This window comes from Mesocricetus auratus, unplaced genomic scaffold, assembly GCF_017639785.1.
Source record: "Mesocricetus auratus isolate SY011 unplaced genomic scaffold, BCM_Maur_2.0 Super-Scaffold_100009, whole genome shotgun sequence".
Lineage (NCBI taxonomy): Eukaryota > Metazoa > Chordata > Mammalia > Rodentia > Cricetidae > Mesocricetus > Mesocricetus auratus.
Window position 1 is genome coordinate 60,420,635 of NW_024429193.1, and position 60,948 is coordinate 60,481,582.

Consider the following 60,948-nt stretch of genomic DNA (forward strand, 5'->3'; position numbering starts at 1 on the left):
GTGCTGTTAGATCTCTGTCCTGGTCTACAGATCGAGTTCCAGGACAGCTAAGGCTGTTAAACAGAGAAACCCTGTCTCAAAAAACAAAACAAAACAAAAAAATTTACTTTTCATTATTATTTTAAACTACGTATAATAGAGGGGTGCGTACTTGTACATGAGTGGAGTTGCCATGGAGATCAGAGGTGCCAAGTCCCCCTGGAGCTGGAGTTTTGAGAGACCAAAAACTGCTCAGTACAGATTCTAGAAACTAAACTCAGGTCCTCTGAAAGAGAAATATATGTTCTTAACTGCTAAGCCATCTTGCCAGCTCCAACTCATAAACATTTTTAACACTAAAAATAACTAGAAGTAGGTTGTACCAACACAGTTTATAACTTAGGTAAAGTAAAGTATTCTAAGCACGAAGTATTCTGAGCAGTTTCTTCCCCTTTTACTTCTGTTTTTTTTTTTTCTGTCTTCTCCAGATGACATTAGTGCAAACTTCACTGTTGATTATTCCATGTTTGAGTCAGAGGACAGGTTGGTGAGTGACTTCCCTTTCTAAGAGGGTCAGGATAAATAACTGTCAAACAGAAACTGGGAAGTGCAGAAATGTAACTGATTAGCAAGAATGAAGACGGGAAGACGGGTTGGCTATGGAAGTCCATTCCAATAATCCCAGCACTTGGGGGGCAGAAGCAGGAGGACAGCCATGGGTTGAAGGTCAGCCTGGTCTACATAGCCAGGATTATTTAGTAAGACTGTCCCAGGAAAAAAAGAAAACAAGAAAATAAAACCTGGTAGCTAGAAACTAGGAAATGGGTCCCAAACAGACCTGTTAACTGTAGCTGGGAGAAGGAAGCCAGAAGCTTGTAGGCTGGTTTATTAACACACGAAGGAGTGGAATACATACATAGTCCATACTAGCACTGGGCTCAGACAATCCCTGACCTTAAATTTTAGTCATGTGGGGTTGGGGTGAGGTAGGAGGCTTGCTTGAAGGAAAAGATGGAAACCCTAAATAGAGCATCCGTGGGGATTTAGATGGAAGAAATGATAACTGTTTCCCAATCCTACCGAGGTCAGAACAGGTTGGAAAAGGAAGTAACAACAGAAGCAGTAGAGACTACCATTAGTCTTCATACTCAACTTGTGGACCATCAGAATCCTGTAACCACGAGACCAGTGTCAACAGAACCAGTGAGTCAAATGGGGATTAAGAAGGGGGAGATATGACATCTCTTAGCCTGACAGATCCCAGGCCTAGTGACCTTGAATGAACCGAGGCGGGGTTTTGGTAGCAGGGAGAAGTAGATAATTAATACTTCCATGTAGGTATTCTAAGTTGGTTTTCTTTTGCTGTGATAAAACACTGACCAAAACGCCTTGGGGAGGAAAGGTTTGCTTCATCTTACAACTACCAGGTCACATATCATCACGGAAGGAATTGGGGCAGGAACTCAAGCCAGGAATGGAAGCATAGACTTTGGAGGCACACTGCTTCCTGGCTTGCTTCCATGGCTTGCTCAGCTTGCATTTTTAGACCACTTGCCCACAGCAGGCTGGCCCCTTCCATATCAATCACTAATCAAGAAAATTCCCACAAAGATATTCCCACAATTCAATCTGATGGAGACAATTCCTCAGATGAGGTTCCCTCTTCCCAGGTGACTCTAGTTTGTGTCAATGAAACCAGCAGAACAGGTGTCATATTTGTGCCACACCACATGTGTGGAGGCCAGAGGACAACTCTGGGGCCCGTGCTTTCACCTGCTGGGCCAGCCAGGTTTTGTTTTAGATACCACTTAAGACTAAGACATCTTTTGCTCATCAGGTGTTCTAAAGGGACAAACAAAATTAGGAAGAATAGTTACTACAAGAACGAAAGTGGCTGAAGGAAGGGAAGGGAACAAATAGTTCTATTTGGTGATCAGGGCACGATAGAAGAGACATTCACGGAGGGAAACAGTATGAAAAAGGGTTGGGCTGAAAAGGAAATTCAAGAATGACGTTTTCACCATGTGGGGTTGGGGGATAGGAGGCTTCCTCCAAAGAGAGGGTGATGAAGAGAAAAACTCTAAATATGCCATCTGTGAGGATGCTGGATGGAAGCAAGACTGGCCTGAATGATACAGCAATGATACACCATTGGGAAAAATGGCCAGGCATGGTGGCACATGCTTTAATCCTAGCAGAGGCAGAGAGAGGCAGAGAGAGGCAGAGAGAGGCAGAGAGAGGCAGAGAGAGAGAGAGAGAGAGAGAGAGAGAGAGAGAGAGAGGCAGAGAGAGGCAGAGAGAGGCAGAGAGAGGCAGAGAGAGGCAGAGAGAGGCAGAGAGGCAGAGAGAGGCAGAGAGAGGCAGAGAGAGGCAGAGAGAGGCAGAGAGAGGCAGAGAGGCAGAGAGAGGCAGAGAGAGAGAGAGGCAGAGAGGCAGAGAGGCAGAGAGAGGCAGAGAGGCAGAGAGAGAGAGAGGCAGAGAGGCAGAGAGAGGCAGAGAGGCAGAGAGGCAGAGAGGCAGAGAGAGAGAGGCAGAGAGAGAGAGGCAGAGAGAGGCAGAGAGAGGCAGAGAGGCAGAGAGAGGCAGAGAGAGGCAGAGAGAGGCAGAGAGGCAGAGAGGCAGAGAGAGGCAGAGAGGCAGAGAGGCAGAGAGGCAGAGAGAGAGAGGCAGAGAGAGAGAGGCAGAGAGAGGCAGAGAGAGGCAGAGAGGCAGAGAGAGGCAGAGAGAGGCAGAGAGAGGCAGAGAGGCAGAGAGGCAGAGAGAGGCAGAGAGGCAGAGAGGCAGAGAGGCAGAGAGAGAGAGGCAGAGAGAGAGAGGCAGAGAGAGGCAGAGAGAGGCAGAGAGGCAGAGAGAGGCAGAGAGAGGCAGAGAGGCAGAGAGAGGCAGAGAGGCAGAGAGAGAGAGAGAGAGGCAGAGAGGCAGAGAGAGGCAGAGAGGCAGAGAGAGGCAGAGAGAGGCAGAGAGAAGCAGAGAGAGAGAGGCAGAGAGAGGCAGAGAGAGGCAGAGAGAGAGGCAGAGAGAGAGAGAGGCAGAGAGAGGCAGAGAGAGAGGCAGAGAGGCAGAGAGAGAGAGAGAGAGGCAGAGAGAGGCAGAGAGAGGCAGAGAGAGAGGCAGAGAGAGAGAGGCAGAGAGAGGCAGAGAGAGGCAGAGAGAGGCAGAGAGAGGCAGAGAGAGGCAGAGAGAGGCAGAGAGGCAGAGAGAGAGAGGCAGAGAGGCAGAGAGAGGCAGAGAGGCAGAGAGAGGCAGAGAGAGGCAGAGAGAGGCAGAGAGAGAGAGGCAGAGAGAGGCAGAGAGAGAGGCAGAGAGAGAGAGAGGCAGAGAGAGGCAGAGAGAGGCAGAGAGAGGCAGAGAGGCAGAGAGAGAGAGAGAGGCAGAGAGGCAGAGAGAGGCAGAGAGGCAGAGAGAGGCAGAGGCAGGGACCAAAAAACAGCCTACATGCAGTTGAACACAAATGAAAGGAACCAGTAGGATTGGCAAGCAAAGCCTGATAGTAAATAACCCACACATTTTAAATGCATAGTAGGTTCTCTATTAATGGTAAGCCCCTCCTAAGCATAGGAAGTATGTCTTATATATAAACCCCCAAAGCACCTATCACAGGGGCTAGCACAAAGTCATGCACACAAAAGATAAAACATTGAGTGTCACTGAGAGTGTGGTCTCCCAAATGGGAAGAATTCTTTACAGTGGTGGGGAGGAGGGCTGAATCTCCTTAGAGACCAGAGGTAAGGAAGAAGGGGATTAGTGTAGAGAGATGGCTGTGTTCCGGAAGGGGAATGGAAACTGCTAGCAAGGGTGACAATGATCTGTTGTGTGTGTGTCGGGGGTGTTTTAACAGAGTCCAGATCAGAATGATGCCATGTCCAGTCTACAGAGTTCTGTGTCCTGTCTTCTCTTATGGACCCTTCTTCAAGGGGGGATACATTTTATGTAGACGGTAAGAGGGCAGTCACTGGCTTTGGTGGGGGTGCTATGAAGTAATTCTTACCAACCTGCTCAGTTCTCCTATGCTTAAGGAAAAAAGCAGGATCACATTTAGAAATATCTAATTATATAATCTTGAAGAAATCTGGAATAAGTTGAAGCAAAGACTCTTGTGATATATATTCCTTCTGATCTGGGAGGACTTTCAAGACCTCCTAGGAGAGAGGTAGGCTGAATAGAGAAGCCTTTGCCAAGCTTCCAACAAGTTTGGAAAACTCAAGGTTGATTCCATTCTGTCCATGTTTGAAGTTATGGCAGGTGCCAGAGGTCAAAAAGGGTGTGCCTTACAACCCTGGAGAGCCAAGAGGCAAAGTTCAGCAGGAGGAGGGAGACACGAGAGGAACCCATCTTTCTCAACAGAGAATGTTGAATCCCTCTCAGAACATTTCTCTGTGGGGTTTGCATAGAGATGCGAGAAAGGGAAGACTTCATTGGCCTCTTGTTATTGTTTCTTGGATTTCTTGTTTTTAATTATGTTTGTGTATAGAGGAGGGATATGTATACATGAGTGGCGTGTTTAGGAGGCCAGAGGCACTAGAGCTTCAGGAATGGGAGTTACAGGGATTTGGGAACCACCTGGCATGAGTTCAGGGAATTGAATTTAGTTGGCCAATTGTCAGTTGTCGGTGGTGGTGGCACATGTTCTTAGTCCCAATACTTGGGAGGCAGAGACAGATCTCTGTGAGTTTGAAGCCAGCCTGGTTTACAAATCTAGTTCCAAAACAACCAGGGCTGCACAAAAAAAATCCTGTCTTGAAAAACAAAACAAAACAAAACAAAAAGCAGTGTGTCCTCTTAAACACCAGGTCACTCAACTGATTCTGTTTTTATCCCCCCCTCCCTCCAGGTGAGAGAAGGCTGCTATGACTCTTCAGCCGAGTTTGGCAAGAAGTTGAATGAAAAATAAAAGAAAAAAATAGTTTTGTCTACTTCTTTTTTACATTTTTCCTTTTTTAATTTGAATTAGAAACAAACTTATTTTACATGTCAATCCCAGTTCCCTCTCCTTGCCATCCCTCCCTGCCCCCCACAAGCCCATCCCCTTTCTGCTGCCCAGGGAGGGTGAGGCCTTCCATGGGGGATCTTTAAAGTCTGTCATATCATTTGGGGCAGGGCCTAGGCCCTTGTCCACATGTCTAGATATTCCCAAAGTCCATTCATATAGTAGGAATAAATACTAATCCACTGCCAGAGGCCCCATAGATTACCCAGGCTTCCTAACTGACACCCACCATCAGGGGGTCTGGGTCTGTCCTATGCTGGTTTCCAAGCTATCACTCTGGGGCCCATGAGCTCCCCCTTGTTCAGGTAAGCTGTTTCTGTGGGTCTCTCCATTCTAGTCTTGACTCCTTTGCTCAGCACTCCTCCCTCTCTGCAACTGGATTCCAAGAGTTCAGCTCAGTGTTTAGCTGTGGGTGTCTGCTTCTGCTTCCATCAGCTACTGGATGAAGGATCTAGGATGGCATATAAAGGAGTCATCAATTTCATTATTGGGGAAGGGCGTTTAAGGTAGCCTCTTCACTATTGCTTAGATTGCTAGTTGGTATCATCCTTGTAGATCTCTGGACATTTCCCTAGTGCCAGATTTCTCTTTAAATTTATAATGGCTTCGGGAGGCAAGTTCCAGGACAGGCTCCAAAGGTACACAGAGAAATCGTGTCTGGGGTGGGGGAAACAAAAACAAAAAAATTTATAATGGCTCCCTCTATTATAGTATCTCTTTTCTTGCTCTCCTCTATTCTTCCCCTGACTCCATCTTCCTGCTCCCTCATGTCCTCCTCTCCCCTCCTCTTCTCTTTCTCCTAATTCCCTCTCCCCTCCTGTTCTGTCTACTTCTTAATGACATTCTGTTCTAAAGTCAACGCTGGTGTGTACACCAAAACTTGGGAGGCATGAAGGGAAGATTAGAAAGAGAATTAGAAACCAGTGTAGTGCACGCCTTTAATCCCAGCACTCGGGAGGCAGAGGCAGGCGGATCTCTGAGTTCCAGGCCAGCCTGGTCTACAAATAGAGTTCCTCTGGGGCAGCAGGGACTACAGAGAGTAACCCTGTCTCAGAAAAACAAAACAAAACAAAAACAAAAACACCTTGAGTTAGATGTCAATTAGCTAGAAGAAATCATACCTTGTAAATAAATATAAAGTTTTGGATAGAAAAGAGAATACTCACAGGTAACAGGTTTATTCTGAGCCTGTAATTCTATTTGTTTTCCTGTTTTTTTTAAATGGTCCCATGTGCCTCAGGCTGGTCTTGAACCTATCTCCTGCATACAACTCCTAGGATTACAACAGGAATGAGCCATCACACCCTGCTTAATTATATTTTATTTGATATCTTGAAACTGTGTTTGGGGAAACAGTGCTGAAGTTTAATTTAGAACCCCTTTTTCTCTTTCTAAAATAACCATACCACATTGATAAATACATGTAAAAAGTATTCGAATATTTTAAAAACAATCACGCATTCTCCAAACCCCGACTTATATCCCTGTCCCAACAATTTTTTAGTAAGAATATGCAATAAAAAAACCATTTTAAGTCCCTACTCTGATCAGCACTAGAGTGCCCCCTTGCGATCCCTCTGTTTTCTTCAACCTACAATGTCCTGCTGTTCACTGTAACTATGACATGGTGAAACGGATGTTAACGTTTGTTGGTGAGTCTGGACTTGCTCTTTGCCTTCCTCAATTTCTTTCGAGTCTTCTCAAAGGAACAGATAAACTGCAGCCAGATAAAGTCATAACCTTCTGTTTCAACGATCTACTTTACTCCGTTCCTTGTGCCGAGAATCAGAGAATTCTGAGCTGAAGGGCCCGGGGCAGAAAAGTCAGGGACGACTTCGGCTTTGACCCCTAGAGTCTCGGCGGGCTGGCATCTGAGATGGTAACGTGCGTGGCAGGTTACGTAAGAACCGGCTTATCCAGCCGCGGTGGGAGCCCCGGAGAGGACGCGGTGTTCCGGCTGCTGTCCCCACCCTCCTCGCCCAGCAGGGCAGGAGGCACCCAACTAGGAGACGAGGAGGGGAGGATGAAAGAGTGGGGAGTCACGAGGGCGAGCCGCCGACAAGGGAACGGAAGCCCGGCGTCACACGTCCGTTGTCACACACGTTGCGGACACGAGTTGCTGAGGGCTCCCACGTGCTGCGCCCGTGCGCGGAGGCGCTCAGAGGGGCCCACGCCCCGAGGCACCGCCTCCGTGGCACGGTCTCGCTCTGCACACTCCAGTCGCGCAGTCTCCCGCGCCGCGCCGTCCTATTTAAGGCTACGAGCTCCACCCTTTTCCGCCCCTTCCTTCATTTTCACTTTTTTTCCATCCTCCTTTTTTATCACCGGAGGGGCCGCATGTACGGGCGGAGCATCGACTGCTTCTCTTCCAGCCAATCACCACTTGGCTGTCTCCCTATTGGCCGAGCCCCCGCGTGCGGTAGCAAATGGGCTGTGAGTGTCGGTATCTAGAATCACGTGTTGCCGGCAAGCTATCCAATGAGAGGACAAGGTCTGTGTACGCAGGGGGAGGCACGTGCAGAGCCGCACGTGTCTGGGAGGGGGAAGGGGCGGGACCCGCAGAGTGAGGCGGAGGTGGGTCGGCTAGACCGGCACAGGCGTTGAAGGAGCTGGATATCGCCCGCGGCTGAGCCGACAGACCCAGGCGAGCAGACCAGAGCGGAGCGCTCGGGAAAACTGACCCTGACGGAGGCAGTGGGCTTGTGAGACCGCAGATCAGGGTGTTGGGAGGAATTGCATCACCTGGAAGGCGCGACCATAGACTGACCGGCGCAGGGCACCTGACGGTGAGAGATGGGAAAGCTATGGAAACGGGTGTTCGTGGGGGCGGTACCCATAGGGACCTTAAGTGGATTCTGGTGCGCAGATCAGCTACTAGCGGGTGGCTTTTTAGGTCGATAAGCTCACTATGATGTCTGGCAGGGAACAGCCCAGAACAGCAGACGGAGGGGAAGGTGTAAAGCCGGGTATTCACTCCGATCCTCAGGGAAGAAAGGCTGTGTGGGGTCAAGAGCTTTGCGTGGGCCGGCGGTCTGGATTTTGAATGGGGGTGGAAACGCAAGTTTTTTTTTTTTTCTTGTTTCTGTTGAGAACGGAAAAAAACAGAAACAAAAACGTGTTACCCTGTTCAGAACACCGCAGTCTCCCAGTCCCTTTCCTGATCTCTGAGTCTGATTTCAAACTCCCTCTCTTTGCTTTTCACTTGCAGGTTCTGATCTTTGTACTGCGGGAGCTGCTCTTCATCTCCTGCTCCTGATCTATGGATTCTCCATCTAGCGTTTCCTCTTATTCCTCCTCCTCTCTCTCCTCGTCATTTTCTACATCCCCTGTGAACAGTGACTTTAGCTTCCCCTCTGATAATGAGAGGGAGGGCAGGAGCGCCCATGGGCTCAGGCCAGCCGCTGTTGAGCAAAGGGGAGGCTCCCAGCCCAGTCCAGGTCCTATCCGCTGCAGACATCGCCCCAGGGTTTCTAGTAACCAACAAGCAGCATCTCATCCGGAACAGCGAGGATCTAGGGTCAAAGGATCCAGAGACGGTGAGCTGGAGACCAGTCTGCACACCCAGGGGTGCACCACAGAGGGAGACCTGCTTTTTGCTCAGAAGGTAAGAGAAAGCAGGAGACAGAAGTGCAGTGTCAAACAAAACCTCACTGGTTGACCCAAAGAGGATGGTGTTGGCTGTCAGATACTTGACAGAAGAAAAAACACTGCTGGTCCCTTCATCTTTGTGCTGTTTTCCCACAGTGTGAAGAACTCCAAGGGTTCATATGGCCCCTTACAGACCTACTGAACGGACTAAAGATGGGCCGCTTCGACAGAGGTAATAACTTAATTACCTTGAGGCGGGGAGGGGTAGCTAGCCTTCATGTATGAAATGTACATGTTTCTTTTTTTTTTTTTTTTTTTTTTTTGGTTTTACGAGACAGGGTTTCTCTGTATTGTTTTGGAGGCTGTCCGTCCAGCCTGGCCTCGAACTCACAGAGATCCGCCTGCCTCTGCCTCCCGAGTGCTGGGATTAAAGGCGTGTGCCACCACCGCCCGGCTATGTACATGTTTCTTAAATCTCTCTCTGTCCTGGGCACCTGTAATGTAATTCCGTGTTTTCATTTGTAACTTAACGCCTATCTATCTGTCTTTACATTCACCTCAGTCCCTGCCTCTGCTTTCTGTCAAGGTGGGGAGTGAACCTAGTGCCTTGTGTACCCTAGGCAAGCTCTTTGGCATTGAGGTACATCCCACACTCTCTGGTCACCCTCTCTTTCGTCTTAGGGTTGAGTAGCTTCCAGCAGAGTGTGGCCATGGACCGTATCCAGCGTATAGTCGGTGTTTTGCGGAAGCCTCAGATGGGGTAAGTTTTCCTATTTCTTTCTTCCTCTCCTCAGTATCTTATTGAGGGAAGCTTGTACAATCCTCTACATCTCTTTTCATACTTTCTCCTGTTTTCACAGAGAGCGTTATCTAGGAACCTTGCTGCAAGTGGAAGGGATGTTAAAGACTTGGTTTCCTCATATAGCTGCCCAGAAGTCATCCTTAGGAGGTAGCAGGCACCAGATAAGCAAGGTAAGAACCTAAAGACCAAGGAAGACATGGGAGAAGAACCAAGAAATGGACTATGCATGGAGAAATGTGTTTCCCCTCTCATTTTCCTTAAGTTTTTTTTGGGGGGGGAGGGAATGCCTAATTTTGTGCATTACTGTGATTTTAGACTTAGCCTAGATGTTGGTTTTATTTTGTTGGGCTCCCATGAAATCTAACCCTCCCCTCCTGTTGAGGCTTACCTACTTTCTGGCCAAATGACTGACATAGGAAACCCTTTCCTCCTTGCACCCCTCCAAACCCTTCCACTCTCCATCTTTTGACTGTCGTCAAAATATTCTTGGCTAAGCCTTTCGTGTCTATAGTGGGTTTGTTTGCTTTGTTTTGTTTAAAGGCAGGGCTTCTCTGTAGCTTCAGCTGTCCTGGAGCTCACAGAGATGCATCTGTCTCTGCCTCCTGAGTGCTTGGGTTAAAAGCGAATGCCACCATGTCCAATTAAATCAACTATAGTTTTAATGATGTTAAAAGAATTGACTAAAAAATAAGTAACAGGACCATGCCTCATGAAGAAGTAAACATGGAAAATGAGGATTTCCTACACAGAACTTGGGACTTTAATTCACTTACACTTCTCTGGATGGGGCTGGGGATTATTGAAATGCTTTCCTGCCACATAGCAGGCCGTGGGTTTGATTCTCTTAACACCACAAAAAAGTATTTTAAAGAAGCTGAACAGGAATCATTGTATAAATAGTGTGAACTGTAAGACTGTCTTATCTTGTCCATTTTTAATAGCCTAATAGCATGTGTTACACAGAGTTGCCTCAACTGTTTGTTGAATAAGTGGAAGCATTACTTGATTGCTAAAATTTTTACTTAATCATCACCTGGCAATAACACACCTGTTGCACAAAACAATGTGTGTTTGCACGGCACAATGAGTTCTCAAGGGCAGCAAAGGTCCAAGCTGAGTGGAGCTCATCTGTAAGCTTTCCTAACGTTGTTTTTCTCCTTTCCCCACTCCCTAGCTCTTCCCAAGCCACCACAGTGACTCGGCTGCGTCCTCTCCTGCACCTCGAATGGAAAAGGTGGGCCACACACAGCCAGGACATTCAGTTCTGAAGCCAAAGCAGTCTTGGCACCTCACAGAGTGGCCAGCTATGAACCTCACCTGGACTCACAGCACTCCAATTTGTAACCCTCCCCTCAGTTCCCAGGGCTCCACTTCTGCCCACAGCTCCTTAGGCACTGGAGCCAGCATCGGTGTCATCCTAGTCCTCCAGAAAGGGGGACAGCCCTCCACCCGCTCTGCCCCAGGCACCCCAGTTCCACCAACTACACTGCCTCCTGTCGTCCCTGGTGAGCTGAAGAAACTGTCTGGAGAGGGGCCTTGTTGCCACAGTGTGCCAGTAATGCTGCCGTCAGACTGGAGCCGCACCCTCTGTCCCCCAGTTCTACCTACCACAGTCAGAGACAGGACTACAGGACACCTAGAGTCTGCAGTTGCCCCTGGTCCTTAGCCCCGACCCAGACTTACACCTGTCCTCCAGTTTCCAGTCTGCGTAAATTTATGTTTATGTGGTATTCTTTTTTCTTTTCTTTTTTTTTTAACTTTTAATGTATTTGTGGCAAGGAAAAATAAATCCTTTCTGATTAAAGACTTTTTTTTTACTGAAACACCTTGCTGGCTGTGGTAAATTGAAAACCATAAATACTGTAAATCTTACCCACTGGGCTTCTGAAAAGAAGACAGGACGGAAGTGTTGGAATACGAGCTCCACAAGGTAGAGTCTGAGTAGGATAACAGCCTGTGAGGGCACCCTTGGGACACTTAGAGGTTCAGAGTTGAGGTGGGTTTGGTTTTGTTTTTTTCTGTTCACACTCAAACTAGTATGTCTTCCTTTGTCTCTCCCCGTGGAACCTTCCAGCTAGCCAGACAAGCAGGTTCTTCTGCTCTGGCTCAGCTCTGCTTTGATGGAGCTGTTGATGCTCGGGGGTAAATGCCTATGTAACCTTCTGCTGCCTCCAGAAGAGCGAAAGTCAAAACAGCCGCTAGGGTGCCAGTTCTGAGGAGGGCACAGTGCCCTAGAATTGTTGAGGTCGGGATAGAGGGACTCAGACTCTGGGCCATAATCCTGATTCAAACATCGGTACCTGCTAACCGTGTGTATCTAGACAAAGGAAAGCTACTCAAGTGTTACTGAGTGAAGTCCATGAGTGCATGGCTCTCTACCCTTCTCCGTGTCTCTGTTTCTTTCTAATTTGCCCCAGTTCCGACCAACACCACGTCCTCTCATCAGCCTTTCCAGTGCAGCAGATAATTCTGTCATCTTAGTCATTGCTCCTTAGCTGCTCAGCACACTTCCCACAAGTCAGACAACTCTCGCCATTGCTGGGAAATAAGTCACCTCCCTTTATTTCAGAAAACATGACCTCCTTTCTAAGGCAAAACCTTATTTGTGTAGCTCAGGCTGGCCTGGAAATCAAGGTGATTCTGGTGCCCCAGGAACAACAGATGTGAAACACTGCTCTAGCTCCATGTGTGATTTTGATGGGTTGTGTACATGCATTTTTCTTTTTGGAGATGGGGTCTTGCTATGGAGCCCTAATTGGCCTAAAACTTGCTACACTGACCAGGCCTGCCTCTGCCCCAAGTGCTGGGGTTAGAGGAAGAATGAACCACCATGCCTGGCTCATTTTATTTACTTACTTATTTTTATTTTAAGTGTACTGGTATTTTGCCTGCATGTATGTATGTGTACCACATGAATGCCTGGTACCTAGAGGCCAGAAGAAGGCATCGGATTCCTAGAGCTGGAATTATAGATGTTTGTGAGCCACCAGGTAGGTGCTGGGGACTGAACCTAGATCCTCTACAAGAGCAACAATTGCTCTTAACTGCTGGGCCATCCCTCCAGCCCCCTGGATTTCCTTTTATTTGTGAAACTTTTGTAATTCATATTTGCTATCCATAATAATCAGTTATTGGCTTACTGAAAACACTGCTTGAGCTACATATCCTCTCTTCTTCTGTGCTCTCTAGTTCTTCCCCAGTCCCACTCCCACTCAGTACTAGTGACTCAACTCTGGTCCCCATGCATGCTAGGCAAGCGCTCTGTCACAAAGCCCACATCCCCAGGATGCTCCATAATTCTTCAGAGTGGCTTTTCCAATACCTCATTACCACTGTAGTTAATTAAAGTAGCCCAGCTATTTTCATTTTGTTGCACCTTCCAAAGTAACTGATGAGCCCACAGAATGAGCACTACAGGGTTTTACCTTTTACCTAATCATTGGTGAAACCCATGCACCTTCAAAAAAGATGTGCACTGTATCGCTTGACACAATGCTGCTTCTGGAACTTTCCTACCTTAGATCTTGTGACTACACACAGTCCCAACTCTCCTCTTACCCAACTGGCAGCACTTTCTAGGTTTCTTAATGGCCCTGTTTCCACCTACCCCAGAGTATGGGTGTCCTCCAAGGCTCTGACCTTTGCTTTTCTCTACATATATCCATCCAATCATGCTAACTTTGCACTTTTTATTGCCTTTATTATTTCCTCAAATTAGATAAATGCTAAATCTTCATTTCCTGTTCTAATGTTTGCCTTAAGGATGTACACTGAATGTATACGTTTTTGCTAGGGAGTTTTAGTTATATACTGCTTATACAAAAATTACTGGGGCTGGAGAAATGGTTCAGTGGTTAAGAGCACTGGCTGCTCTTCCAGAGGACCCGAGTTCAATTCCTAGCACCCACATGGAGGCTCACAGCTGTCTGTAACTCCACTTGCAGATCTGGCATTTTCACACAGACATATATGCAGGCAAAACATCAATGCACATAAAATAAAAATAAATAAATTACAGCCGGGAGTTGGTGGCACACGCCTTTAATCCCAGCACTTGGGAGGCAGAGGCAGGCGGATCACTGTGAGTTTGAGGCCAGCCTGGTCTACAGAGTGAGTTCTAGGACAGTCTCCAAAACAATACAGAAAAACCCTGTCTCAAAAAACAAAAATAAATAAATTATAAAAAAATTACTGAAGGGGCCAGCAAAACGCCTCAAGGCCTTTATCTAAAGACCCTTGTAGGCAAACCTTGCTGAGTTTCATACCTGGATCCCACACAGTAGAAGGAGGGAATCAACTCCACAAGTTGTCCTCTGGCCTCTGCATATGCACATATGCACGTAGGCAAATATACATACACTAAACAAATATTTCTGTTATTTTCTAATTATTGAAGGCTAGAGAAATGACTCAATAGTTAAGAGTACTCTTGCATAAGATCAAGGTTTAGTTTCTAGCATCCACACGGTGGCTCAGAACCCTTTGTAATGAGTTGCAGGGGACCTGGTATCTTGAATCTGATGCCCTCTTTTGACCTCTTTGGACACCAGGCATGCATACATTGAACATACATGCAGGCAAAACACTCATACACTTAAATCTAAAAAACTTAATGAATTAAACACGTATAGCTGGGTGGTGGCTCGGCAGCAGCAGCGGTGGTGCACAACTTTAATCCTGAAGTCAGAAGACAGGAAGACAGATCTCTGAGTCTAAGGACAACCTGGTCTACAGAGTAAGTTCCAGTACAGCCAGGGATACACAGAGAAACCCTGTCTTGAAAAAACAAAAACATTTTTACAAATTTTAGCATTTATGGCTGGGGAGGTAGCTAGCTCTATAAAGGGCTTGCTAAGTCTTCACAAAGCTGTGGCTAAGATCCCTAGCACCCCATAAAACTGGGTATGGTGGTGTGTGCATGTAATCTCAGCACTTGAGAGGTGAGGCAGGAGGATCAAAGGTTGATGGTCATCCTCAGGTACATATCTTCTTCCAAACCAGCTTAGACTATTTTAAAAACAAGTGTGGAGCACTGGAGAGATGACTAGGCAATCAAGAGAAGTTGCTTTCTAACCATGAGGACTAGAGTAGGGATTCCAGAAACCAGCTAATAAGCCAGGCATGGGCATCTCACAGCGCCTATACAACTCTGAGGAATCTAGTGCCCTTCTGGAATGGCATGCACAGGAACATGACCTGTACATATGTCTGCACATACATTCACACAAGGGCATGTAAGCACACACACACACACACACACACACACCTGTCTTGAAAACAAAAGGCCTGGTGAGATAGTTCAGTGAGTAGAGAGACCCCTACCTGATGACCTGAGTTCAAACCACGGCACCCACCTGGTGGAAGGAGAGAAACAATTCTGGCAAGTTGTCCTCTGACCTCTATTTGCTATGACGCAAATACACGAGTCTGTGTTTGAGCCTGAGTACACAGAATTAATTACTCTCCTCTTCTGTTAATGAAATATATGATGACACTTTCTAGATAACTAGGCTTAAAACTTGGGGGCATTGATTGGGCAGAAGGCTCAGAGGTCAACAGCACTGATAGTTCCTCTTGAGGACTCAGGTTAGAGTCCCAACACCCATATAGTGGCTCATAACATCTGTAAATCCAGATCCAGGGAACCTGGTGCCCTCTTCTGGCCACCCTGGACACCAGGCTTATATGCAGACAAAACACCCATACACATTAAAAAAACTTTTTTTGTTTTTCAAAACAAGGTTTCTCTGTGTAACTTTGGAGAGGCTGTCCTGGAACTAGCTCTTGTAGACCAGGATGGTCTTGAACTCAGGGAGATGCACCTGCCTCTGCCTTCCAAGTACTGGGATTAAAAGCACTTGCCACCATCACCCAGCTACATTTAAAAAATTTTTTAATCCAGTAAAAAAAAATTAACAAAGGGGTGGGAAAGTTGGCTCAGGAGTTAAGAGCACTTTTTGCTCTTGTAGAAAACCCGGGTTTAGGGCTGGAGAGATGGCTCTGTGGTTAAGAACACTAGCTGATCTTCCAGAGGTCCTAAATTCAATTCCCAGCAACCACATGATGGCTCACAACCATGTACAGTGAGATCTGGTGCCCTCTTTCGGCCTGCAGGCAGACGTGCAGACAGAACACTGTATACATGCTAAGTAAATCTTAAAAAAAAAAAAGAAACAATTCCCTGTTCTGGCCTCCATGCGCACCAGACACATACACAGCACATACACATGTAGGCAAAATACTCATGCACATAATAAAATAAACCTTAAAAATTAAAACAAAAATTCACAAAGTAACTTTATGTATTTCCCCCTTTGATTCTTATGACAAACTTTGTGAGATCAACAGAGTAGCAATTAGTGCCACTCTACAAATAAGGATCACAAATGCTTGCAGGTCATATGTCCCCATTTCTTGACCCAACTCTACCACTGGAGCCCAAAACAGCCACACCCAATCAACAAATAAACATGACAGCATTTCAATATTTTTATTAATACAAGAAAAGTGCAGACTCTTAGTTTGAGTAACTTGCTCAAAGTCATATACCTGATGGCTCTCAAAATATGAATAGAAACTAGAACTCCTTTCCACCATATTATGTGCCTGTTCATATAATAAATTTTGCACTTATTATATGCTAGCCAGTCTAAACTTGTGTCCACATACGTCCTGAAGTAGCACAAGAGACACTGGAATAGTATCAACAGTGACAGGCGAAATAGTGGCCCAGTGCAGCTTCACTTTGGAGCTTTGGGTGTGGTTTACTATGACGCAGGCTTAAGTTTTGTCCGAGTACCTACTAACTGATGACGTTCTGGACAGATGGCCCAGTTAGAAACAGTTCCCAGTATCCACATAGCAGCTCTCAACCACCCGTTAACTCCAGTTCCAGGGATCCAGCACCTTTTCTATCTTTCACAGGCTCCTACATGCACATGGTGCATATACACACACTCAGGCACACATACAAACACATAAAACACAAACAAATCTTCTAAAGAAATAACAGATGAAGATGCTTCTGTGTGTGTTGTGGGGAGGTTTTTCTGTTTTCATTACTCCTGAACCCCATGTAAATAACCGTACATGGATATATGGGGACAGCATACACATAAGATTGTCAAGACAAAGTGGAAGAAATAAAAAAGAGGAACTTTAAATTTCTACCAGGTCTTACAAGGCAACAAATGACAGCATTGGCATTTAAAAACAAAAAACAACAGGCGTTTCCCATTTCTTTAGTGATTCCATTTTATTTATGAAATTTAGTGGATGATGAAATGGGAAACTCACAGTATGTAATTTCTGTTTCTTAACTTTGAGAGAAACAGGGTTTCTCCTGTAGCTTTGTCGACCAGGCTGGCCTCGAACTCACAGAAATCCGCCTGCCTCTGCTTCTCGAGTGCTGCGCGGATCTGTCCTTTTAAAATACAGAACATTCTCAAGACGCTTCCCATTTCCCACCCAGAAAACGAAATCGCTCAGATCTAGTAAGGCTTTAGCGGGATTAGAGCTACGGATCTTCTGACCTTCTCGCAGACCCAAGGACCGCGACTCCATACCTAAACTGGCGAGGACGCAGGTTCCTTGACTTTGTCAGGCGTAGAGTTCAACGCCTGCGCTCAGAAGCGAACCTTCACAAGGACAGACCGCAGCCACGGCTTCCGCAGCAGTCTGCGCCCTTCAGCGCGCTTCCTCCTGCCTCGGGGATTCCGTAGCTTCCGCTTCCGGTCCGGAGCGTCCTGGAGTCCTGAGTGCTGAGGCCGTAGGTAAGGAAATTTCGGGGGGGATTGGCCAAGCGCGTGTGGAGGGAGGACAGTATTTCGCGTGGCCTCCAGGTCCCTAGAGACGGACGGAGATTCACAGAGAAAACCCAGTTTTTCAAATGACATTTTTGTGCTTTTTTTCAGTGTTGAGACAGCATTTTTGTAGTCCTGGCACTTGCAATGCAAACCAGGCTGGCCTCGAACTCACTGAGATCCGCCTGCCTCTGCCTTCCGAGGGCTGGTATTAAAGCCGTGTGCCACCACCGCCCTGCTTTTAAAGTTACATTATTTTACGTGTATGAGTATTTTGCTTGCATGTATGTGTACGCACCACAGAAGCCAGAAGAGAGTATTGGTTCCTCTGGACTGGAGGTACAGTTAGATGCTTGTGAGCCACCATGTGGGTGCTAGGAATCAAACCTGGGTCTTCTTAACCACTGAGCCATCTCTCCAGACCTAGTTGCACTTTCTAAGATGGGAAGAATTCCTCCTACCTAGTTCCATGGGTTCCTGTGCAGGCTCTAGTTGCAGATTTAATAAAATTACCTGTGGTAAAATGTGACTCTGGCTTCGGTTTCTTACTGATTTTCCGGTTTCCATGCCTCTTGTCCAGTCTGTAGGTCCTGGAGAATGAAGATTTGAAAGTAAAGTCATGGCTAAACACCTGAAGTTCATTGCCAGGACTGTGATGGTTCAGGAGGGGAACGTGGAAGGTGCATACAGGACCCTGACCAGGTAAAAAGCATCAGAGCTCTGCTCACCCCCACATAAACCGTTCTCAGGCTGGTCCTAACCCAGTGTTTAGGCTTTGGACACTTTTTAGCCCCTCAATTTACTATTGGAAACATGAAGTTCTTCCCCAAATCATACTTGATGGGGTTTATCCAGCCAGCAGTCACCATGCCTTGATGACCCTGGATTCTCCCTGAGGTTTTGGAAAGAGCCCATAAGTTTGTGCATGCTTTGTTTACGTCTGTGTCTGAGCACCTGGGGGTGGAGGCAGGAAGGATTTGAGAGCAGTGGGCTACGTGGACTAGGGTTAGTCTCAGTTGACTTCTCCCCATTTCAGAGTGAGAGAGAGAGAGAGAGAGAGAGAGAGAGAGAGAGAGAAGAACAAGAAGAGGCATAGTGCATGAAAAATAACTGAGACAGTTTCTTAGTGTAGCTAAGGATAACCTTGACTCCTGATTCCCCTGCCTCCGTCTTCCCGAGTCCTGAGATTATATGTCTACTACTACTTATGTGTCCACCTAGAAACCATGAATTTTGTTCTTGGAGAAACCATGATTTTGTTCTTGGAGAAACAAATCAAGATGAGAAGGCGTTACAAGTTTAAAGGAGGGTTGCAGAATAAGCAAAAATATATAGCTAGGGGCTGGAGAGATGGCTCTGTAAAGAGTGCTTGCTGCTCTTTCACAGGATCCTCCAAGTTTGGTTCCCAGTGCCCACAACTGATGTCAGGGATCTGATACCCTCCTGCCCTCTGCAGGAACCCACACCGGTGACATAAACAACAATAACAATATATATATAATATACATATATATTATATATACACACACACACACATACATACCCTTAAAAATGATATAGCTGGAGGAGGGGCTCCATAGAAAGGTATCTGAACACTAGACTATGGGATGGATCATAGTCCAATGGTGCCACACTGCTCTCTCTAGTTCTTCTAGGTTTCCCTAGTCTGGCATGCCTCAGTCACTGTTTTTTTTTTTTTTTTTTTTTTGGTTTTTACTAGACAGGGTTTCTCTGTATTGTTTCGGAGGCTATCGGTCTAGCCCGGCCTCGAACTCACAGAGATCCTCCTGCCTCTGCCTCCCGAGTGCTGGGATTAAAGGCGTGTGCCGCCGCCGCCGCTGCCACCACCACCACCACCACCACCACCCGGCTCAGTCACTGTTTTTATTTTAATCGTATGTATGTATGTGCGTATGTGCACTTGAGTGCAGGTACTGTTGGAGGCCAGAGCATTTGGACCTCCTTGGAGCTAGAGTCCAGGAAGTTGTGAGCCACTGACATGGGTGCTGTGAGCTATCTTTCCAGCCCTTGCTTTGTTTTGTTGTAGTTTGATTTTTTTTTGAGAGGGGAATCTCACTGTAGCTCTGGCTGGTCTGGAACTGCAGTGTAGACCAGGCTGGCCTTGAGCTCACCGAGACCCACCCACTCTGCCTCCTGAGTGCTGGGATGTATGCCACCGTGCTTGTCTTTTTAGCTGTTTTGGGCTTTATTTTAACAAAGATAGCTTCGCAGAGAGAATGCCCTGCAACCCAGCCTACGGTTTCACCTATTGCTCATTTCAGCCGCAGCATTACCACTCTGTCCCTTTTGTATGATGGAATGTATTCCTCATCTCTACTCTCAAAATTATAAAGCAAACATAAGAAATATAGTATAGCTGGGCGGTGATGGTGCATGTCTTCAATCCCAGCACTCGGGAGGCAGAGGCAGGCGGATCTCCATGAGTTCGAGGCTAGCCTGGTCTACAGAGTGAGTTCCAGGACAGCCTCCAAAACAATACAGAGAAACCCTGACTCAAAAAAATGAAAAGAAAAGAAATAAAATATTTACCATCCCCTGCCTGAAGGAGGTGATCATCTTTTTGTTGAAGTCAGGTCACCATCTTATTTAATCATTACTCGAGGTTTGTTAGATTTTTTTATTTATTTTTCTTTAATCCACAAATATTCTATAACATATGCATGCACACACACTAAATAAATAGAAGCATTAAGTATTAAATAAAAATGCGATCCTTCCTGGTTCTGGGTGCACCTGAGTGGTTCCTGAGAAGAGATAAATGACAGAGGAAGGGTGGGGGCGTGGCTCAGTGGCTGAGAGTGCTCTTCTAGTGGCCCCAGGCTCCATACTCAGCACCCATGTACCCGCTTGTAGCATTCCCTAATTCCAGCTCCAGCTGGTGTTATTTCAGGAATTGTTTTTTTTTTGTTGTTGTTGTTTGATTTTTCATTTTTAGGGAGGATAGAGTCTTATGTAGCCCAGGTTGGCCTCAAGTTTGCCATATAACCAAGAATAACCTTAATTTCTTGATCCTCTTGCCCTTATCCTAAATTTGGGGTTATAGACCGTGTTCCTCCCCACACACACCTCCTTCCTTCCCTGCAGCTCAGGGGATCAAACCCAAGACTCCATACATGCCAGGGGAAGCACACTACCAGTTTTAAGCTGCGTCCCTAGCCTAAAAATCTGTTTCCTTTAGAAAGGCATAAAGTACTTTTTTCTTACGAAGGTTATGAAAACACCAAGGAAATTACAAGTTTGAGGGGGCAGCTTATATTGCCTAGAAAAAAAAATATGATCTGGGTATAGAGTTCACTTAGTAGAAAGGCATTTGGTCAGCAGTACCATAGAAAATGCCTTGTGGTGGCCTGTGCCTGTAGCCCTGGCATTCAGAGTTGGAAACAGGAGGATCAGGCATGTGTAGCAAGCTTGAGGCAAAGCTGAGCTACACGAGACTAACAGGAAGGGAGGGAGAAAGGAAGGAGAGAGAAAGATCCCATGGAACAAGGAAGACTTCAGTTAGAGTAAGAGAAGAAATTGTGGCTCCTGGACTCAGACCCGAGGGCTAACCTCTGTTAGGCTCCCTTATGAACTTGAAACTGTGTGGCTAAGAATGTATTGGCAGTTTAAAGGCCCTCTTCAGAAAGCTGCATTTTAAAAATAGAGTGGTACTAGGCAAAGGTGGCACAGGGCTTTAACCCCAGCACTCGGGAGGCAGAGGCAGATGGATCTCTGTGAGTTTAAGGCCAGCCTGGTCTACAAGAGCTAGTTCCAGGACAGCCTCCAAAGCCACAGAGAAACCCTGTATCGGGAAAAAAAAAAAAAAAAGAGGCCATGGCGCCTGAGATACTTAGGATCCTGTCTCAAAAACTACAAAAATATATTTGCAAAGAAGAAAGATGCATTTCTATTTGTTTTTGTTTTTAAATCTTACTATAATGTTACAGAAATATCTCATAAATTGTATTTTAGCCTAAAGGCTGGGGGACTGAGCAAATACTCACATGTGGGGTCCTGGAGTGCCTGGTCTTCCTTGCCAGCTACATGCAGTCTTTCCCGACTTAGCTACTCTCACATTTCTTTTCCTTGGCTGTTCTTTTTTTTTGTTTTTTGTTTTTTTTTCCTCATTTTTCAAGACAGGGTTGTTCTGTGGCTTTGGAGGCTGTCCCGGAACTCTCGGTAGACCAGGCTGGTCTCAAACTCACAGATATCCGCCTGCCTCTGCCTCCCGAGTGCTGGGATTAAAGGCGTGCGCCACCACCACCGCCTCCTTGGCTGTCCTTTAATGTCCCCCTTTTGGTCGCCTTTTCTATATACTGTCTCACTCTCGTCTGCTGTTACCTTTCTCAGCTTTCTGATGGTTGTGGTTTAAAAATAAGTTGCTTGTTTTGTGATCTGATTACAATAGCAGCAAAAGTGAGAGGAGAGAGAGGTGTTTAAACCTTTACTATGTTTGGAGCAGAGGGAGCCTTACAAAGGAAAAAGCCTGTGCGTCTGTCCAGAGGGACTGCCACAAATGGCCTGTTATATAACCAGGGGCTCTTAGAGTCCTCACATGAGGCTGTGGAGAGCAGGGGTTGCTAGGAAGCCTTAAGACTGGCCGGCCCCCAAACTAGGAGAGGCAAGCACACTGGAAGCATGCCCGGTTGACCCCTTTTCCTCCTGGTGGCCAGCTTCTGGGCTCCTTCTGTATACACGTTGGTTGACGTAGGCTGGCTGCACTGACATGTGGATCTGCCACCCCCGGCTTCCCCTTGTAAGCAGCGCAGCGCCTTTTACATAATCAGTTGAATTTTACTAAAACTGGCAGCTAGTTTCCCCTTCATGTAAGGTTGCCAGGCACCAGAACTCCAGGCTGATCTGTTTACACAAAGCTCTTCACGTGCGAGTCCTTGCACTGCCTTTGCAAACAGAAGGTCACTAGTAACACCTTCCCCAAAGTGCTACCATTCAGCTGCATCCTTGCTGTTTTAAGTTGCTCACCCCACCCCCACCCCTGACCGGGGAGCTGGAGCCAGGGGCCTTGTGTATAAGATAGGCGAGCACTCACCACTAAACTACACCCACAGCCCTTTTGCTATTACTTCTTGAGTTCTTTTGGCTTTGTTTATTTGGTTGCTTTGAGGGTTTTTGGGGGGAGAGGGGCAGGGTCTCACGTGTCCTAGGTTGGCCATGTATGACTTTGAACTACTGCCTCTGCTTTCCAAGTGCCTGTGAACTACAGGTGTTCACCTGGGTTATGTGGCCCCCGAGATCACACCCAGGGCTCCTTTCATGCTAGGCAAGCACTCTGCCAACTGAGTTACATCCCAAGCCCCGTACTTGTTTGTTTTTGAGTCTGTTTCTGTGCAATACAGTCCTGGCTGTCCTGGAACTCACTCTGTAGTCCAGGCTGGGTTTGAATTCACAGAGACCCGCCTGCCTCTGCCTCGAAAGTGCTGGGATTAAAGATTCATGCCACCACACTTATCAATACTCTGGGTTTCACTTCACTAAGGAAAAATGGATGCCTGGATGTTGAGATGGTTTCTTTCTTCAGTGCACCTCATCTTGTGGGCTTCCGTTTTCTCTTTCCCCTGGTTGAGAAGCCTTACCCAGCTCCCTCCTACCCACATTGTCTAAGTAAGTCTGTCCAGCCTGGCCCAATCATTGGGTGCCCTCCAGGCCAATGGGAGAGCCTGTCTCAAAAGCACATGTAGGACACATACACACTCCACAAAAGGAAGGTGGATGGACCTGGGGAATAATTCCTGGAATTGATCCTTAGCTTCCACAAGCACCTACACACTCCTGTCCACACAAAGCCATGTGATTGGAGTACCTGATATATTGGAAAAATGGTGAGTGAGGCTTTTTTTTTCCAAAATGGCTGATTTTTTTTCTTTTTTAAGATTTATTTACTTATTATGTATACAGTAGTCTGTCTGCATGTATGCCTGTACACAAGAGAGCACCAGATCTCATTACAGATGGTCGTGAGCCACCATGTGGTTGCTGGGGATTAAACTCAGAATCTTTAGAAGTGCAGTTAGTGTTCTTACCACTGAGCCATCTCTCCAGTCCAAGTGAGGCTATTATAATGTATTATAATGCTCCCATTAGTATCACTGATATGATGAGGGCATATATTTAGATAGACCCCCAAGTTTGCTCAGACTTCAATTATGTCCCTGTAAGCCTGGGTTCATACTTGTGGGGCAAGTGCTCTACTACTGAGCTATATCTCTTTTATTTATTTTAAAGCAGGATCTAAATTGCCAGGACTGATCTGAAGCTTGAGATCCTCTTCCACCAGCCTCCCGAGTCCTGGGCTGAGAGGCATGCACCCCACCACATGAGTTCTTAAATATAAAGAGGGAGGGACTGCATTCTTCACTGAGATCAATAGGCATCACTTTAGCGTTCTGTGTTTTGCATTTTTAAATTACAAATGGTTTACCCCATTTCTGGTTTGGCTTGGTTTGGGTTTTGTTTTTGAGACCTGGTCTCTCTATGTTGCCCTGGTTGGCCTCCAACTCACAGAGATCTGCCTGCTTTTGCCTCTACACCGGCTTCAAGTGTAGTTTCCGAAATGTTCCTGTGACTAAAAAGCGATGCCTACGGGCGTTGGTGGCACACACCTTTAATCCCAGCACACAGGAGGCAGAGGCAGGCGGATTTCTGTGAGTTCGAGGCCAGCCTGGTCTACAGAGCGAGTTCTAGGACAGCCTCCAAAACAATACAGAGAAACCCTGTCTTGAAAAAAAAAAAAAAAAAAAAAGCGCTGCCTAGGGAGCCACTGTCCCCCTGGGAAGCTGTCCTATATCTCAGTTGTGTTTGGCGGCCAAAAGCATGACTCTGACCGTAAGCTCTCTAAGAGCGAGAACCGTGGCTGCTTTTTAAGTTTACCTCACAGGTCTTCCTGGAGCCTCTGGGAAGAGGTCAGTGCTGCGCTGTTACCGCTTCCACTGGAAGTTTCTCACGCACACCATATTTTTGTCCCTTGACTTCTGATGGGCTGTGAAACTGCAAAGAACAGATGAGCCACAGCCCCTGACTTCATTGCTTGTCTTTATACAGAGTCCTCACTACTGATGGGCTTACTGAAGTCATAAAGCGAAGGCGCTACTATGAGAAGCCCTGCCGCCGCCGCCAGCGGGAGAGCTATGAAACATGCCGGAGGATCTACAACATGGAAATGGCTCGGAAGATTAACTTCTTGATGCGAAAGAACCGGGCAGATCCATGGCAGGGCTGCTAAGGCTGTGGATGGAAGACCCACATTAATTCTGCGTCTAACTTTTCTTTATCCAACCCCATTTGTTACCTTTCTCTTCAGTAAACTCAGTCACACATGAACAAGAAGGCTTAAACATACAGAAGCTTTCTCATTGGTCTGCAATGAACCCCTTTATTAAAAAAAAATCAAAAAATGGAATAGGAGCAGTAATATTGGTTGCCAGTCTAGGAGAGGGGCCAATCAGGAGTTACATGTAATGGGTACAGTTTCTGTTTATAAAGGTTTGTAAAAGTTCTAGAAACCATGGTGACAAAAACGTATATGTTAGGGTTGGAGAGATGACCCAGCCCTTAGAGCTTGCTTCTTCATAGAGGACCTAGGTTTGGTTCCAACACCTGCTAGCTGGCTCACAGGGTCTTTAACTCTACTTCAGGGGATTTCTCGTCACTTTCTGGCCTTTGGATGTATGTAGTACACATATTTACAAAAACTTTGTCTTTCAAGACAGGGTTTCTCTGTGTGCAAACCACTTTTATACAGAAAATATAAATAAAATTTTAGTGAATGTGGAGCTGGAGTGAGGTCTCAGCTTTTTAAGAGTACTGGCTGCTCTTTCAGAGGCCCTGGGTTCAATGCCTGGTACCCACCTGGTGGCTCACAACTGTAACTCCAGGTCCAAGGGAATTCTTTTTCTGACCCCCACAGGGACCAGACATACATGTAAGCCATCAAATTAAGTAAGTGAACGTACTTAATATTTGGTTAAGTTGCTGTATCTTGTTTGGTTTCTGTTTTATTTTTGTTTGGGTTTTTTGTTGTTTTTTGACACAGAATCTCACTCTGTAGACCAGGCTGGCCTCATACTTGCAGATCCACCTGCCTCTGCCTCCTGAGTGCTCCATCACTTCCCGGCTACATTGCTGTGCTTTTAGAATTTTAAAGTTCCTTGTCAGAGTCTAGGGGAGGCCAGGAAAAGCTCCAACTATAAAAAATAGACTGTGTTTCCTACTCAATTTTTATGAGCCCCAAACAAGTCTCACTAGAAATGCAGATGAGACTCTACTAAGTTACCTCTACCCTCTGAGTAGAAGTATGTATGCATTCCTACTAAATTCTATAACTAAACTAATGCTGAAATCCTTGTCCAAAAGAATCCCAAGAACAAACCTGACAAAGCTAACTCCTGTTTCTGTCCTTGAGTTTTTCTGAAGGAGCTAAGGGAGGAAGCGCAGAGGGAAAATGCACTAGGTGGGTGATAAAGCAGTAAATGTAGCTGGGCATGGTGGTGCACGCCTTTAATCCCAGCACTCGGGAGGCAGAGGCAGGGGATCTCTGTGAGTTCAAGACCAGCCTGGTCTACAAAGCAAGTTCTAGGACATCTAGGTTTGTTACACAGAGAAACCTTTTCTCAAAAAACATAACAAAGCAGTAAATGAACAGTAAGAAAAAAAGTATAGGTGCTTGGAATGAGCAGTACAGTGTCAGCATCAGAACCGTGCAGAGCCTGTAGGACTCTACTCTAGGTCTGAATTGGAAAGTCAAGTCCCGTAACCTGTTAATTCTGTAGACAGTTACAATTCCTGCTAGAGCTGTCCTGTATGCACTCAACCTCTAGTTGGAATTTCCCACAGGAAGTGCTCTGACCCACTAAGAGAGCCTGCTCTTGTTTCTCTGCTGCCATCAGCTTCCCATTTTTGCTCTCCTGACTGGAGCACCTCCAGTGGTTCAGGAGTTGACACCAGCACCTGTAGAAGAGGCAGGAAGGTTAGCCAGTATTCTCCCAGGATACCTTCTCTGCATGGCTTTAAAAGAGAGAATTTAAGGTTAGTGTGTAAACATTGCCCCCTCGTGGAGTAACACATTAGCTTTCCAGAGTCCTAGCCTTCACTGGTATTTATTTTTGAGTTAGGGTTTCTAGGTAGCCCAAGCTGGCCTCAGACATACAGTCTAGCTACCTTATCCTCTCCAGCTGACGGTCCAGGGTTGTCCCTTGACCCTGACGCTGCTGAGCCCTTTCCTGAGCCTTTTCACCATTGAAGAAGCATTCAAGTCCTCAGCCACCTCTCAAATTATTTTTTGGCCACCAGTTTGGAGTTTGTTTCGTCAGACACCTGATGCACAGATGTTGCCACCCACTCTGGGTTATCTTCTTATTCTGTCGATTGTTTCCTCCGATGTTTGTTTGTTGTGAAATGGCCTTGGCTGGCTTGGAACGTCCTCCTGTCTCAGCCTCCCAAGAACAGGGATGGCTGGCATCTGCTACCATGCCCAGCCAAATGCCCAGAGCTTTTCCATCGCTGTGGAGTACAGTTTGCTTTGTTCATGGTGTCACATCCAAGAATTCATTGCCAAAAACAAAGAAATTCCCACATCAGCCTCCTGTTAGTAGATCCCAGCCCTCAGTTCAGGCATGGGGCACTTGCCCAGCTAGAAGACAGGTTTGATCTTTTGGTAAGTACAAAAACCAACTTTCCCTGCGAGGGACAGAACAGAATAAAGCCTGCCTTTTGAGTGACGAGGTGGGGTAGCATGGGCATGTTGCTCAGCTCACTCAGTTTCACACGTACAACACCTAGGACCAGCATATCCGCAAACAGTCTGTGGAGGGCAGCCGTTTTAACAGCAACTTCATTTGGGAACGCTGATCGTGGGTTACTTCCACAAACTGCTCCCATTCCTATCCAGCACAACACCTGTGCATGGTTTTTTTTCTTTTTCTTTTGGTTTTTCGAGACAGGGTTTCTCTGTAGCTTTGGAGGCTGTCCTGGAACTCACTTTGTAGACCAGGCTGGCCTCGAACTCACAGAGATCCGCCTGCCTCTGCCTCCCGAGTGCTGGGATTAAAGGTGTGCGCCACCAACGCCCGGCCCACACCTGTGCATGTTATCCACTGCATGTGGACACAGCTGCAGAAGTCTGTGCTGCCGTAACTCAAGTACTCAGAACTTGAGGAGACCGTCTGAAGTGTGTAGTCTCTAGACAAACACCTGGTTTGGGCTACTTTCACAAGAATCTGACAAAAAGGCACTTTAGTGCTGGAAGTTTCTCAAAAATAAAATGGATTTCCCCCTCGAAATGTGTTCTGGTTAATATATTCCGAGTTTTTCTATTGGAATTATTTCCAGGAATTCCAATTTATTCTAAATTTATTTCAGTACTTTTTTTTTTTTGAGACAGGGTCTCACTGTGTGATTTTCAGCTCACAGAGATCTGCCTGTGTCTGCCTCTCAAGTGCTGGAATTAAAAGCCTGAGCCAACATGCCCTGACATTTTTTAGTGCTTTTTAGCAATCTAGATTCAATTTTCTATGGGAAATGCTTTTAGAGGAACTAGTTTTATTTTCAGCATTTAATCAGATGGATTTAGAATAAGTATTAGTCTCTCAGTTACTGGCTGTGATTCCTCCGTATAAGCTTTCTGGCTGGTAGCTGGAGAGATGGCTCAGAGGTAAAGAGCACTGACTTCACTTCCAGAGGTCCTGAGTTCAATTCCCAGCAACTACATGGTGGATCTGTGCCCTCTTCTGGCTTGCAGGCAAACATTCAGACTTAAAAAAAAGTTTTCTGACCAGGCAGTGGTAGTGCACACCTTTAATCTCAGCACTTGGAAGGGAGAGACAGGCGAACCTCTGTGAGTCAGAGACCAGCCTGGTCTTCAGAGTGAGTTCTAGGGCAGCCAGGACTGTTACACAAAGAAACCCTGTCAAGAAAGTTCAGAAAAAAATGACTAAAGGAGTCAGGCACAGTGGCACACACATTTAGTCCTAACTATTCAAACTGCAGAATAAGGGTCACTTGAGCCCAGGAATTCAAAGACAATCTGAAGAAAACAGACCTCAAACAGAAGGGGAAAACAGGAATCCCCTCTTCAAAAGGTATCAGGAGCATTAAATAATAGATTAAAACATACTAGCTGGGGCACTGGCATAGGGAGGAAATGGATGAGTGAAGCAGCACTCATTGTGAGAGCTGCGTTTGGTGACTCAGGCCTGTAATCTCAGTCTTTAAAATGAAGATAGCCTGGTGGTGGCACACACCTTTAATGCCCGTACTCAGGAGGCAGACGCAGGCAGATCTCTGATTTGAGGTCAGCCTGGTCTACATAGTGAGTTCCAGGACAGCCAGGGCTATACAGAGAAACCCTGTCTCAAACAAAAAAACCAGTAATAAATAAAAATCGAAGGTGGGAACATCAGGAGTTCAAGGTCATCTTTCACTGCACATTGAGTTTGAAACCAGCCTAGGTGACATGAGACCCTGTATCAAAACAATAGTTTTGGGAAATTGTATATTGTAAGGCAGTAAGACCTGCTGTAGCATACCGAAATAATCTCGATTACCGACCTGATGTTCCTTATCTAACCGATGTCCACTCCCCCACCTTTCCCAGAGAAATTTCCTTTCTTTAAAAAGTTTTTTTTTAATTGCATGGTGTGTGTGGGGGGGGTCAGCATGCCACGGTAGACAAGCATTTAAGTAATTGTGTGAGTGTTAAGTATTTAAGATATATCAGTGAACAAAGGAACCAGAGAACAAGCCCTACGCCTAAGAAAACTTGTATGAATATGGTAGATTATACTATACGTACAGTAAGAAAAGGAAAATAGCAGTCAAGAGTATCAAGTATCAAAATTAAATAGGGTATCCAGAAAGGTTTCTCTGGGCCAATATGAGCAGAAACGCGGAGAGCAGAGTGCAGATTGTGTAGATTTCTGAGTAGAGAGCAATGCGAGGCAGAAAGGGACAAGCCAGGAAGTGGTCCAGATTCTGAGCCTGAGTAAGCAATCAGAATACTAAGTGTGGGGAAACTGGATATTCATAAGCATAAAAATGAAGTTTTTTGCTGCGCATGGGGAGGAAGTGAGGCAGGTCTTGTTGGTGTTTCACTGGTGAACAGAAAGCCAGGGGATAGCTCTGAGTATGTGTTCTTTTTGTTGAGTGGTCTCTGGCATCGCTGTTAGATTAGGGAGAAAAAGTTGAGGGGTGGCTATGGCTAGTGATTATAACTTTTATTTTTTTTACAAGAAAGGACAGCCTCCAAAAAAGCCACAGAGAAACCCTGTCTTGAATGAAAAAAAGAAAGAAAGGACATTTTGAGCACGAATGTGGAAGTCCCCGCCTTTAGTTTTGTTTGTTGTTTTTCGAGACAGGGTTTCTCTGTATTGTTTTGGAGCCTGTCCTGGAACTCGCTCTGTAGACCAGGCTGGCCTCGAACTCACAGAGATCCGCCTGCCTCTGCCTCCCGAGTGCTGGGATTAAAGCCGTGTGCCGACACCGCCCGGCTCCCGCCTTTAGTTCTAGTAGTAATTTTAGCGCACTAACTCTTTTTTTTTTTTTTTTTTTTTGGTTTTTCGAGACAGGGTTTCTCTGTGGCTTTGGAGGCTGTCCTGGCACTAGCTCTTGTAGACCAGGCTGGTTTCGAACTCACCGAGATCCGCCTGCCTCTGCCTCCCGAGTGCTGGTATTAAAGGCGTGTGGTGGGGGATTAACGGCGTGCGCCACCACCGCCCGGCTGCGCACTAACTCTTAACGAGGGAGACAGCTGCCAACCGATTTCTGCTCCAGCAGTAATGACTGGGCTAATGTAGGAATCGCTCCGCCGGCAGTCAGCCGGTTAATCTTTAGCACCCCGTTGCGCATGCGCTTCCCCGCCGGCCCAGAATACCGCGGCTGCGCAGCCGCAGTCCCGCCTTCTCTGGTCACGTGCTGTGGGCCCCGCAGCGTGGCGGCGGCAGTGGCGGTAGCGACGGCGGGCGGCAGGGCCACTGGAAGGTTTCCGGTTCCGGTGTAACGTTCGGGCTCCGTCTCAGGGGCTGAAGTTTGTGAGGTGAGTAGTGGCCCCGCGCCCCGAGAAGATAGCCTTTGGGCTGAGCGGCTGGACATGGCTCAGGCCGAGGGGAGGACCGGGCGGGAATGCTCGGCGGGAAGCAGGCTGAGAGGAGCGCCCGGTTCTTCGGGGGAACGAGTCAGAATGGGCTTGCTGGAGGAAAAGGGCGGGGGCGGGAAGGAGCAGGGTGGGCAGACCTGCTCTGAGGTGAGGGCTTCGGTCGGACTCGGTGGGGCGGGGGCCATTGGGAAGACAGTAAAGGTGGGAGCATTGGGGTACCAGGGCTTGTAGCTAAGTAGTGTAAGGGTCCTTCGGAAGCTGGGATTCTGCTACCTGCTCATTCATAAGACAGTCCTGCCTTCCTCCAAACCCCCCACCGACGCTACCGCCTCCTCGCTGCTATGGTTGAACATTTGGTTAGTGGCAACTCTGGTAACTGAAACTTTTTTATCCATTGACTGCTCGTCTGCACATTTACGAAGAATCGAATTTGAAGACATTCATTTGTTAGTATAATGCTTGAGCTCGCATCCAATCTGCTAATATGCTTCACCTATTACTTTGGATTTTGAAATTGCTCATGCTTTAGCCGATTGATTCAATTGTAGTGGGTTGTAAGCCCCATTAACATGAGGGTTCTCGACTATTTTGATCACTGTTGTCTGTGCCCTTAAATATGTATTGGATGGAGTGCTATGTCAAATGTTCCCATTTCCTAAGAAGATAGTAAGCTGAGGCTCTGGGGAATTAACTTATTTGCCTAAGGGCCAATAAAGGTGGTGCTTAGTATTTATACTGTCTGTTGAGTGAACTTTTTCTCCATCTTGTTAGTGCTTGTGGTCCAAAAATGCTATCACAGGGTTATTAATAAAACTTGTCCCTGAGACACAGCCTTCCAGCTTCATTTGGATATATAAAAGTTAATACTACATGGTGACAGATCTTATGAGGAATTGATCTGTTAAGAATGTAGTAGCTAATTAGACTGCATCTTTCTGTTTTACGACAAAGTCTCATGTAGCCAAGGGTAACTTCGAACTCTGTAGCCAAGGCTAGACCCAAACTCCTGATTCTCCTGTCTTTACCTCCCTTTTGCTGGGATTTACAGTTTTGTATGATCTAGATGTTTAAGACATCTTGAAAGAGTAATTCTCAGATCATACCATATGCTTAGGGGAGGTCAGCTGGGAAGTTGAGGTCAGTGTGGTTTGTTGATTGCTGTACAGGTATTTGGAAGACAATCAGAAGTGAAGTTTTCTCTATGATTGTGAGAATGTTTGAGAGTTAAGATTTACATTTTGCTGGGCCTTTAATCCCAGCACTGGAGAGACAGAGGCAGTCGGATCTCTGAGTTCAAGGCCAGCCTGGTCTACAGAGCTAGTTCCAGGACAACCTCCAAACAATACAGAGAAACCCTGTCTCAAAAACAAAACAAAACAATTACATTTTACCCAAAGGTAAGCATGAGTAGTGTTGCGTTTTGTTTTGGGTTTTTTGTTTGTTTGTTTGTTTTGGTTTGGTTTGGTTTTTCGAGACAGGGTTTCTCTGTGGCTTTGGATGCTGTCCTGGAACTCACTTTGTAGACCAGGCTGGCCTCGAACTCACAGAGATCCGCCTGCCTCTGCCTCCCGAGTGCTGGGATTAAAGGCGTGCGCCACCACTGCCCGGCGTGTTGCTGTTTTATACCAACTTGCATTAAGCAATAGATGTTTGTGTGGCGAGTTTGGAGCTAATAAAAGAGTAAAAGTGAGAGACTTGAAAAGATAAATAGCCTTTTCTGGGCTTTAGGGGTTTATTCTCATTAAGTCATCAGATAAGTCCTATAGAGTATGATATTGAATTACTGGTGTATAGAGTGCTCACCACCATAAATAAAACTACAGAGAACTGTGACAGAATTCTTTTTTTGTTTGTTTGTTTGTTTTTTGAGACAGAGTTTCTCTGTGGCTTTGAGGCTGTCCTGAACCTAGACCAGGCTGGTCTCAAACTCACAGAGATCCGCCTGTCTGTCTCCCGAGTGCTGGGGCTAAAGGCGTGCGCCACCACTGCCCGGTTTGTGACAGCATTCTTTTTTTTTTTTTTGGTTTTTCGAGACAGGGTTTCTCTGTGGCTTTGGAGGCTGTCCTGGAACTCGCTTTGTAGACCAGGCTGGCCTCGAACTCACAGAGATCCGCCTGCCTCTGCCTCCCGAGTGCTGGGATTAAAGGCGTGCGCCACCAACGCCCGGCTTGTGACATAATTCTTAAGGATTATGAGATTTTGACACAAGAGACTGACTTGGATAAGCCCTCTTTTGTGTCCCAGGTCAGAGCTGATTTAGAGCATGCCTTCCCGAGGAGAAGCAATAGTAAAGCTGACTTCTAGATTGACTGTTTTGTTTGTTTGTTTGTTTGTTTGTTTGTTGCTTTGTGCTGGAATTGTGCCTTTCTAGATTGACTCTTTAATGTTCTCACCCTGTATGACAGGGTCAGAAGTTTGAGTTCATTCCTCAGACTAGGTTATTCCTAGTTTGTTTATTCTTCAGATAGCATTGATGACTGATACTGAATTAGAGTTAAAACATCAAATGAGTGGGGCTTGGTGGGCAAGTAGAGGCGGGAGGATTGCCAGTTATTAAATTCTGCATGAACTACATAGTGAAACCCTAGCTCATAAACCAAAAAAGTTGCTGAGTGGTGGTGGCCCACACCTTTAATCCCAGCTCTTTGGAGGCAGAAGAGGGTGGATCTCTGAGTTGGAGGCCAGCTTGGCCTACAAAGTTAGTTCTAGGACAGTCAGGGCTGTTACACAGAAACCCTGTCTGGGTTGGGGGAACCAAAACAGCTAATGGGATAGCTTCCTTCTGCTTTGCAGCTTGGCTTTTGGGGAAAGTATTTCCCTTCATATGAAGTGGAGGGACGTGACTAGGGATCGAAAATAGGGATGGGGAAAGCACACCTTATTCTAATGATTATCCTGACTTTTCTCTGACTCTTGCTTGGCTTATTTTTAGGTGTAGCGTTTCTTCCCGTTTGAGCTGTCATTCTCCTTCCCCCCCCCCCCCAAATGGCTCTGTCTAAGCGGGAGCTGGATGAGCTGAAACCATGGATAGAGAAGACAGTGAAGAGAGTGCTGGGTTTCTCAGAGCCCACGGTGGTCACAGCAGCATTGAACTGTGTGGGGAAGGGCATGGATAAGAAGAAGGCGGCAGGTATGTACCTTTCTGATTCTTCTGACATAAGGTGTAAATTCATTCCATACATTGATTTGAATGTCCCCAGATTGTCTCTATTATGAGCAAATCAAAAGAAAATGTCAGGCTAGTGAACCTCTTCCTACTTCCCATTCTACCCCCCTTTTTGTTTTGTTTTCTTGGGATAATATCTCCTGTATCTTTGTCTGGCTTGGAACTTGCTATGTACACTAGGCTGGACATGAACTTATAGAGATCCACCCGCCTCTGCCTCCTGAGTACTGGGGTTAAAGGTGTGCACTACCCTCATTACTCATTTATTTATTTATTTCATTTTAAGGCAGGGTTTAGTGGTGCCCAGCCTGGCTTCCAAATCAATATGTAGCTGAGGATGGCCTAAGGCTTATGAGTCTTTTTCCTCTACATCAGTGGTTCTCAACCTGTGGGTCTCCACCCCACAGGGGTCATGTATCAGATATCCTGCACATTATAATTCATAACAGTAGCAAAATTACACTTATGAAGTAGCAACAAAATGATTTTATGGTTAGGGTCACTGCAACATGAGGAACTGTTTTGAAGGGTTGAAGCATTAGGAAGGTTGAGAACCACTGCTTTACTTCCGGAATCCTGGGATTATAAGCATGTACCACACTTGACTTGTGCAATCCTGGAGATGGAGGAAACCAGAACCTAGACAAGCACTGTACCAACTGAGCCATACCCTCTCTCCTTACTTTCCCTCTGTCATAATGGGAAGAGCTTAAATAACCAATCTTTCTCTCTCTCTTTATTATTTGTGGCATGTTAATAAATCAGTCTTTGGCCACCATCCCAAGTCACCTAAGTCAAGTTTGCTTAGGAAACACTGTGCAGTCAAATAGCCTGACCCGATCGATGCCTTAGAGTGTGGAAGTCTAATAAGAAAAGGTACAGGGAGGTAGGTTTGCTGGTAGTCTTCTATGATTTCTTGTGTAGGAAAAATTTAAGTGATGTGATATTTATTTTTTAGGGTGCTAGGGACCCAAGCCTTTGTGCCTGTCACACAAAGTACTCTTCCACAGAGTTGCTTTCCCAGCCCTCATCTTAGCTTTGAATTTTAATTTAAGCAAATTTCTCTGCCTCTACTACTTTGTCCTCCAAAAAAATTAGAACCTTTTACCTCAAATAGCAGGGTCATTAAGTATGTCAGAAATTGGGAATTCAGAAAAGAAAACTATTTACTTAGTTATGAAGACAGGATTTCACTATTTAGCTCTAATTGGCTCTGTCTCCTGAGTACTAGAATTAAAGACATATGTTATTGTGTCTGAAGCTATTTTTTAATTTTATTTTCTATGTGTATGAGTGCTTCATTTACATATGTATATACCTCAGAAGTGTGCAAGTAGCTAAAGAGAGTCCAATCTCTTAAGACTGGAGTTACAACAGACAGTTTTGAGCCTCTGTGTGGGTACTAGGAATCAAACTAAGGTCTCTGGAAAAGCAGCCAGTGCTCTTAATAAGACATCTCTTGAGCCACTACAGTTTTGAACTGGGGGGGTTATGTGAGGAAGACAGATTTATGTGTGTGTGAGGGAAGGTGCCCTCAGAGGGATTAGATTCCCCTGAGGTCATAGGCAGTTGTCAGCAGCTCATCGTGGATTCTGGATGCCAAACTTGGGCCCTCTGCAATAGCAGTATGTGTTCTTAACCATTTCTCTAGTCCCCTACAAAGAAGTTCTTGAAATGTTTTTTTTTTCCCTGAGCTGGAGAGATGGCTCAACAGTTAAGAACACTGACTGCTCTTGTGGCAGACCGAGGTTCAATTCCCAGCACCTGCATGTTAGCTAACAGCTGTCTAACCCAGTTCCAAGGGATCCAGTGCCATCTTCAGTGCTGTCTACTGTCCTCCTTGGGCATGCAGCATGTAGTGACATGTGCATTCAAAACACAAAATTATCTTTAAAAAAATGAAGAGTAAAACCTTTTCCCTCCTATTCTAGTCTGTTACTTATTACATGTTTGGTATTGAGCTATATACTTTTACCTTTTCAATCTATGGCCTCTTTTTTCCTGTCAGATCACCTGAAACCTTTTCTTGATGATTCTACTCTCCGATTTGTGGATAAGCTGTTTGAGGCTGTGGAGGAAGGTCGAAGCTCTAGACATTCCAAGTCTAGCAGTGACAGAAGCAGAAAAAGAGAATTAAAGGTAGGTTACGATCACTATTTAATAAGCTCAGGAGTGTTTGGAATAATAAGTGTGCTGAGCTTACCTGCTTACACTTGGACATCTACTATTAGGACACCTAGTGTTAGGGCTGGGGTTAAACTCAGTAATAGAGTGCTAGAGCTCGCCCAGCATGCATGAGGTTCTGGGCTCGATCCTAGTACTGCAACAAATAGAGTTAAAAACAACAACAAAGTAGAACACCCAGTATTCACTGGGGGAGCCTCAGACATTAGAGTAGAAGGGTAAGATTTATATTATCTCCATCTTTCGATTATGAGAAAGGTTCATTTGAAATAGTCCAAAGAAGTAATTGATAGCTTCGTCCTTTCTTTTTTTATACATCATTTTACTTACACCATTCCCTCTTTAACCTGAAAATTGATTGGTCTAAGAATCTTGGTCTACTTCAAGTCTCGTAAGTTGCTTCATCATGTCTCCACTGCTGCCTGACTGTGGACCTTAGTCTTGTTTATTAATAGAGATTTCTATTTAATATACTTGTAGATATGATGCCTGAAACTAGCTGCCATATAGTCCACATTTGTTGTATGTCATCACTGGCTTCATGAGTGGGATGTGTGAAAGAGTTAGAAACATTCCCTTTTCTGCTAAGTGGTTATTCTGTGGTTACTGTGTAGTCGTGGCCTTTTTACATATGAGCAGTGTCAAGCAGCTGATCTCTTATCTCAGTTTCCCAATGTAGCCCATTTCCCTGTTGACTTCCTTTTGTCTCTCATGGGTTTTGGATGGTTTGTTCTGAGATAGTCTGCCTGTCTTGGACTGTGATGCTCTTGAGTGCTAGGGTTGCAGGTACCACCATGATCAGTTTGTCTTTGTCTTTAATATGTTTTCTCTTGCTTATGGATTTTTTTAAAGATTCATTTTAAATTTTTATTTATGTATGTGTATGCACGCATACCCATAAAGGTCAGAAGAGGGTGTCAAATCCCTTGGGGCTTGAGTTACATGTAGTTGTGAGCCATTACATACGTGCTAGGAACCACACTAGTCCTTGGAAGAGCAGTACTCACTCTTAACATCTGAATTACCTCTCCAGACCTTGTTTTGGATTTTTGAGACAAGATCTTGCCATCAAGCCCAGGCTGACCTCAAATTCAGGTTCTGGCACAGCCTCCTGAGTGCTAAGATTCTAAACACGTACCATCATACTCACTCTAAAGTGCTTTAGATACCTTGGATATCAGTTGGTGATCCTGAGACACAAAAAGATAAGCAGTGACTGCCTGGGGCCTGTGGCCACGTCATAGGACCAAGAAATACAGAAATTCCTTTGGTTTTTACAGCGTTATGGGGTGATCAGAAAAATCAGACATAGTCCTTACCTGAAATCAGTCTGCAATTTAAAAGTGAGGAGTTGCAATAAATCAGTCAATGATTACAAAACCCGAGTAGCAGTTTTGTATAATGTTAGAACTGCTTATAGAATTTCAGATTTGTGTTAATCTTAAGAGGTATGATTAGTCTACATACTGTACAGATCACCACGGTGAAGATTATGTTACCATAGTATATGCCACTGTAAGTGCCAAGCTCACGCTCTGAATGAATTGACCACATTGGGTGGGATAGTAGAAATGGTTTCTTGAGGGAGATATCTAGATAGCATGGGATATGGGTCCCATTTTTGGTCCATTCAAGTCCCCACTCCACACAATATATTATGGGAGAGTCCTTTTTCTTGAACTGTAGGAGTTCCAGGAAGCGCTCGCCCCTGGCTGAGGATATGTCCTTGCAAAACACGAGCCCTCCTAGTGAAGAGGGGATGTCACCCAAAGCCTACCACCGGTGTGTACATTTGCTTTTTCCCATTGTCCCTTCCAGTTGGCCACTCTTGGTCCTATTCAATTCATTTTGCAAATAGTCAGCATATTTGAGTTCCCATTGTATGATAAGAAGAAAATGTTATTGGGGAATACTAAAAAAGAAAAAGCCTCTTTTCTGGAAGAACTTAGATTTTAATTGGGAGAAAGTATTACCTAACACTTGGCAAACAGTGTCAGCAATATATTGTAATCTAATATGAACCAAGCTGTAAGTGCTTAAGAGAATGTGGAAGAACAGTTTGATCAGAGTGGGATGAGATAATGAGGAAAACTTCTTGGAGGAGGTGAGTTTTAGACAGGCTTTATGGGAAAGTATTTGGAGGAAGAGCACGTCAATGTAGGCAGTAGCATTGGCAGAGATCTTGAGATGGGAACATTTATAAGAACATGGGGGTGAAATTTGCTTGAATGGGGTAGGAGATTGGTGAAGTTGGGTGAAATGGTCCACTTGGTGGAGAGTCTAGAAGACCCTTTCAAAGCTATGTGAAAGATTGTGTCATAGTCCCCTGGGAAAACACAGGATGCTTGTAGGGTCGGGATGGTTCTTCCCTTTTTCCCCTAGGGAGGGATACAATTCTTCTTTCGTTTTGGGTTCCCTTAGGAGGTGTTTGGTGATGACTCTGAAATCTCAAAGGAATCATCAGGGGTAAAGAAGCGGCGAATACCCCGTTTTGAGGAAGTAGAAGAGGAGCCAGAGGTGATCCCTGGACCTCCATCAGAAAGCCCTGGCATGCTGACAAAGCTCCAGGTGAGTTCAAAGAAGCAAAAGGCACACACGGGTTCATGTTCACTGTGATCTTGATTTGAATCAGTGTCAATCATTTGGAGAAGTTTTATTTCCTGATTTATATTCTAGCAGTCCTTGGTTTGATCAGAAATAGTCCAGTTAGGGGCTGGAGAGATGGCTCAGAGGTTAAGAGCACTGACTGCTCTTCCAGAGGTCCTGAGTTCAATTTCCAGCAACCACATGATGGCTCACAACCATCTGTAATGAGATCTGGTGCCCTCTTCTGGCCTGCAGGGATATATGCAGACAGAATATTGTATACATAATTAACTAATTAATTAATATTTTAAGAAAAGAAATACTCCAGCTAAGGATTGGTGAAATTATATTTAAATTAAATGATAGCACTAGACTTGACTATATCCTTAGAGCTTCTTTCTGAACTTCATTAGAACACAACAAGTTGTTTTTTGTTTGTTTATTTGTTTGTTTGGTTTTACGAGACAGGGTTTCTCTGTATTGTTTTGGAGGCTGTCGGTCCAGCCTGGCCTGGAACTTACAGAGATCCGCCTGCCTCTGCCTCCTGAGTGCTGGGATTAAAGGTATGCACCACCACCACCCGGCCAGAACACAACAAGGTGTTTATAGAAACACCTCTAAAGAGGCTGGCACCATTCCCCATGGTTATCTACAGTAGGAATTGAGGAGCTGATAACATGGTTATTTTTTGAGACAAGGCTTACCATTTAGCCCTGGCTGGCCTGCAATTTACTATATGTAGAACAGACTAGCCTCATACTCAAAGAGATCTGCCTGCCACTGCCTCCCAAGTGCTGAGATAACAACATGCCTGGCTGGTAAACATAGTTTTTAAAAATAAGACATACTGCCGGGCGTTGGTGGCACACGCCTTTAATCCCAGCACTCGGGAGGCAGAGGCAGGCGGATCTCTGTGAGTTCGAGGCCAGCCTGGTCTACAAAGTGAGTTCCAGGACAGCCTCCAAAGCCACAGAGAAACCCTGTCTCGAAAAACCAAAAAAAAAAAAAAAAAAAAAGACATACTTTATTTTACGTCTTTGTGCATAAGTATGTATATGTACACCATGTGCATGCAGAAGCCTGTGGAAATTAGAAGTGTCAGATCCACTAGAACTAGTTAAGAGATGAGCCACCGAGTGGGTGCTGGGAGCTGAACTCAGGTCCTCTGCAAGAGCAGTTGGTGTTTTAGCTCTTAAGCATCTCTCCAACCCTGCCCCCCTTCCAATGTAGTAATTTGGTAGGAAGTGTGTGTGTACTTCTTTCCCCTTTCAGATTCTTGGGAGGTTAAGATAGTGATACCATATCCAATGTAATATAGGCAGGAAGTGGCACAGTTCTAAACTCACTACCTGAGTTTCAATCACCAGCCTTGGGGGGGGAAACACATTGAAAAATTCTAGTGCTTAATTTTTTTTTTTTTTAAGATTTATTATTATACAGTATTGCATGTATGCCTGCAGGTCAGAAGAGGGCACCAAATCTCATTATAGATGGTTGTGAGCCACCATGTGGTTGCTGAGAGTTGAAATCAGGACCTTTAGAAGTGCAGCTTATCTTCACTAAATTTTCTTTTTTCCCCCAAGACATGGTTCCTCTGTGTAACAGTTCTGACTGTTCTGGAACTCACTTGGTAGACCAGACTGGCCTCAAAAATCACTGATACCTGCCTGCCTCTGCCTCCTGTGAACTGGGATTAAAGGTGTGCGCCACCACTGCCTGACTCTTCACTAAATTTTCTAGTCTAAGGTGCAGGGTGTGTGTGTGCACGTGTGCGTGTAGACATTCACAAACTTTTAGGTCTCTAGAACTGAGTGCTTTTTCATTGGGAACATTTATGGGAGAAATTGATCTTTTCCAATTTTTCCCTCTGGAGAACAGATCAAACAGATGATGGAAGCAGCAACGCGACAGATTGAGGAAAGGAAGAAGCAACTGAGTTTCATTAGCCCCCCTACACCTCAGGTATTGTATTCAGATTATTCTGAAAAGAACGTTTAGGACAAAACTTGTTGTCATTCATTCACATGAGAATCCAGAAAGTGCCGCAATTACCTACCATAGTCTTTCATGGTGTGTATATATTTGTATGCGTATCTATCTCAAACCCTTGGATTTCTTTTAATCTCTATTTTATAGCCAAAGACGCCTTCTTCTTCCCAACCAGAGCGACTTCCAATTGGCAACACCATTCAGCCCTCCCAGGCTGCTACTTTTATGAATGATGCCATTGAGAAGGCAAGGAAAGCAGCTGAACTACAAGCCCGAATCCAAGCCCAGTTGGCTTTGAAGCCAGGGCTTATTGGCAATGCCAACATGGTGGGCCTGGCTAATCTCCATGCCATGGGCATAGCTCCACCGTGAGTATCTTTCTCAGAATCCCTTATCACTTCTGAAGTTTTAGGAGTAGTAAATTAAAGGAAATTTAATTGAATGCTACTGAGTTTTCCCCCAAAGAACATTAAGTAATTTCTTATCATTTCATGTTTTTAATATATGATCTAAATACCAATTACATTTATTTTTGGCTTTGTTGAATGTTTTGTTGTCTGTTTATAATTGGTAGACTAAAATAATATTTTTTAGCTAATGTTGGAGGTCACAATAGAATCAGGTATCTGGACTTACACACAAGAGCTTGAGCCATTAAACAATATTTCGTGAGACCATGTGTTAGACTTGGGTGAGATGTAGTGGCACATACCTGCTGTTCTTTTACTCAGGAAGAAGAGGCAAGAAGAATGAGGTAAATATGAATTCTAGCCTAGTCTACATAATAAGTTCTAGGCTAACCAGAACTACATAGCAAGACCCTGTCTCAGTTTAAGACTGACTCAAGAATTTAGGAGCAGCTGTTAGAGGTGTATTTGGCTAGCACACAGGGAGTCCCTGGGTTCTTAATCTACGGTATCACCGCTATCACCAAAAAGGTGGGGTGGGGCTGCAGAGATGACTCAGTGGTTAAAAGCACTGGCTGCTCTTCCATAGGTCACAGGTTCAATTGCCAGTACCCAATGGCACAACTGTCTGTAATTCTAGCTCCAAGGGTCCTCTGACCCTCTCATACAGACATATAACATGTGGAAAAAGCACCATTGTACATAAAATATCAAGAGTGGGGCAGGCAGAAAGGTGGCTTAATAAAGAGCACTTGCAGCGGCTGTTGTAGAGGGCCACGGTTTAGTTCCCAGCACCCAGAGGTGGGCTTTAACAGCATCTGTAAGTCTAGTTCCAGAGAACCTGAAAATAAATTTGAGAAAATAATTAGGAATAAAATAAGATAGGTAACAAATTTTTCTCAGCATTATTTTAGAATTAATTTCATTTGATTATGCCCTGTATCCAGATACTCAGTTTGATATATTTTTTTGTGAACTTTTACTCTCGGTGCTGTTAGAACCCAGGAACCTGGTGTCCTCAGAGGTCAGAAGAGGGCATTGGAGTCCCTGGAACTCAAGTTATAGGTGGTTGTGAGCCCCAAGAGGATGCTGGAAAACAAAACCCAACTCCACTGCTAGAGCAGCAAGTGCTCTAAACTTCTGAGACATCTCTCCAGCCCCCACCTTGATGTAAACCCAGATTTTACTAAGCGCTGATGGGGTTGTCTTCCCTAAAAGTACTTTACACAGTTGTCTTGGTTAAAGTAGTTTCTTTTGTTTCCTGTGGGTTTTGCTTGCTTTAATGTTACATGTAGGATTTATTTCTTTGTGGACTCTGTTTTCAGGAAAGTAGAGTTAAAAGATCAAACTAAGCCTACACCACTGATCCTAGACGAGCAAGGTCGCACTGTTGATGCGACTGGCAAGGAGATCGAGCTTACACATCGGATGCCCACCCTAAAGGCAAACATTCGAGCTGTAAAGAGGGAACAGTTCAAGCAGCAGCTAAAAGAGAAGCCATCAGAAGACATGGAATCCAATACCTTTTTTGATCCCCGAGTTTCAATTGCCCCTTCTCAGCGCCAAAGACGTACTTTTAAATTCCATGACAAGGGCAAATTTGAAAAGATTGCTCAACGATTACGGACAAAGGTAATTTAGAAGTTAAGACACTGTCAGCTTTCATATTTTTGGGAATTAATATAACTTAAAACAATGGGTAATTGATTTAAGTGCTATATTCCTACAATATTTGATGTTAGCATATTTCTTTTCCCGACTACTTCTGCTTGTGTAGAAATTTTTCCCATAGATTGACAGTTGAGGAAAACAATTCAAAACCATTATCTTGATTTCTGGTAAAAGCCTGGTGTTAACATTTACTGCAGAAAATCCATGTACTTGGGAAAGTTGAATTGACTGTATAGTCAGTTAAATTGACCTTTTTTTTTCTCAGAGTAAGGTTTTCATACAATTTCACTAATTTATATCTGCTGCAAACTATAGAGTAAAGGGAGAGAGGTAGAGTGAGTGTGTAGATAAACTGAGTAAAGAAATAAAATAAAGCAGAATTGCTGGGTGGTGGTGGCACATGCCTTTAATCCCAGCACTTGGGAAGCAGAGGCAGGCTGATCTCTGTGAGTTCAAGGCCAGCCTGGTCTGCAAATTGAGGTCTAGGATAGCCAGGGCTGTTAACACAGAGAACTATTGGCTCAAAAAATAAAAAATAAAGTAGAATTCCTTTCTCATCTTTCATAAGTTATTAATTCATTTCATTAGTTATAAAGATTTTAACATAAAGGAGTGTTTTTAAATTTGTAATCTATGACTTTCCATTTCTCCAACTTACCTTCTTGTTTTGTTTTACCTTGTTTTTAGGCTCAATTAGAGAAACTGCAAGCAGAAATTTCACAGGCTGCTAGAAAAACAGGCATTCACACTTCGACTAGGCTTGCCCTCATTGCTCCTAAGAAGGAGCTAAAGGAAGGCGATATCCCTGAAATTGAGTGGTGGGACTCTTACATCATACCCAATGGCTTTGACCTGTGAGTTTGTTAATTCCTACTACAAAGATGGTACAGATGCATAAAATAACACTTTAAATCCAAAGGAAATAGATAACTGTACATACATACATTCTCAAACTTTCTTGGGTTAGTTTTGCTTTTGAGGTTAGTGTTTCGGAATCAGAGACAAATAATACAATCGTGAGTCTTTTGGTTTGGTTTGGTTTGGTTTGGTTTGGGTTTTTTTGTTTTTTTCAAGACAGGGTTTGCTGTCCTGGAACTCGCTCGGTAGACCAGGCTTGGTCTCTAACTCACACAGATCCGTCTGCCTCTAGAGTGCTGGGAATAAAGGCATGTGCCACCAACGCCCGGCCTTTGTGGTTTTTTTTTTTTTTTAATGCTAATGAGTCTTTAGAACATGTATCTACTTTATTTTGCAGAGCTGAGAGATGAACTCAGGACCTGTTTTCTTTTGATACCTTTTAGAGTTTTACATTTTTTTCTTAGTATATATTCTATATATGTTACATGTTTGTAAAGATCGATTTGTAGGGCTGGGGACCTAGTTCATTGGTTGAATGCTTCCATAGTGTATAAAAGACTCTTGGGTTTAATCCCCAGACTTAACAAAAAAGAAAAGAATAGAAAAAAACAAAAAAAGAAAGGATCATTTGGCTTTTTTTGTTGTTGTTGTTGTTTTGTTTTTTTATTTATTTATTTATTGTGAATACAGCCTTCTGCCTACAGGCCAGCAGAGGGTACTAGATCTCATTCAAGGTGGTTGTGAGCTACCATGTGGTAGCCGAGAATTGAACTCAGGACCTCTGGAAGAACAGTCAGTGCTCTTAACCGCTGAGCCATCTCTCCAGCCCTGGCTTTGTTTTTCTTTAAATGTGTGTTTGTGTGAATGTGTGTGTGCCTGCGTGCAGGTGTGCCACTGCTGTGTGCAGAGTCAGAGCACTGCTTTTGGATCGGGGTTTCCTCCCCGTTGTTGAAGAGGGTCTCTCCTGTTACTTCCACTGTTGCACATATTCTTCCTCTAGTTCCCGTCTGGTAGGAGTGTTGGGGTTTCAGGTATGTGTCTCCATAATCAACTTATTTTAAAATTGTATATGCAGACATGTTTTGCCTGAATACCTTGCAGATGTATGTATGTACACCACATGTTTGCCTAGTGGAGGCCAGAAAAGTGTCAGGTGGACTTACAGCTGTTTACAAGTCATTATGTGGGTGCTAGGAACGGAACCCAGGACCTCTGGAAAAGCAGAAATGCTCATAACCACTGAGCCATCTCTCCAGTAGTCCTATTGCTTTATTTTATAACTGATTTCTTTTCATCCTTTTTGTTTGTTTTGGGGTTTGGTTTTTTGATTAGTTTGGTTTTGGTTTTTCGAGACAGGGTTTCTCTGTATTGTTTTGGAGGCTGTCCTGGAACTCGCTCTGTAGACCAGGCTGGCCTCGAACTCACAGAAATCCGCCTGCCTCTGCCACCCAAGTGCTGGGATTAAAGGCGTGCGCCACCAACACCCGGCTAGTTTGGTTTTTTGAGAAGAGGTTTCTCTGTGTAACAGTTCTGGATGTCTTTGAACTCACTTTGTAGGTCAGGTTGGCCTTGAACTCACAGAGATTTGATTGGCTCTGCCTCCCGAATGCTGGGATTAAAGGAGTACACTGGCTCCATTTCTACCACCATGCGGTGGGAGTGGGCGTGGGGGATATACAGGGTCTCACTATGTAGCCAGCCATGGCTGGCCTAGAACTCAAAGACATACACCTGCCCGTCTCCTGGTACTAGAATTAAAGGTATGTGCTGCCACTGCTGTCGTGTTTTTAAGTATTGGTAATTTAATTGGAACCTTACATGATTTAAGTGCTCTGTCACAGCTATTCATTCCTGTAAGGCAAGAGTTCTTAATGGATGGGTGAAATGATACTAAAGCTTTATCAGCATAGACTGAGGAGCTTGCTCAGTTGGTAAAATACTACTTGCTGTTCAGGCACTAGAACCAGATTCCAATAGTTGAAAAGGCAGGTGTGGCACTCCAGAAATTATGAGCACTTGTTGGCCAGGCGTTGGTGGCACAGCCTTTAATCCCAACACTCTGGAGGCAGAGGCAGGTGGATCTCTGTGGCCTGGTCTACCGAGTGAGTTCCTGGACAGCCTCCAAAACAATACAGAGAAACCCTGTCTCAAAAAAAAAAGAGCGCCGGGCGTTGGTGGCGCACGCCTTTAATCCCAGCACTTGGGAGGCAGAGGCAGGCGGATCTCTGTGAGTTCGAGGCCAGCCTGGTCTACAAGAGCAAGTAACAGGACAACCTCCAAAGCCACAGAGAAAGCTTGTCTCAAAAAACCAAAAAAAAAAAAAGACCACTTGTTGCTCTTCCAGAGAACGTTTCCTTCATCTACAGGATGGCTTATAAACACCTGCAATTTCAGCTCTAGGATATCTGACTCTCTCCTCTGACCTATAGGTACCAACACATATAATGGTACACATATATAAATGCATGTAGAACATTAAATAAAAGCCAGGCAGTATGTGACACACAGTTTGATCACAGCACTTGGGAGGCAGAGACAGGTGGGTATCTGTGAGTTTGAGGTCAGCCTGGTCTTCAGAGGAAGTTCCAAGATAGCCGGTGTGATATCAGCACTGGTGTGTGCCAGGCATGGTATAATGGTTCATTCCTGTCATCCCAGCTCTAAGGAGGGCAGGGACAGGATGATCCTTCTAACTTACTGGCTAGCCAGTGTAACCAAACAAGCAAGGTCTGGTTTCAGTGAGAGTGGAATTGTCTCAAAAAATAAGGTGGAGAACATTGAAAGGGCACTTAACCTCTGGCCTCACCTGGTGTACACACACACACACACACACACACACACACACACACACACACACACACACACACACACACATGAACATGTACATAGACAAAAACTTTTTTGAAGAACTTTGTATCTGTTCGTCATACTGATACATGACTTTAGGAGCTGAGTTAAAAAAAAAACTATTTATTAGTCAGTGTGCTTCTTAGTGACTCATTGTTACTAATAAGATATGCTTGGGACTAGAGAGGTGGCTCTGTAACAGTACTGGCTGTTCTTCCAGAAAACCCAGATTCAAGTCTCAGCACCTGCATGACAGCTCACAATTGTTTGTAACTCCATTTCTAGGGATCTGTATGAGGGATCTGGCACCCATACACATACATGCAGGCAAAATACCAATGTGCATTTAAAAAAAAATCAGAAGGGGGCTGGAGAGATGGCTCAGAGGTTAAGAGCACTGACTGCTCTTCCAGAGGTCCTGAGTTCAATTCCCAGCAACCTCATGGTGGCTCACAACCATCTGTAATGAGATCTGGTGCCCTCTCCTGGCTTGTAGACATACATAGAGGCAGGATGTTGTATTCATAATAAATAAATCTTTAAAAAAAATCAGAAAAAGTAAATATGCTGCCTACCAGGGATATTAGGGTTGATACTGAGATTAGGAATGGCTAGTATAGAGAACATGTCCAACTTTTTTTGTTTTTTTTGGTATTAGAGACAGGGTTCCTCTGTATTGTTTTGGAGGCTGTCCTGGACTCGCTCTGTAGACCAGGCTGGCCTCGGACTCAAAAGAAATCCCCCGCCTCTGCCTCCCGAGTGCTGGGGTTAAAGGCGTGTGCCACCAACACCTGGCTACATGTCCAACACTTTTGAAACTCTTTTTCTCAGTTTGAAAATAATGTATAACCTACGTACCTGGGATAGGTAGTGAGTAATAAATAGACTTGAGCCCATAGAGAACAGATATTTTTTTCATTGTGTTTCTAGGCTACTTTTGATATCATCTCTACCCACATGTCTTGTATTCTCTTCTTCCTCCAATTTTAGTACAGAGGAAAATCCCAAGAGAGAAGACTATTTTGGAATCACAAATCTTGTTGAACATCCAGCCCAGCTTAACCCTCCAGGTAATGTTTGTATTATCCAATATTATAGATCATGATTCTAGAGCAGCATTAGCCATAGAACTTTACACAGAATGGAAAAGTTCTCTGCCTGTGCTTTCCAACCTATTAGCTGGTCTTTCCACATGTGACTGTTGTGCACTTGAAAACTGAATTGCACTAGTGAAACTGAGAGCCTTATATTATAAATTTTAATTAAGTTAAATAGTATAGCTAGCTGATGGTACTGGACAACATTGAGTATCAATTACCAAATCAAGGCCTCATCTGCAATTGGTCTCGATGGTGGATATCAAAAGTGGGACTTTTGTCATGCTGATTCCACCACTACTGAAAACTGCCCATCTGATTTCATTTGTGTTTGCTTTTACTATTTATTTATTCTGCTGTTTGGTTAGTTTATTTATTTTAAAGAAAGGTCTCACTTTGTAGCATTGCTGGCCTGGAGCTCACTGTGGAGACTGTGCTGGCCTGGTACTTGTAGAGATCCTCCTGCCTCTGGCCCCGAGTGCTGAGAGCAAAGGTGTGTGTACCACCAGGCCCCTTACTCTTCCCTTGCTGTCTGTTTTGGTTGTTTTCATATCCTGGCTTCCTTTAGCATTGTTAGCATTAAAATCTAATTCTTCAGATACCCATTATGCCATTTGTTATTAAATATAAGCCAACTCGTTTGTTCCTGTGCCTGGGTGGGGATAAGGGTGTGAAGAGTCTGTTGGAGACACAAAGGTCTATAGCATAAAAAACTGAAAAGTGGGAAATACATGCTAATTCACTCACTTCCACAAATCATCTGCAATTTCTTTGGACAGTTTTCCTAGCAGTGACCACCACATGTGTGTGCATGCAGACACACAAGTGCATAACACTCATGTGGGAGTCAGTGTACAACTTGTGAGTCATGTGTTGCTGGCGCCCATGTGTGATCTTTGTCTTTATTCGGTCTTTTGGTTTTTTTTCGAGACAGGGTTTCTCTGTGGCTTTGGAGGCTGTCCCTTGGTAGTCCAGGCTGGTCTCGAACTTACAGAGATCCGCCTGCCTCTGCCTCCCGAGTGCTGGGATTAAAGGCGTGCGCCACCAACACCCGGCATACTCAGTCTTTTTTAACAGTAAAAGTCTGGTAGCAGTTGACTCAAAAGATGATTTAACTTGGTGTGTTAGTACATGTCTATAAACCCACCACTGTGGAGACTTGTGATTCAATGTAAGCATGGGATACCCTATCTCAAAAGAGGCAGTTTTGGGGGTTTTGTTTTGTTTTTAAACTTGAGTAATGTGTATAGTTTAAGATAGAGACAGCAGAGGTTGTGGTTGTGGCAGTTTTTTGTAGTTGAATGTCTTCAGGAAGTCACTTAGCGCATTGAGAATTTTCTCATAGAACAGCTGATAAGCCATCTTTATAAAAGGATGTGCTTACTGAGGTCTGGCAGTGGTAGTGCATGCCTTAATGCCAGCACATGGGAGGCAGAGTGAGTTCCAGGACAGCCAGGGATATATAGAGAAATCCTGTTTCGAAAAACAAAACAAAAGTTATGTGCTTACTAGCGGGCCATAATGGCACATGCTCTTATAATCCTAGCACTGAGGAGGCTGATGTAGATAATCACTTCCAAGTTTGAGGCAAACCTGGGGTGCAAAGAAAGACCCTGTCTCAAACAAATGAAAAACTGAAAAGAGAGTTATGTAGATCCTAAAGGATTTTAATGCTTTCCCTCAGGATGAATTGAGATATACCATAGTGGCAAATTCACTTGGTAATAGTTCCAGTAAGTTCACAAAAATATATAAAGGTCAGATATCCTTTGTCCAAATGCTTGACACAAAAGTGTTTCAGATGCTAGTTTTTCTTATTTTGAGATTTGCATAGCATTTGAACATTTCTAATGTGGAAGCTTAAAATATATTAGTAATAGTCAAAAGTTTTTAATTTCAAGGGCAAGGGAGTGGCTCATCAGGTAAAGCGTTTGCTGCACAAGTATGAAGACTAGAGTTTAGATCCTTAGTGTCTGCATAAGTGCCCAGCAGGCATGGTGGCCTGTTTGCAGTTCCCCAAGTAGGTAGCGATGACCACCAGCGTTTTTAGTATATAAATTAGAGAACAATCAAAGATTCCAGTTGACCTCTGTACATCCACACAGGCATACACATATGGATATACATGTGTGTCTGCACACCATACACATACAAAAATTGAATTTGTGACGCTTCCTGAATTTCTGAAACTGGGAAAATAACTCAGTTGATGGAGTGCTTACCTTGCATGCTTTAACCCCTAGATTGGATCCCCACCTCTGCATAAAGGAAGTGTGGTGCCATACACTATAATTCCAACACTCAGAGAGTAGAGAGACTGGAATAGTAGAAGTTCAAGGTCATCCTCAGATACATGCTGAATTTCAGGTCAGCCTGGGATGCATGAAACCCTACCCAAAAAAACATGGATTTTGGTGTATATTAAAGATTTTAGGTGTTTAGATTAGGGACATTCAACCTATAATACAAGTTAAAATCAGTGACTCAGGTTTATCAGATTCTGCTTAACTGTCATAAGTATATATCAGAGGAATGTGAGATTTTGATTTGTTTTTTAGAGATAGGGTTTCTCTGTGTGACAGTCTTGGCTGTCCTAGAACTTGCTTTGCAAACCAGGCTGGACTTGAACTCACTGAGATCCTCCTGGCTCTGCCTCCTAAGTGCGGGGATTAAAGGCATGAACCATCACCACTCAGCTGCATTTTTTTTTAAGAAAATTTATTTTTATTTAGGTGTAGGTGGTTTGTGGGAGTGGTGTGTGGGTATGTATGCCAATATATATAGACACACACACAAAGGGGGGGAGGGGGACCTGGAGTTTACAGGCATTTGTGAGCTGCATAATATGGGTGCTGGGAATTGAACTTGGGTCCTCTGGAAGAGCAGTAAGTACTCTTAACCATTAAACCATCTCTTTAGCCAGCTCCTTCTACAGGATCCTACCCCCCCTCCCATTTCCTAGTACTAAAATTGAGATGTTGTTTGTATAATGGTTTGTATAGCTTCATTTTCAAGACAAAACATGTAGGTTAATGGTTTTTAAATTGTATTCCATGGAAACAGCAAAGTTCAGAAAGTAGGACTTGAGTGAAATTCTAGAAACTTTTATCTCTCCAAATCCTTACCAGGGCTATTGTTTACACATTGCATTTGGTGAAAGTATTCAACCGTTTAAGGAAAAACAACCTAGAACATTGTTTTTTCAGATATTAATACTTATATTTAATAAAACATAACGAAATTATCCCTCTCACCACTTAGTAATAAGCCAAGCACAGTTAGCGAATGTCTGTCTTTGCAGCAATTTTGAGGTAGGAGGTAGAGTTCAAGGCCAGCCTGGGCTACAAAGACTGTGTCAACCTCCCTCTGTCTTCTATGTGATGGATACTTACCCAAATCCTTCTGTGATCTGTAGCTTTGGTAACTCGTTTTTTCTTTGTCATAGTCGACAATGATACACCAGTTACTCTTGGGGTATATCTTACAAAGAAGGAACAGAAGAAACTTCGGAGGCAAACAAGGAGGGAAGCACAAAAGGAGTTACAAGAGAAAGTCAGGCTTGGTCTGATGCCTCCTCCAGAACCCAAAGGTACGTGTGTAGCTGGCCCTGCTACCACCAAGTAAGTCAGTCTGTCTGTCTTTTTTTCACCTAGAGGCACTTTAACTGGTTGGGGGTAGGGGGTGTTTGTTTCTCTGAAACATTAACAGGTGTTTTTGTTTTGTTTTCTTTTTGATAATCTATGTTGCGTATTCTTATGACAGACCAAGACATTCTATTAAAGAGTCATTTAGGGCTTGTTTTTAAGCATTATTTGCTGTTTTGGCTCCCCAGAGACTACAGAAAGGATACTAGTTTTCAGATTAATGAAGGCAGGCAGATCTCAGAGGTTGGGGCCAGCCTTGTCCACAGAACTGCCAAGGCTACATAGAAAAACTCTCTCTAGAAAAAACGAACAGCCAGGCATTGGTAGTGCACGCCTTTAATCCCAGCACTCAGGAGGCAGAGGCAGACAGGTCTCTGAGTTCGAGACCAAGCCTGGTCTACTGAGTGAGTTCCAGGACAGCCTCCAAAACAATACAGAGAAACTCTGTCTCGAAAAAACAAAAAAAAAATCCCACACATTTTGAAAAATCTGTAAAGCCGGGCGTTGGTGGCGCATGCCTTTAATCCCAACACTTGGGAGGCAGAGGCAGGCGGTGAGTTCGAGGCCAGCCTGGTCTACAAGAGCTAGTTCCAGGACAGCCTCCAAAGCCACAGAGAAACCCTGTCTCGAAAAACCAAAAAAAGAAAAAAAGAAAAATCTGTAAAAAAAAAGAAAAGAAAAAAGAAAAAAAACAAACAAAAGAAGACAATAGTTGTAGTATTTATGGAATTTTATACATAATTCTTAGTATATAGACAGGCATGATGACACTGGCTGGTAATCCCAGGACTTGGGATGGTGAGACAGGAGGATCTCATGTTACAGACTAACCTGTATTACACAGGAAGTTCCAGGCCTGTCTTAGCTATATAGTGAGACCCTATCAAAAAAGAAAAGTGGGCATGGTTGTGAATACCTTTAATCCCAGGAATCCAGAGACAGAGGTTGGCCTGGTCTATATATTGAGTTGTGGGTCAGCCATGGCTGTATAGAAAATGATCCTGTCTAAATTTATTTAAAAAGAAAAAAACTTTCCAAAAATAGAGAGCTAAGCATGGTGACACTCACCTGTCTTCCCAGTACTTGAGAGTCTGGGCCTTGGGGATGGTAAATTTGATGCCAGTCAAGGCTGTATAGGGAGATCTTGTCTCAAGAAAACAAAAATAGCCAGGAGCTGGTGGCGCATACATTTGAGGCGAGCGTGATCTACAGAGTGAGTTCCGAGACTGGCTCCATAGCTACTGAGAAACCCTGTCTTGAAAACCAGAAAAGAAAACAAATGCTAGAGAGAGGATTGCTCAGTGGTTAAGAACAGACTGCTCTTGGAGAGGACCTAGGTTCAGTTCCCCCAGCATCTAGATGGCAGCTTAGAACCATCTCTAACATGCCTTCTAGACTCCATAAGCACTGCACACCATGCACTTACATACTCACAGGTACAACATTCATATACATAAGCTAAAACTAAAGTCCTTTGTAGTGGGGAGAGTTCAAGACAGGATTTCTGTGTATCTCTGGATGTCCTGAAACTGCTTTGTAGAGAGATCAGTCTGCCTTTGCCTCTGCCTTCCAAGTGCTGGGGTTAAAGGCATATGCCACCACTGCCTGGTTTATAGGGTTTGTGTGTGGTTTTTGGTTTTTCAAAACAGGGTTTCTCTGTATTGTTTTGGAGGCTGTCCTGGAACTCACTCTGTAGACCAGGCTGGCCTTGAACTCACAGAGATCTGCCTGCCACTGCCTCCTGAGTGCTGGAATTAAAGGCGTGTGCCACCAACGCCAGGCCTTTGTGTGTTTTTATTTTTTAATGCTAATGAGAAATAAATGCTTTTGTGATAAAAATTACTGAATTTTTTAGAAAGGTTAGCCTTCTACAAAATCTGTTAACTGAGTGGGATTTTCAAGGTAGAAATTATTGTAGAAAGTGAAATTTGAACAGAGATTTGAAATAAACAATGTTTGTGAGCAGAAAACAACAAAACAGATTGTCCTAGCTAGAGAAATAGCTTAGGAGATTAGGAGACTGATTGCTGTCCTCTCTCCATTGTAGTGAGAATCTCAAATTTAATGCGAGTATTAGGAACAGAAGCAGTCCAAGATCCTACGAAGGTAGAAGCCCATGTCAGAGCCCAGATGGCAAAGAGACAGAAGTAAGTGTGGTGGGTTGGGTGGGGCCCAGGACACTGCCTTTCCAGACCCTCCTGGGGTCCATATTGGAGGGAGGGGAGAGTCCTCTGTTGCTCTCTCTTTCCCTTAGCCCTGCCTCTGACCTGCAATGCCTTTCTCACTTGTGGATGTCCTTCCTGTCACGACAGAGCGCATGAAGAGGCCAACGCTGCCCGAAAACTTACAGCAGAACAGAGAAAGGTCAAGAAAATTAAAAAGCTTAAAGAAGATGTTTCACAGGGGGTGCACATATCTGTGTATAGGTAGGTGTCCACATAGGCAACTGTCTCTAAAGTTTTTTCTTTTTTGAGACAGGGTCTCTACATAGTCCCAGCTGACCTAGAACCCACTATGTAGATAGCTGGCCTCAAACTTAGAGATCCCCTTGCCTCTGCCTCCCCAGAGGTGCTCCATCATAACCCCATGCTTAGTGCAGAAGTGCTGTGGCCTTAAAGCATACCTATCACACTATTCATCCCTTGTAAACTATGAAACACCTCATTCCTCTAGAAAGCATTCATTTTTGTTTCTGATTGGTTTTGTTCTTCAGACAGGGTTTCTCTATGTAACAGCTCTGGCTGTTCTGAGCTATAACTTTTTTTTTCTTCTTCAGTATTCTGTCTTTATCTTGATGTACTATAGTAAGCCTTCCATCCTCACTCCAGACTGTTAGTACCCTGGAAATATATTTTTACTTTTGTGTCTTCATTTTATACTTCTAGGTTAGCTCAGGTGTGCCTTCTGTTTTTTAGATGTGCTTATTCTATTAACTAATTCTTTGTCAGAGGTGGCACATTATTATAAAACTAGTATTTATTTAGATTAAAATTTTGAACCCAGTGGAATGATACATGCCTATAATTCTAGCATATAGGAGAAACAGGACAGTTTTGAGCTTAAGGTTAACCTGTGCTAGCAAGTTTTTGGCTAGCCCAGGCTGGAAAGTAGCAAGACAAATTCTAATAATATGGAGGAGCACTTAACTGACAGTCTTCTCCCTATTGTCTTATCTCTTAGGACCACTGCCTATAGGTAATTACTGTCTGCAGTTTTTGATATCTCTGTCTAAAAAATTTTCATGAATATATGGCATCGATGTTACAGGCATCTAGAGGGGACAAAATTTAAAGCTTTTTTATACCTTCTGAAACAATGAACTTATAAATACTTTGGTTGATAGCAATTACCTCTCCTTCATTCATGGAGTAAATTCTAATTACTTGCTATGCTGAAATGTAGTACTAGTACTTGGGAGGCACATGCAGGCAAATCTCTTGAGTTCTAGGCTATCTTGGTATACTAAGTGAGTTCCAGGCTAGCCAGACCTACATAATGAGACCCTGTCTTTAAAAAAAAGAAAAAGAAAGGAAGAAAGAAATGTATTTACAAGAGCATAGAAATATAGTTGTGTACAAGGTCTTGATTTTTTAGAAAGATGAACATTTAGATTCTTTATTTGCCATTCCATTCAGGCAGGTTTCATGGTAAACTAAAGACGTAACTAAAATTTCCCTCTTCTAGAGTTCGAAATTTGAGCAACCCAGCCAAGAAGTTCAAGATTGAGGCCAATGCTGGGCAGCTGTACCTGACAGGGGTGGTGGTACTGCACAAGGATGTCAACGTGGTGGTAGTGGAAGGGGGTGAGTGTGCAGACCTGAGAGACCTCTAGACAGCCCTGACCCTGACCCTGGGTGAGTGTGCAGACCTGAGAGACACTGTGTGGGAGAGTGCATTGCGGGCAGAAGGAAGAGGATCCGATGTGTGTCTGCTTCTGTGTGTACTGCAGTAGAAGGCCACACTTTGGTTCAGGGTTAGTTCACCTACCCAGTACTGTCTGAGCACTAGACAAGCTCAGATGTTCTTTCTACTATAGTCTTTGCAACTCTCAAAATTCTCTTTCCAGGCCCCAAGGCCCAGAAGAAATTTAAGCGTCTCATGCTACATCGGATAAAGTGGGATGAACAGACATCTAACACGAAGGGAGATGGTGAATTGGGGTTAGAAGGGATTAAATGGGAGTGCTGTGGGAGGTGGGAATAGTAACTCTGCCTATTCTTCTTTCACCTTTGAAATGCTCTAGTGTTTCACACAGACTCACTCGATTTTGTTTTGTGAGACGGTCTCACTGTATACCTCTAACTGGCCTTGAACTTGTAAGATCTACCTGCCTCTGCTTTCTTTCTTTCTTTTTTTTTTTTTCGAGACAGGGTTTCTCTGTATTGTTTTGGAGGCTATACTGGAACTTGCTCTGTAGACCAGACTGGCCTTTAACTTACAGAGATTTTTGCCTCTGCTTTCTAAGCACTGGGATTAAAGGTGTGTGCCACCCTGCCCAGCTAGGCTGACTTACTTTGACAGTACAGCTATATGTGCTTATGCAATATTTATTGTGTTATCATACAAACTAGTAGTAGAAACTAATTTTTCCACTTGTCCTTTAAGGATTTTCTCCCAGGTGACTTCCCTCTCTGTCTTGGTTGTAATTCTGGTTTAAAGAGTATATTTAAAGTCAGCCAGCTCTGTTCATGTATACAGTATGTATTCCATATTATTCTTAGTCAAAAATTTTTTGGGTGGGGAGTGTTCAAAATAGGGTTTCTCCATGAAACAGTCCTGGCTGTCCTGGAACTCACTCTGTAGACCAAGCTGACTTTGAACTCATAGAGATTTGTCTTCCTCCGCCTCCCATGTGCTAAGATTAAAGGCATGTGCCACCACAGCCTGGCTAGTCAAAAGTTTCTTGTTAGCTATGACATGGTGGTTCACACCTGTAATCCCGCCACTCATAAGGATGACCTAGGAGCTCAAGGCTCCTGAGCTATGCAGCAGTTTTAAAGCAGCCTTTGAGTTCCCATCTTAAAAAAAGTTGGTGTTTTTTGTTTTTTCGAGACTGGGTTTCTTTGTGGCTTTGGAGGCTGTCCTGGAACTCGTTCTGTAGACCAGGCTGGTCTCAACTCACAGAGATCCATCTGCCTCTGCCTCCCAAGTGCTGGGATTAAAGTCATGCGCCACCAATGCCCAGCTAAATTGGTGTTTTTATTTGCTCCATTTCTAGTGTTATCTACCCATAATCCCAGCACTCAGAATATGGAGGTAGGAAGATCTTGGGTTTGAAACCACTAAGGAGATATGGACTATATATCCAACCCTACCCCCCCCCAAATTTTTTTTAATCAAAGTATTGAGTGTATAAAAAAATTTTCAGAAAGCTGTCTTTGAACAGCTTTCTACTTTAATCAGGAAAAGATACTTTGGGTTTTGTTTTTTTAGGGCTTTTTTCCAGGTTTTATGTTTGTTTTTGGAGACAGGGTTTCTCTGTAACAGTCTTGGCTGTCCTGGAAATCTCTCTGTCGACCAGGATGGCCTCAAACTCACTTAAGATCTGCCTGCCTCTGCCTCCCAAGTGCTGGGTGGGATTAAAAGTGTGTACTGCTACCACCTGCCTCTTGTTTTGAGATAGGGTCTCACTATACAGCCCTGGCTGGTCTGAAACTTTGTATATAGAACTAGCTGGCTTCATATCCCACAGAGATCTTTCTTCCTCTGTCTTCCAAGTGCTAAGATTTAAGGGATAGGCCATCCTGCTCGGCCACAGAAGATACTTTGGAGCTAGGACTGGAATTTAGTGGTTAAGCATTTGTCTACCGTGTTCAAAGCCCTGGACATTGGGCTGTGGGGTGGGGATGGAGTGGTGAAGAAAGAAAAGATATTTAGTGAAGCATTGTTGAAGCTTGTACTCCTAGCACTCAGTATACTGCGTCAGAAGGATAGTCTCAAATTGAAGGCCAGCTAAAGCTACAGGGCAAAACCCTGTCTTTAAAAAAGAAGAAGAAGAAGGGCTGCAGCGGTGGCTCAGTGGTTACGAGCACTGACTGCTCTTCCAGAGGTTCTGAGTTCAATTCCTAGCACCCACATGGTGACTCACAGCCATCTATAATGAGATCTGGTGTCCTCTTCTGGTGTGCAGACAGACATGGAGGCAGGATGTTGAATTCATAATAAATAAATAAATCTTTTAAAAAAATGAAGAAGAAGAGGAAAAGGGCTGGTTGATGGTGGCACTCTCCTTTAATCTCAGTGAGTTCCAGCCTGGTCTACAGAGTGAGTTCCAGGACAGCCATGAATGACATTTACACAGAGAAACCCTGTCTTGAAAAAAAAAATTAAAACAAAAGAAGAAGAAGAAAAAAGGTCAGGTGATGGTGGCACTCTCCTTTAATCCCAGCACTTGGGAGGCAGAGGTAGGTGATCTCTGTCAGTTGGAGGCCAGCCTGGTTTATATAGAGAGTCTCAACAAACAAAAGAAAGATTGAGCTCGCTCTTTTGTCTTTTCCAGATGAGGAGGAATCTGATGAAGAAGCTGTGAAGAAAACCAACAAATGTGTGCTCGTATGGGAGGTTGGTAATCTTTGTAAAGTGCTGAAGTAGAGAGTCAGCTGGGATATTTAGAGCAATTTTTAGTACATACACACCGGATGTGTATGAAAATGCTGGTGTTAAGAATACAAATTCTCTCTCTCTCTCTCTCTCTCTCTCTCTCTCTCTCTCTCTCTCTCTCTCTCTCTCTCTCTCTCTCTCTCTCTCTCTCTCTCTCTCTCTCTCTCTCCCCCCCTCTGCTCTGCACGGGTTGGTTACCTCTCACCCCCATTTTCCCTCCCCGTCCACCAATAAACTCCACGTGGGATCGTTTAAAAAAAAAAAAAGAATACAAATTCTCAGGGCTGGAGAGATGACTCAGAGGTTAAGAGCACTGACTGCTCTTCCAGAGGTCCTGAGTTCAATTCTCAGCAACCACATGGTGGCTCACAACCATCTACAATTCAGTCTGGTGCTCTCTTCTGGTGTGTAGACAGAACACTGTATATGTAGTAAATAAATCTTAAAAAAAAAAAAAAACAGAAAAAAGAATACAAATTCTCAATTGGAAATTGCATATTTCCATGCCTGAATGTGAGAGGGGAGTAAATGATACTTCCCCCTCTGGGTGTAGTGAAACATAGACTAGATCTAAGAATCTGATGGTGGATAGGTGGACCTCAGAGTGTAGCCCAGTGACAGAGTGCTTCTCTAACACTCATTGGAATCCTGAGTTTAATCCTCAGCTCTGCAGCAAAACAATAAGTTGCTGGCAGAGTGTCAGCCAGCTATTCAATCTGAGTCACACAGTATCAGATTTCATTGCCTTAGCTATGAAATACAGGTGTTAGTTGGTCTCCCTGATTTGTTGGTGTAGTTGATAATAAATTAAAACAGACCCAAATTCTACTCCCTACACTCACATTGAGGGTGCTTACAACCTCCTAACTCCAGCTCTAGGAGGATCTGACCCCTTGGCTTTGACAGGTACCTAGAAGCACATTAGCACATTTTTCTAATTTTTTAAAAAAGATTGAAAAAAGCCGTGCGGTGGTGGCGCATGCCTTTGATCCCAGCACTTGGGAGACAGAGGCAGGCAGATAGATCTCTGTGAGTTGGAGACCAGCCTGGTCTACAAAAGCTAGCTCCAGGACAGCCTCCAAAGCCACAGAGAAACCCTGTCTCGACACCCCCCCCCAAAAAAAGATTGGAAAACAAAGATATATCTTTGTATATGAGAGCTTTGCCTGCATGTATATATGTATGCATCTATATCACTATGCATGCTCATAGAAGCCAGAAGAGGGTGTCAGACCCTCTGAAACTGGAGTTACAGGTGGTTGTCAGCCACCATATAGGTGCTTGGAGCGGAACCTGGGTCGTCTGCAAGAGTAGTAATGGCTCTTATCTTTTAAGCCATCTCTGCAGCTCAATTTTTTTTACCAGGTGGTGGTGTGCATGTCTTTAATCCCAGCACTGAAGAGGCAGAGGCAAGAATCATTGTGAGTTTAAGGCCAGCCTGGTGTACAAAACTAGTGAGGGCTGTTACACAGAAAAATCCTGTATCAAAAAGCAAAAAAATTAAAAATGATTTTTTTCATTTTAAAATTCATTTATATTTTATGTATGAGTGTTCTGTATGTATACTGCATGCCAGAAGGTATCAGATCTTATTCTAGATGATTGTGAGCCACTGTGTGGTTGCTGGGAATTGAACTCAGAACCTCTGGAAGAGCAGTCAACCCCTAATGGACCAGGCTGGTCTTAAACTCACAGAGATCCACCTCCCTCTGCCTCTCAAGTGGTGGGTGCCACCACCACCTGGCCTGAAAGAGTTCTTTTTTTTTTCTTTTTTCTTTTGGTTTTTCGAGACAGGGTTTCTCTGTGGCTTTGGAGGCTGTCCTGGAACTCGCTCGGTAGTCCAGGCTGGTCTCGAACTCACAGAGATCCGCCTGCCTCTGCCTCCCGAGTGCTGGGATTAAAGGCGTGCGCCACTAACGCCCAGCTCTGAAAGAGTTCTTAAGAGTATAGACTGCCTTATATGACTAACAACATAGGCTCAGTCCCTAATACTGGGGGTGGGGTGGGGAAGTGTTTTAGTCTCTGGTTCTAAAACAGTAACAACAACAACAACAGAAAACAGAAATCCGTATGTATAATAATGCAAATATCTATAACATGAGGTTATAATTATTTTATTGTGGAATCATATTTCAGCAAGTCATGTTGCTACACAAATGTTATTAGGTGTCTTGAGAATATTATGGCCAGGCGTTGGTGGCCCACGCCTTTAATCCCAGCACTCGGGAGGCAGAGGCAGGCAGATCTCTGAGTTCGAGGCCAGCCTGGTCTATGAAGTGAGTTCCAGGACAGCCTCCAAAACAATACAAAGAAACTTAATCTCGAAGAAAAAAAAAGAATATTATGTCAGTACACCTTGAATCCCAGTGCTCAGGGGCAAAGGCAGGGGGAAATCTCTGTCAGTTCAAGGTATACCTGGTCTACAAAACAAGTTCTAGGACAGCCAAGGCTACACTGAGAAAATCTGTCTCAGGAAAAAAAAAATACTATGTCTTAAGTAAGTTAAAGTGGTAGGGTGCTTGCCTAACATGGTAAGGATCTAAGTTCAATTCCCAACACTGGAAATGAGGGATAATTAGAAAGCTTACTAAAATTCTTGTCTCCTGGGCATTATGTGTATTAGGATGCTGAAGTAGGATTTCTTATTCAAGGACAGTATGAACTAATAGCAAGTTATTGTTTTCAAATAAGTAAACAAAATTTTTTCTTCTTACCTAGGGTACAGCCAAAGACCGGAGCTTTGGAGAGATGAAGTTTAAACAGTGCCCTACAGAGAACATGGCTCGTGAGCATTTCAAAAAGCATGGGGCTGAACACTACTGGGACCTTGCACTAAGTGAATCGGTGTTGGAGTCCACTGACTGAGACTACTGCTAGCCCTTTGTTTCCTCCGTCTTCTCACTCTACTTCCCAGCCTCACCCCACCTTGCGGGTGTGATCTCAGAACTGTGCCAGGCAGTTGTTGGGGCAGAGACTACCTTGTTTACCCAGTCAGCCTGGTGCTACCCTTCATCCTGTATGTGCATATGATTAAAGAGTTATTTTTAAACTTAGTGTGATGTTTTTCATACTGCAATAGGTATTAGGGTTTGGTTTTGTTGGTGATTTTCCTTTTACATAGGATCCCAGCAGTTGAAGTCTTTAAATAAATATCTGACCTCATCCTGAAGCACAATGATAAGTACAGTTTTCTGGAGCAAGTAAATCAGTTATGAGATGAGTGATAAAATACAATATATTTTTTTAAGATTTATTTATGCTGGGCGTTGGTGGTATATGCTTCTAATCCTAGCACTCAGGAGGCAGAGGCAGGCAAATCTCTGTGAATTCGAGACCAGCCTGGTCTACAAGAGCTAGTTCCAGGACAGGTTCCAAAGCCACAGAGAAGCCCTGTCTTGAAAAAAAACAAAAACAAAAAAATGTATTATGTATACAGTGTTCTGTCTGCATGTATATCTACAGACCAGAAGAGGGCACCAGATCTCATTATAGATGGTTGTGAGCCACCATGTTGTTGCTAGGAATTGAACTCAGGACACCTTGAAGAATAGTCAGTGCTTTTCATAGTTATAGTGTGTTGTTCTTCTAAGGTCAGGTTCTAGGAAATCAGTTCTTCAAGTGGTTATGGATATTTAG

At 44.3% G+C, this 60,948-nt stretch overlaps 4 protein-coding genes and 1 long non-coding RNA gene across 9 annotated transcripts in view; 4 read left to right on the forward strand and 1 right to left on the reverse strand.

The window, feature by feature from the left end:
- CUNH1orf54 (chromosome unknown C1orf54 homolog) overlaps window positions 1-4,872 on the forward strand; it is a 7,270-nt gene extending 2,398 nt beyond the window's left edge. For all 3 annotated transcript variants that reach the window (XM_021235467.2, XM_013123775.3, XM_013123773.3), the window contains 4 exons: window positions 468-526; window positions 1,069-1,182; window positions 3,818-3,916; window positions 4,811-4,872. In XM_021235467.2, the coding sequence (XP_021091126.1) occupies window positions 468-526; window positions 1,069-1,182; window positions 3,818-3,913 (269 nt within the window). In that variant the 3' untranslated portion in view covers window positions 3,914-3,916; window positions 4,811-4,872. The remainder of the gene's footprint in view (window positions 1-467; window positions 527-1,068; window positions 1,183-3,817; window positions 3,917-4,810) is intronic.
- A 2,626-nt stretch (window positions 4,873-7,498) lies between these two features.
- Window positions 7,499-11,160, forward strand: Ciart (circadian associated repressor of transcription). Its single transcript, XM_005084324.4, has 6 exons — window positions 7,499-7,752; window positions 8,175-8,570; window positions 8,711-8,786; window positions 9,236-9,314; window positions 9,415-9,526; window positions 10,531-11,160. The coding sequence occupies exons 2-6, from the start codon at window positions 8,226-8,228 to the stop codon at window positions 11,020-11,022; spliced, it is 1,104 nt and encodes a 367-aa protein (XP_005084381.2). The 5' UTR covers window positions 7,499-7,752; window positions 8,175-8,225; the 3' UTR covers window positions 11,023-11,160.
- Window positions 11,161-16,596: 5,436 nt separating this feature from the next.
- Window positions 16,597-17,802, reverse strand: LOC121142399. The gene is made up of 2 exons (XR_005879419.1): window positions 17,672-17,802; window positions 16,597-17,201 (listed from the first exon to the last, which is right to left on the reverse strand). It is a non-coding gene; the product is annotated as an uncharacterized LOC121142399 (long non-coding RNA).
- On the forward strand, window positions 16,839-24,948 carry Mrps21 (mitochondrial ribosomal protein S21). Its single transcript, XM_005084260.4, has 3 exons — window positions 16,839-17,128; window positions 17,739-17,860; window positions 24,218-24,948. Exons 2-3 carry the CDS (start codon window positions 17,778-17,780, stop codon window positions 24,396-24,398), a joined length of 264 nt encoding a protein of 87 aa, XP_005084317.1. The 5' UTR covers window positions 16,839-17,128; window positions 17,739-17,777; the 3' UTR covers window positions 24,399-24,948.
- A 5,126-nt stretch (window positions 24,949-30,074) lies between these two features.
- On the forward strand, window positions 30,075-60,361 carry Prpf3 (pre-mRNA processing factor 3). 3 transcript variants are annotated; one of them, XR_001197355.3, is made up of 16 exons: window positions 30,075-30,203; window positions 33,196-33,393; window positions 35,438-35,568; window positions 38,035-38,181; window positions 40,078-40,161; window positions 40,336-40,556; window positions 41,921-42,227; window positions 42,954-43,120; window positions 46,962-47,041; window positions 50,514-50,657; window positions 52,760-52,859; window positions 53,025-53,138; window positions 54,397-54,515; window positions 54,779-54,872; window positions 57,212-57,273; window positions 60,031-60,049. XR_001197355.3 is itself a non-coding variant. In XM_005084261.4 (16 exons), exons 2-16 carry the CDS (start codon window positions 33,249-33,251, stop codon window positions 60,175-60,177), a joined length of 2,052 nt encoding a protein of 683 aa, XP_005084318.1. In that variant the 5' UTR covers window positions 30,076-30,203; window positions 33,196-33,248; the 3' UTR covers window positions 60,178-60,361. The 3 variants fall into 3 exon arrangements, 2 of the variants coding, with proteins under 2 accessions (XP_005084318.1, XP_012979283.1); XM_005084261.4 differs by having other exon boundaries at window positions 30,076-30,203; window positions 54,779-54,862; window positions 60,031-60,361; XM_013123829.3 differs by lacking the exons at window positions 30,075-30,203; window positions 33,196-33,393 and adding an exon at window positions 37,300-37,395 and having other exon boundaries at window positions 35,435-35,568; window positions 54,779-54,862; window positions 60,031-60,361.
- Window positions 60,362-60,948: the final 587 nt, after the last annotated feature.

Bases quoted from the DNA above. Each gene is read 5' to 3' on its own strand.
- Ciart (XM_005084324.4), top strand. From the start codon at position 8,226: ATGGATTCTCCATCTAGCGTTTCCTCTTATTCCTCCTCCTCTCTCTCC. The intron at 8,571-8,710 runs GTAAGAGAAAGC...GTTTTCCCACAG, and splicing joins ACCTGCTTTTTGCTCAGAAG to TGTGAAGAACTCCAAGGGTT. The intron at 9,527-10,530 runs GTAAGAACCTAA...CCCACTCCCTAG, and splicing joins GCAGGCACCAGATAAGCAAG to CTCTTCCCAAGCCACCACAG.
- Mrps21 (XM_005084260.4), top strand. From the start codon at position 17,778: ATGGCTAAACACCTGAAGTTCATTGCCAGGACTGTGATGGTTCAGGAG. The intron at 17,861-24,217 runs GTAAAAAGCATC...GTCTTTATACAG, and splicing joins GCATACAGGACCCTGACCAG to AGTCCTCACTACTGATGGGC.
- Prpf3 (XM_005084261.4), top strand. From the start codon at position 33,249: ATGGCTCTGTCTAAGCGGGAGCTGGATGAGCTGAAACCATGGATAGAG. The intron at 33,394-35,437 runs GTATGTACCTTT...TTTTCCTGTCAG, and splicing joins GGATAAGAAGAAGGCGGCAG to ATCACCTGAAACCTTTTCTT. The intron at 42,228-42,953 runs GTAATTTAGAAG...CCTTGTTTTTAG, and splicing joins CTCAACGATTACGGACAAAG to GCTCAATTAGAGAAACTGCA.